At 43.4% G+C, this 72,089-nt stretch overlaps 2 protein-coding genes and 1 non-coding gene across 4 annotated transcripts; 1 reads left to right on the top strand and 2 right to left on the bottom strand.

The window, feature by feature from the left end:
• The first annotated feature begins 16,899 nt into the window (after positions 1-16,899).
• Positions 16,900-27,859, top strand: CD2 (CD2 molecule). 2 transcript variants are annotated; one of them, XM_061186117.1, is made up of 5 exons: positions 16,900-16,960; positions 17,099-17,404; positions 21,760-21,993; positions 26,322-26,444; positions 27,537-27,859. In XM_061186117.1, the coding sequence occupies exons 1-5, from the start codon at positions 16,900-16,902 to the stop codon at positions 27,833-27,835; spliced, it is 1,023 nt and encodes a 340-aa protein (XP_061042100.1). In that variant the 3' UTR covers positions 27,836-27,859. The 2 variants fall into 2 exon arrangements, with proteins under 2 accessions (XP_061042100.1, XP_061042101.1); XM_061186118.1 differs by having other exon boundaries at positions 16,900-16,972.
• A 23,060-nt stretch (positions 27,860-50,919) lies between these two features.
• LOC133087091 (large ribosomal subunit protein uL16-like) lies at positions 50,920-51,301 on the bottom strand (the record flags this gene model as incomplete). Its single annotated transcript, XM_061183858.1, has 1 exon — positions 50,920-51,301. A coding segment is annotated over one exon (324 nt), but the record flags the coding sequence as incomplete, so codon positions are not given.
• Positions 51,302-51,337: 36 nt separating this feature from the next.
• LOC133089266 (small nucleolar RNA SNORA70) lies at positions 51,338-51,472 on the bottom strand. Its single transcript, XR_009700643.1, has one exon. It is a non-coding gene; the product is annotated as a small nucleolar RNA SNORA70 (small nucleolar RNA).
• Positions 51,473-72,089: the final 20,617 nt, after the last annotated feature.

Raw genomic sequence — 72,089 nt, 5'->3', positions numbered from 1 at the left:
AAGCAGAAAGAATAGAAGAACATGCACTCCCGGAAAATGATACAATAAGCGGCTTCATTAGGAAGACAAGTTACGCGTTAGGCGAGATAATAGCAAGAAAGGAAAATGTGAAAACAAATTAGTCTACTAGAAAACACTGATTTGAAAATATTTTACAATGATTGATTTGTAAGAAGCCTCTTGGCAGTAAACATCCATGGAATCCTTGCTTTTAGAGATGTTAAAAAATAGGTCAGCTTCTCTGGGTTGCACAAGTTTAGGTGTGATCTCTTCAGGGAAAGGGACCAGCTGGGTATTTTCAAAGGCTCCCCTTTAGTTTATGATTCTAAGGTTCTGCTTATGGGCGCTTTCTATGACTGCCATTTTTTAAAGCTGGTTAACTCAGTGGCTTTATTTTTTTCCCCTCTAAATTCCCCACAGGGCTTTAATTAAATCAGACCACATTTGGAGTCTTGTGTCGCCTTCTGGGCACCACATTTGAAAAGGGACATTGACCTGCTCTGCCTCCAGAGAATGGAACGAAGACAAATGGGTGGAAGTTGCTCAGAGAGAAATTCCGACTGAATACAAGAAAACCCTATCTCCTGCTATCAGAGCCCTCTGACAATGGAGCCGGCTGCTTGTTCAGACAGTTTGCCCCCAGCAATTGGAAATGCTGAAGCAGGGGGTGTTTTAACAGCTGTCAAAGTTGCTCTGGAAGAGATTGGTTTTTTCTTTCACTAAGTTTTTTTTCAATTCCAACACTGTATGGTTGATTGATCATGTAACTCTTCCGTATGTTTTCCCAAGTCGATAGCTCCTTTTAAAGTTCTTGTCTTCATCATTAGACTCTTGTCTTCCCTCTAGAGGGGGGGAGCAAAAAAGTTGGCAAAAACAATATAGCCACAACTTCAAGGTCTTATTGTTGTCCGGCTGTGCCTCTCTCCCTCCACTGGGAAAGCAGGACACCTTGTGGCCTATTGATGATCAAAGGAGAGGTCTGGAGGCCAATCAGGGCGACGGTGACAGTGCTGGCACCTCCAAACGGTCCTTGGCAAGGTCCACGCACAAGAACAAAGGGAGCTGAGGCTTAGTAAGGCCACAGTCCTCTTCTAGGGTACCCATCTTTGTTGATGGCACCTCTGACCATCAGATATGCTATGCCTTCCTCTCCCTACCCGCCCCCCACCCCGCCATTTTCAGTCCATCACCACATCCTGCCCACTTTCCATCTATCTTCTGTCATCTGAACCTGAACCCACACCATGCGGCTCCCTCCAGTTTATTTTACACAAATCAGAACCCGTCCGGTCACTCGCTGCTTACACTCTTCAGTGGCTTCCCATTGCTGTTGGGATAAAGAATCTCAGCCTCATCCCTGCCTGTTCTGGCACCTGTGTACTTCTCCAGCTCAGTCTTACTTCAAGCTCCTCCCCCAGCCCCTGCTCTCTCAGTCCTAGGCACACGACCTTCCTTCCACCCATGAGCCCTCCCACCACGGGCCTCTGCTCTGCTCTCCTCTCTGCCTTGGGTACTGTTCTTCCCACCCCTCTTGGCCTAGGCAAGGCACCTGTCCTGCCCATCCCAGGTTAGTGGCGCTTTCTCAGGGAGGCCTCCCCTGGTCTTCCTGGCCAGATCACACCACCTGCACCCCCCCTGCCCCCCGACTCAGTCCAGTCCACGGTCACAACACCCACGCCTCTCCTTCCCAGCACTTCTCCCATTGGCAGCTGTCCATTCATTTCTGTGATGATCTGAGCCTCCTGCTAGCCTCTAGTCTTTGGGAGGGCAGGAGTTGTCTGTGTGCTCAGCATGGCACCCCTTGAACAAAAGAATGAAGAGAAGAAGGTGTGTGAGGTGCTGTGTGCTTCCAGTGTCTTCCAGTGGCCTAGGGGCCATCTAGACAGAGGAGGTGGTCATCAATATGGTTTTCTCCAGCCCTTGAGTCCACTCCCCGACTCCCTCCAAACCTCTGTAACCACCAAGTCAGGAGGTCTATTACTTGGTTAAGCACTGTCCTTAACCAAGTCTTTGAGTTAGAACAGCTGCTGTTCTAAGAATTGGATCTACAGCAGCAAATGAAACAGTCCAAGTTTCTCATAGGAAGTACATGCTAATGAAGAGATACAGATAATAATAGCCACATATATATGCAATTTTTCAGTCTTTTTTGTAATGCAGTTAAGGGAGGTGAGAGTGTTCTAACACTTGAGTTTAGCCAAAAGTTTAATCTATTCCTAAAACACTCTCTCTAGCAAGAAATATTTGTTACAAGAGAATGTTAGGCAGCTGGAGGATGGAGACATTGGAAAGATTTAGAAATGAAAGGGAATGACTTACATCCTGTAGGCCACACGCTGTGGGTGCCTCTTGGCCTTGGCACTCAGGGTTCCCGCTGTCCGAAAAGCGCTCCTATGCCACATGTCAAAAAATCCCAGGCATCTGTCAGAAGCAAGCTCAAGAGACCTTTAGAAGCCTTCACTGGTCCACCTGAGCAGAGTCGCTTCCTCCTCTGAGCTGTTGGGGCACCTCCTCCAGACGTTCACCACGATTGCCTCCATCGCACTGTATTGCAAAAAGTTGTGTATGTGTGAGGTCTCTCCTACGGGGCTGTGAGCTCTTTGAGAGCAGTGCCCTTATCTTCATACCCGTGTATCTCCAGTGCCTGTCACAGAACCTGGCTGGGTAAGTCAGGACTTCTGGTTACAAGTTGTAGAAATCAACTCGATCTCCTCACTTAAGCGAAAAAGGACAAGCCACTCTTGCTTGGTCAGCACGCCCTAGTCTCTCCGTTTCTCAGAAACAGGACAGTCTTGTGGGTGGGCTCTTCACAGGGAAGACGTTAAGAAATCGCTAAACATTGGATAGTAAGCCCTGAGGACGGAGGTCCCGAGGCAGGGCGGGAAGAATGGGAGGGGAGGGGCCACGCTGAAGCCCAGCTGAACTTAGTTCGGGGTCATTATGATGGTTCCAAACTCACCATAGCATAGGAGTCTCTCCTTCCCCTTCTCACTCTGTTCTCTTTCCTCAGCTCCATCAGTTCATTAGAATCAGGAAAATGAGGGTACCACACCCACCAGCCCAGTGCACGTGCAGGGCTGCGGCTGACACGCGAGCCCTGTGTGTCAGGTCCCAAAAAAGTGCCTGAGGACCACGGAGGTAGACACCTCCTCCCTGCCGGCAGCTATGTCACTCTCTTCTCAAGTTGTCCTTGCTTTTTTCTTCTTTTTAAATAAATCTATTTATTTTTGGCTGCGTTGGGTGTTTGCTGCTGCGCACGGGCTTTCTCTAGTTGCGGCGAGCGGGGGCTACTCTTCCTTGTGGTGAGCGGGCTTCTCACTGCAGTGGCTTCTCTTGCTGCGGAGCACGGGCTCTAGGCTCACGGGCTCAGTAGTTGTGGCTCGCGGGCTCTAGAGCGCAGGCTCAGTAGTTGTGGCGCACGGGCTTAGTTGCTCCGCAGCATGTGGAATCTTCCCGGACCAGGGCTCGAACCTGTGTCCTGCATTGGCAGGCAGATTCTTAACCACTGCACCACCAGGGAAGCCCCTGTCCTTGCTTTTTAATTGCTCAATTTCTTTTCTTTGTTTTCCTACTTAAAAGCTAACAAAGAATGAATCCGGTCTTTCAGCCATTTGTGGTCATCGTTAATTTCATGGTCCTCTGCATTTATTAAGTCTTATTTCCTCTTCATAATCTCCTTTCCCCTGATATTTGTGAAAGCACATCTTATTCTCCTTAATTGCTTTGGCTGGTGTGATCTAATTCTGATTTTTCACCACTCTTATCTTTTCCCAGGAAGCTTTAACTGGTGCAGCATATTCTCGTTTAATTCTCTCCCTTTTTCTCCACAGACAGGAGTGGATTTCTTTCTCTGCAGCTCTCTCATCAGTCTTTGGAGGAAGTTGCACTGATCGTATTTCACTTCCCCTTTAGAAGTGCTGGGCTGGGCTGGGCTTTAATTATGGGTGGGCCCCCTCCTTTGCCACCTGTTTCTCTCCTGAAAACCACCCAGGTTTCTCCAGTTTTCCATCTGCAGCCAAAGTGCTCTTTGCCCCTCAACTGCAGGTGATTCTTCCCCTGGCTGTTTCGCTGCTGGTACGGAAGGCTGTGCCTGAGGGAGAGGGAAGCTGGGCAGTCAGATGGGTACCTATTAGCAGCTCGGGGCACAGACTGCTGGAGAAACTAACAACTGAAAAGATGCTGCACACTTAGCGGGGCCAGCGGCCCTGGATAATTAAGTGCTCGTTATCAGTGACAGTGAAACGCCACTCCTGGTCTGTTGAGAGCCAGATCTAAATGTCTACCTGACTGTTGTCCGTCTCTCCATTTCTGACCTGTGGGCACCACAGTTAAAGCTTCCCAGGTGTATTTTGCTTATGCCTCTCATTTAACGTCTATTTTGTTCTGCCTTGACTCGTGGTTAGTCATTTATGTGTCTCTCACATGGCAAAACCTAGCTCATCATCTCACCCCTTTGCAATATAAACATACTTTGGATCCCACGGTCCTCATTTCTGTTAACATATTGCCTAAATTATTCTAGAATTATCTCTGACCTCCCTTCTCCCTCAACCTCCACACACGATATTTCGCCAATTTGCATCTTTGGTGTATACCCCTTTCCATTTGCCCTGGCTGCCCTTGCTAAAGTTCCCCTGGTTGCCATGCACATGGCGGCGGCCGCACCCCAGCCAGCCCCCTTCTCTCAGTAGCCACTCTTGCTTTTCTTTCCTTTACCTGCATCTCCTCCTGCGCCAAGGGGAAGCTAACCCTCCCCGCCGCTCTAGAAAGGGAGCATGTGGCTTAGCCTAACCCAGTCAATGTGACTCCATCCCCTGGCCGTTCTCATTGGTTCACTGTGAGCACAGGACCCTGTTCAAACCGAAGAGACTAGAGGGGCCATCTATGGAAGACTTTGGAACAAATGTTTCCTCGCCCTTCTGAGAGGGCTTCCCGAAGTAAGTCATAGGGGCAGGTGGCCATCTTTACCACCATGTGGAAGAGCCCACCCAAAAATGAAGCCAACACAGAAGAAAGCAAAGCCAAGAGATACAGAAAGGCTAAGAGTCTTGATTTTAATATTTGCACTCATGGATCCAGCTGTGCTGGAACCACCCTAGACCTTTGTGGTAACCTACACCCTACATCCAAGCCGTAAACACATCCCACTAGCACTGCCTGAAAGATACATCCATAATCCAGCCCCTCCTTGTATATCTGCAGCCACCTTCCTAATCCTCAGGCTCAGGCCACTGCAGCACCTGCACACTGGTCTCCCTGGCTCCACCCTCTTCCCTTAGGCACTATTCTCCACGGGGTAGCCCAAGAGATCCTGTTAAAACCGTAAGTCAGATAATACCACTGCTCTGCTAGGAACCCTCTGAAAGCTCTCTGTTCAATTCCAAGATCCTTCCCTTGGCTCAGAGGCCCTGCATGACCTGCCTGCTCCCCTCTGACCTCATCTCTCACCACTCTCGCCCTAGCTCAGCTCACTCCATCCTCACTGGCCTTTGACTCCCACCTCAGGGCCTTTGCACTTGCTGTTCCCACTCTCTGGAATGCTCTTCCATCAGACTGCTGCATGGTTTGCTCCCTCTTTCTTTCAGGGCTCTGCTCAGCTGCTGCCTTTTCAGTTAGGCCATTCCTGGCCAGTCCTCCTTAAAACAGCACTTCCTTGTCACGCTGTGTCCCCTTGCCTTGCTTAATTTTTCTTTATATCACTCATCACTACCTGAAAAATTACATATATATGTGGTTATTACTATCTGTATCTTTTCATTAGCATGTACATCCTATGAGAAACTTGGACTGTTTAGTTTGTTGCTGTATATCCAATTCTTAGAACAGCAACTGGCACATAGCAGGGACTCAGAGTATAGTCAATTTACTGTTGAATGAATGAATAAGTGAATGAACTAATGACTTCCCTATTTTGAGTAAGGTATTTTCATTTGGCTTTACGCCACCTGTAGACAGAGTGCCCTAATACAGCATTCAAGTAATAGTTGCTTAAAAAGTGGACAAATGAATAACTTAGCTTTGGTCAGATTTTAAGTTACATCTTCATATAATAACAATACCTGGCCCGTGACCACCGCTTTTGTGTCCCAGGTCAGTGTTATATATGGTGCCCCTTTTACTCACATTGGTTTTCCAAAATAAACAGGGCAAATCTTGCCCTCCCCTCACATCACAGGCAAAGCGTGGTTCGGAAGAGGTAAGAAACGGAGCAGGGACCAAAGCCCACATTTCCTTGCTCCCAGCCACAGCTCTTCTTAGTTTTGCATTTCTGTCTGCAGATCTGCAGCTTCATATCACGACGCTCATCCACAGCCCTGGGGGAGTGCTACGAGATTCTGGTCCACATGGTCTCTATTTAGCTAACATTTCCAATTCCCTCTTCTCCGAAAGCCAATAAAACTCTGAATTTTTCCCACATGAGATCGTGGGCTCTTTGGGGAAAAGACAAGCGAGCATATGGTCTCAGGAAATCAAATCTGCCTTGTGAGATAAAAATTTTTCTCCCTGTAAGTCAGCCCGTGTGTAACATTCTGTGCAGCTGCCTTTTACACGTTGGGGGTGCGGACAGCAGACGTGTGCTCCTGCCTGAGTGGCCGTAACACATGGCAAACAAATCCTTCGGCAGCCCTTCTCCTCCAGAGCGGGTTTTTCCCTCCCCCAGCTATTCCCCACGGATGACATTAGCTCCCTTTTTAATTCCTTTCCCCTCGCTGCACACTCTGATGTTACCAACTCCCAGCGGACACGTGTAGACTTATTCGGTTTCATGTGTAATAGATAAAACAGCAGGGGCTTCTAATCGGAAAACCTTTTCCAGGTTGCAAAAGGCTGCAGAAAACCACAAAGCTGCCAATATGGTTCAGGGTTTATTAATACATACTTGGCACAAATTTGGTACCCGACACTGCCCCGTCCCCCGTGGGGACGGAGGAGGGATTAGTTGTATGTTTACAGACACAGCCCACAGGGGGAAAAGGCCTAGGATGCAGCCGCCTTTCCAGTGCCCTTCTGGAGAACTGTTCTTTTTCTTCTTCTTTTTTTTAAACAGTTTTATTGATGTATAATTGATATGCAAAGAACTGCACGTATTTAATGTACACAATTTGATGGGTTTGGACATATGCCAAGATCCATGATACCACAATCCAGCTAACAGACATATCCAGCACCTTCCAAAGTCCCCTTGTGTCCCTTTGTTTGTTTTTTTGTCATAACAACACTTAACATGATGGTACAGCCATTGTGGAAAATAGTATGGAGGTTCCTCAAAAAATTAAAAATAGAACTACCATATAATCAAGAACTATCCACTTCTGGGTTTATTTCCAAAGGAAATAAAAACACTAACTCAGAGATCTCTGCATGCTGTGTACATGGCAGCACTATTCACAATAGCCAAGACATGGAAACAACCTAAATGTCCCTCAACGGATGAACGTTAAAGAAAATACATAATTCAGCCATAAAAAAGGAGGAAATCCTGCCATTTGTGGCAACATGGATGGACCTTGAGGGTATTATGCTAAGCAAAATAATTCAGAGAAAGACAAATACTGAATGATCTCACTTATATGTGGAATCTAAAAAAGCTGAACTCATAGAAACAGAGAGTTAGAATGGTGGTTGCCAGGGGCTGGGAGTGGGGGAAATGGGAAGATTTTCATCTACAAACTTTACTCATCAAAGGAATACGTTCTGGGGATCTAATGTACAGCTTGGTGACTATAGTTAACAATGCTGAATTATGTGCTTGAAAGTTGCTAAGAGTAGGTCTTAAATGTTCTTAACACACGCACGCACACACACACACACACACAAAGATAATTATGTGAGGTGATGGAGCTCTTAACTAACTTTATCATGGTAGTCATTTTGCAACATACACTCCTATCAAATCATTGGGTTGTAAGCCTTAAACATATACAATGTTATATGTCAAGTATATCTCAGTAAAGCTGGGGGGAAAAGAACACAACGTGAGATCTACCCTCTTAATAAATTTTGAGGTGCACAATACCGTATTGTGAACTACAGGCCCTGTGTTGTAGAGCAGATCTCTAGAACTTATTCGCCTGGCATAACTGAAACTTTACATCCACAGAGCAACAACTCCCCATCTCCCCTTCCCTCAGCCCCTGGCAACCACACTGTATTCTCTGCTTCCATGAGTTTGACTATTTTAGGTACCTCATATAAGTGGTATCATGCAGTCTTTGTCCTTCTGTGACATAGCATAAAGTCCACCATTATCTACGTTGTCAAAATGGCAGGGTCTCCTTCTTTTTAAAGGATGAAAAATATTCCATTGTATGCATATACCACGTTTTCTTTATCCATTCATCTGTCGATGGACACTTGGCTTGTTTCCATCTATTGGCTATTGTGAATCATGTATTCCCATGTTCATCAGAGCTCGTTCTTTTAAAGGCCCAGAGACACACAGGCAGTAGACCTCTTCACGTGAGCACGGTGTTAAAGGTAACTTGGGTCTTCTTTCTGATTTTTTTTAAAATATAAATTTATTTATTTATTTATTTTTGGCTGCGTTGGGTCTTCGTTGCTGTGCGTGGGCTTTCTCTAGTTGCGGCGAGCGGGGGTTACTCTTCATTGCGGTGCGTGGGCTTCTCATTGCGGTGGCTTCTCTTGTTGCAGAGCACGGGCTCTAGGTGCACGTGGGCTTCAGTAGTTGTGACACGTGGGCTCAGTAGTTGTGGCTTGCAGGCTCTAGAGCGCAGCCTCAGTAGTTGTGGTGCACGGGCTTAGTTGCTCCGCAGCATGTGGGATCTTCCTGGACCAGGGCTCGAACCCGTGTCCTCTGCATTGACAGGCGGATTCTTAACCACTGCGCCACCAGGGAAGTCTGGTACTCTGCTCTGACCGGCCTGTAGACCGGCCTCAGGACTCAAGGTTCATTGAGGTGGTGTTTTAAAGAGGCTGCTAGTATTTTGAGATGCTCCCCATCAAGACATGGGGCCTAGTCGCCCCTGAAATCTGAGCTCTGTGACTCCTTCAGCCAGCTGAGTGCATGGGAAGGATGTCTGGGACTCCTGAGGCTAGGTCATAAAAGGCCAGGCCCTTGTGCCTGCTCCTCTTGGAATCCTGGCTCTCTGGTGGCCCCTCCCTCTCGGAAGGAAGCCACCACACTGCCGCATAAAGGGCCACGTGGGGTCCTCCGGCCCACAGTGCTGCAGCCCCCCAGTGCAGGCATCAGGCCTACGAACAGAGTCAGTGTTGGACGTGCCTCCCCCAGGCCCAGCTCTCCCAGCTCTCCCAGCTCTCCCAGCATCCCCCCAGCCACCTGAGCCTTCCCAGTGGAGGCTACAGACGTGGCAGGGCAGGGAAGAGCCGTGCCCACGGGTTCTGTGAGCATAATGGCATGGTGGTGTTTTATGCCACTACGTTTGTGGCGGTTTGCTGTGCATCCCAGGCCCCCCAGCCTCACTTCCCCACACCCCAATCAAATCTACAGAGCCAGGCTGCAGAAAAGGCTCCTTTCACGTTGCTTTAAACTCTGCAGAAAGAAGGAGACTTCAAGGCAGGCAGCACTGAGTTGCTCCTACTCCGAACAAAGCCTCCTATGACTTCCTACCGCCTGTCCCTCCTCTGCCTCCCTGACCTCTTCTCCTCCCAACACCTGCCCCGCCCCACACATCCCCATTCGAGCCCCCTTCCCCAAAAGCAATGCGCTGCGGTCTCGCCTCAGGGCCTTCGTGTGCTCTGTTCCACCGCCTGGAGCGCTCCTCCCACACATGCTACCCCCCCTCCCCCTCCCTCACTCCCTTAGGCCTTTACCCAAAGCCACTTCCTCAGTAAGACCTTCGTGGTCACACTCTCTAAATGTGCAAACCCTCCACCCCGGCTTGCACTCCTGCTTTATTCCTAATTTTTCTCCCTCATTTTCACCATCTAAATGCTTATATGTTACTTATTTATGCTGTAGATTGTGTCTCCACTAGAATGTAAGTTCATTGGGGGAGGGGAGGGGGTAGAATACATCCCAGGGCCCCGGAGAGCGCCTGGCACAGGGAAATAGGCAGTCGATAAATATTCATTGAATAAATAAATGAATACTATGTGACAAAGTGTTGGTTTTGCTATTACCCTTAGAAACAAACTGAATATGTGCCTGTCACAATAAATATTTGTTAAAAAAGTGGAAAGCATGAAGAATGGAGAGCCCTTAGAAAGTAGTGTGAGTGTCATCCTGTCCCCAACCTCCATGTCCAGCGTCACTGCCCACTTCTCTCTTCTGCCAAACAGGAGCTCCTCTTCCCCTCGCACTGAAGCTTGTCTGCATCTGTGCTTCCCTCCTGCCGGGCCCTCAGCCTGGGATGTCCTTCACTGACCACTTTACGAACTTGTATCCTGTTAGTCTTTTAAGGGTCAGCTCAGGCACAACCTCTCCCAGCTGGAGGCTCTGATCTCCCATGAATTCCACCTGAGCGTGTCTCTGGCACTTCTCATGGGTACCGGGGTCCCTGGATGCCCGTCTCACCTCCCTCATGAGTCTGAGATCCCTGGGAGGACAGGGGCTGCATGTGCCTTGCTCATCTTTGTAGCCGCACCAACCCTGCTCACGGGTGGTCTCGGAGACAGATGGGGTATCAGGAGTTTGGGACCGTGGGGGAAGGATGGGGTAGGAGAAGAGGTAGGGAGAAGCCCATGCTCAGATTCTGAGACCTACTATAGTAGTGGCAGAACTAACGGACACACCCCTACTACAGTAGTGGCAGAAAGAACACAGTTCTTGGATAAAAGAATCTGGGTCATCCCCTGGCTAAGTCTCCACAGAAATTCGTTTAACTTCCTCAAGCTTTGGTTTCTTCACCTACAAAAAAATGCTTATACTGCAAGGATATTGTGTGGGTGAAAGAACATGGTTTTTCTGGGGGGGGGGGAATGTAAACAAAAACACTACACAAATAGTTTGTATGCAAAGGTTAAGCGTTCTAACCACCTCCGGTGCAATTAGCAAGGGTGCGGTTCAGGTTGTGACCAGAGGGTGGCAGCAGCAGCAGGCGGAAGCTTTGCCCCATGGTCCTTTGAAATAAAGCAGTCCCGGGAGCTGCTGGATTGCCCTGCGGTGATCGGTGATCGGTGATCGGTGATCTTTTTCTTTTCTGCCCAGCTCACCTAACTCGGAAGAGATTGCCCTCTCTCCTGCAGTGGGATCTGGCTGTGCCTGCACTAAGCCCAGAAACCTCCCTTTGATGATTTCTCCATAAGTTTTTGATGGCCACTCTCACCGTCACGTGTAAGTTTTTCATCCGTTACCTTATCTAGCCCTCACCACAACCTTCTGAGCTAAACTGAGCCAGCAGAATTGCTGCCCCTCCTCCACCTCGCCATCCCAGACTCGATGAAACTGAGGCTCACAGAAGGACTTTGAGGAGCACACAGCTAGCAAGCGGGAAAAGTTAGAACTCACTTTAAACCTGGGTCTTCCAGCTCGACTTCCAGCATACCACCACTTCTTTCACCTTCTCTATTCAGTTGTTCACGCAACCAGCATTTACTGCGTTCTTGCTGTTTGTGGGAGAGTTACATGGACTTCCAGCCACCGTGGACCCTTCTCAGGGCCTAGGCCAGCTGATGTCTCCATCCTGTTCTTCTCAGGTGCTGGCCCTCAGTCTCTTTTTCCCCTACTCTGCGGCCAGCACCGTCTTCTTGTGCCCTGGGCTCGTGTCCCCAAGCCTAGCAGCTGAGAAGCGCTCTGTTTCACTGCTTCTTCTATCACAAACTCACAGGTCCTGCTGGCGTTCTAGCTCAGCAACCCTGAGAAATAAATATGGGGAAGAAGGCTACAAAAATAAAAAGCAGAGAAAAGCAATATGTGCCCTAAGAAATCTTATAGTTTCCTAGCTCTTGTTGGTCTTAATCCCCAACTTTCTTGCTGGAAAGTATTCCGAAACCCTGAGAGCCTCCAGCTTTCCTGGCTTATTTCTGAAGGCAAAGCTTCTCAATTTTGTCCCCTCCCCTTATTCTCTTAAGTAGACCCCTTTATCAGGAACATAGTGGCAAACAGGAAAGCTGATGTTTGTCGAGGATGTCCTCGGGGCCAGGCAATGCCCTAGATGCTGGACACACATCACTTCATCTGACTCACAATAAGCTTGAGAATGAAGTCTCTGTCCTCTTTCACAAACGTGGAAACTGAGGCTGACAAGCAGGAACTGCATGCCTAGATCTGTATAACTAGTATGCGTGGGCCAGCTCTGTTTGGCACAAATCTCTTTTCTCTGTAATCATGTGATTATACGACTAGTGACATACATAGACATAGTGTATCCAGTCTCTCAGAGGCATTTACGGGCCCCACCAGCCCCCCCCCCCGGGGGGGACTTCCAGGCTGAACGACTCTCATTTCAGGTATCCAGACTTCACACAGGAACTGTCTCTGTGGGTTGATTCTGTCCTGCCTGCTGTGTGGGTGGGAAACACCAAAGGAAAAGAAAGCTCAGTTCTTGCCTCAGAGGAGATAACACCTGGCAGAGGACTTGCGCTCAGAGATGGAGGTCTCCCTGCGTGAAATATGCATCGGCGGCTGATTGCACGAGGCTGCCTTTGGGAGAAGACCCACTCGCTGCCTGGCAGTGAAAATGGCTGCGGATTGATGCCGATTCTGATGTGACCACCCAGATACACAACCAAGCTGAATATCAACAGGACCAGGCTGCAAACACACACACACACACAGTGTGGCCTTTCTGATCCTCACTGAAGCCACAGCATACTCAGTTTTTAGTATAAAATGCTACCTGCTTACCTCCTTTTTCGTGTTTCTCACCTGAGCTTGTGGAAAGGTATAACGAGGGCACAAGCAGAGGTACCAAAGAGAGGAGATGGATGTTAAGTAGGAAGGCGAGGCTGGACTTAGTGATTCCTAAGTTGAGGGAGCACACGAGGGGTGGGAGGCAAAGATGACCCTGAGGTCTCAGTAGGAAACAGACAGTGTCCCAGAAGCTGGGCATTAGGCTGCTGACTTGGACAAGGGGGACTGACAGACCCCAGAACCTCCCTGAGGTCAAGACCCTCAGCTGAAATGCAGAGAAGAGACCAGATCGCTTCCTGAATTTCCTGCTGCTCTAAAATCTGACAATTCAGGACATTTGATTGGGCGTGAACTGCTGCAGCGTGAACACAACCTGATTCTCTCTCGAGCGCGTTACCTTGACATGACTTGAGGGAGGCAGGAGTGAGGACCAAAGGTATTTCAGTAGTCAGGGATAGGAACTGGTCCTAGAGCGAGATCTCTGGAAACGTCTTCTTCCGCCCCCTTCTCCTCTGCTTCTTACTCCCTTCCCTCTTAGACTATTTCCCCAGGAGTATTAGTTTGGGTAAGAAGAGTCAATGAAGACAGAACAAGAGACAGCCCCTAGAGGGCAGTGAGGATGGAGAGGGAAAATTTGGAATGAGTCATCAGTGGATTTTCCCCGGAAGCTCACATACAGGAGGGCAGGAACTGCACCCACCCTCGGTACTGGGAGGTTTTACCTAAGTGGGAGGCCCACTTAGAATTAAAAAGAAATCAATTGAAAAGCAATATATATTCAATTCAGAAATGTTAGAATAGCAGCAACAACCAAGGACAACAGAACAATAGCCATTATCCCACGCGCAGAGACCAACACCCTGGTGGACATCCTTCCAAAAGACACACACCCAGCACACACTTTTTGAGAAACAAAAATGGGATTACATTGTTTATCGTGACCTTTTTTTTTCCATATTCAGTTTTTGTCCATATCATGATTTGTTTAACAGATTTCCTCCTTTCAAATACTTAAATCATCTGCAATTTTGACTTATAAAAAATGCTACAAGATATAAACTTTTAGCCAAGTCTTGTAAGTCTCTCATTATTTCCTTAAGATAAAATCATTCTTGTGGACTTGCTAGGTCAAAATATGAATATTTTTGATGCTTCTGATTCACACTGACAAACTGTCCACCAGAAACTCTACACCTGTTTGCATTTCTACTGTCCATATTCAAGAATGTCTGTTTTTACCATCATTAACACTGTATAGTTTAATTTTTTAAAAAAAGATGAAAAATGCATCTATGTTAAAATTTACATTGCTTTATTAATAAATTGACTACATTTTCATAGGCTTATTCAGTTGTATTTCTCTTTTTGTGAATTGTCCCTTTGACAACCTTAACCAAATTTAATATCAAGGTGTTTTTTCTACATTTTCTTTCTACATTTACATAAAAAATTTAATTTTAAGGATGTTAACCTTTGTTATATATCTTGCAAATAATTTGCCCCTTTTAGTACTTTGTCTTTTAATGTTTTTTAGGGCTTTTTATGTACAAAATTTTTAAATTTTACATAGATTTATCGATCCCTTTCTTTTTCACGTTCTGCCCTTGAAGTCCTGCCCATTCATCATTCAGAATTAAGAAAGATGTGAGAGGAGCAGGAATAACGTTTTAAAAAGAACAGAAAGCTGCTCTTCACTTGCTCCATGAGAGCCTAGGAAAACTATCAGGAAAGCTGAAGCAGGTAACACCATGGCCGTCACCACACCGTCTGGACCAGACCTTGAGAGGCTGGAGTTGGCAGTTGGCCAGTGAGTTAGCCACTTACAAGCAAGGAAGCTAGATGATAATTGCTTCTCAGGATCTGCATATACTTTTGAGAAAACATGTGTCTTAAGCACCCTCTATCAAAAAAACTTTTTATTACAAAATTAATGTATTCATTATCAAAATTTCTAACTTCACAGAAGTTGATAAAGTAAAAAGTAAAAGTTTCCTTTCTTCTGCTTCCAAATTTTAGTCCTGAAAGGGGAAAAACACTGTTACAAGTTTGGCATGGGTCCTTACAGACTTTTTCCTATGCATACACTATTACATGTGATATAATATAATCTAATAATGATATAATATAATATATTCTTACTTTTAGGGCTACTTCATTCTATTTTAACTGTTTTTCAATATTTCATAGTATGAATATACCATAATTTTAGTTGTTTGAAAATTTTTATTACAAAAAAACACTATAACAAACATCCTTGAACAGGATTTTTGCACATTCATGCAAGTATTTGTGAAGGATAGATTTCTCACATTAAAATTACTAGGTAAAAAATATATATATTTTAAAGTTTAGTGAAAATTTCCAAATTCCACCCCATGGGAGGTATGGCTTTATATACTCCCTCTAATATTATATGAAGGTGCCTGTTTCTCCCTACATTCGTGCCAATAATGTAAATCACTATCTTTTCTAACTTCGTCAATCTGATTGTGAAAATGGTGTTTTATGGCTATAATATATATATATATGTAACATTAGATGGCTTCTCATACATTTATTGACATTTTTTTCTATAAAGTATTTCTTCTCTAAACTGCTCATTTATATCCTTTGTTCATTTTAAAAACTGAATTTCATTTGTCTTTTTGATTGATAGGAATAATTTATATACTTTGGATGTTAATAATTTTTCATATATATTGCAAATTCTTCTGTCATGTCTTTTCATTTTGTTCATCATCTCTTTGCCTATATTTCAGTGTTACATTTTTACATAGTTGTGTCCATCTTTTCTTTATTAATACTTTTGGAACCTATAGTATATGTAGGTAGGCCTTCCATACTCAAAGGCATGAAAATATTCTCTATACTGGTTTTTTGTAGCACTGTGTAATACTTTTAACATTTAAAAATGTAATCCAACTGTGTTCTATTTTTGTGGATGATGTGAATTAGGTATTTGCCACACAATCGTGAGGTAAATATCCTATTCAGGCTTCCTTTTGCCCAGTGGTTGAGATCCATTATTTTGACTTACTTTCATTTCCTGGGCAACTTTCTGAGACAGGACATCCATAGTTGCACTTAAAGTTGAAACAGAAAACAAGCACAATTTTTAAGATTTTTGCTCACTCTATCCTAAAGAATCATAAGGCTAGAATTTTACACTGGAAATCTGTAACTGGGTGTTCCTCTCTCTATAGCTGGGTTTCTCTGTGCCTCTTTTTCTGGTTGTGTTCATCAGTGCATGTCTGTTTCTCTCCCTGTCTCACACATTTCTCTCCTCTTTCTTTCTCCTGGTCCTCTAGCACTTCTCTTTTTTTCTCCTTATCTCTTCCTTTCCTTAACCATCTACAGTGTTAACCATCTTAAATGTTTCTTGGATGATTTGTTCTGGTTGTTTAATAACATTTCATAGTCTCAATGCATTTTTGTTTGTTTTGGAACAATTTTTTATTTACCTATCTGTGAATTTCAATATAGTTATAAAATGTATGCTAAACATAAGATTTGGGGATTTCAAGCATTTACAGCTGAGACTCAATTTATATTTGTTTCTTTTTATCACATAAACAGTCTTAGAACATTTAAAATGCCTTTTGAGAAAGAGAAAAAATTCCACTTTCATAATTATTTAGTATGTATACATTTTCCAGTATTTGTAATCATGGAATAAATGATTGTATTCTGCTAGCTATTCGCTTATAAACATTTACCTATATTTCTATGTGGTCCTGTTAGGGACATTACAGCAGAACGGATAGAAGATGGGCCATATGGTTGGATTTGGCTCCTTGTTAACTAAAGGGTGATCCTGAGTGATTTATTTAGCCTCTTAGTTCCTTTTCTCTTCGATGGGAATACTAAAACCCACCCAAGGTTGTTGTGAGGATTAAAATGTTATAAGAAGACACACACTCATAAATATACCTGCTTTGGCAAAGGAGCACATCAGCCAGGTTTTGTATGCATGCGTGCGCGTGTGTGTGTCTGTTTTCTATGTCACTGTAAAGAAGCAAAAAGGAGAGGCACGTGGTTAAGCTCTCAGGGGGTGGATTCCACTGGTGTTATTTCAGATCCTTTTTAAAGAAGAGCTCAGAGTCACAAGAAGGAAACTAACCCCAAAGATGAGCCTCACATGTAAAATCTTAGCCAGCTTCCTTCTGATTTTCGCTGTTTCCACCAAAGGTAAGTTGCTGCGTGGGTCTCCACTGTCACCATTAGAAGCTTCTTTGGCAACCCTGAAGTGAGTGCAAGAGTCAGAGAGGTCACAACCCAGCTTTCCTTGGCAGTGAGCTACCTCAGTAACTTTCTTGCTTTTTGTAGGTGAGGTCTCTGAAAATACTAAAGTCATCTGGGGTCGTCTGGATCATGACATCAACCTGGACATTCCTGATTTCCAAATGAATGATGGGATAGCAGATACACGATGGGACAAAAACAAAATCAAGATCGCACAATTAAAACAAGACAAGCCACCTTACCAGATAACGGACACGTATGTGATGTTAAAAAATGGAACTCTGAAAATTAAAGCTCTGAAGAGAAATGATAGCGATGTCTACACAGTATCTGTATATGATTCGAATGGAAAAAACATATTGGAGAAAGCATTTGATTTGAAGATTCAAGGTAAGTCTTTGTCCCCTAAATTCCTCCATCTCCGTATGGGTGCTATTTAGCAAGGTGAGGAATAGCATTTATGAAATGTCCCCAGCCCTGACCTTGGCCTTGGGGGAGCCCTAAAGGAAATCGAATGCATCCCTCCTGCCTCGGTGCAGGCTCCAGTCCTGTGAGAGAGATGGAATCCACAGCTAATAGACCCTCAAGTCTACATACGTCAAACTCTCCCTTCAGAGGCTGTGGGGATGCAGGGTTGAGTGAAGGATCTGGATTAAGATCCTGCGTTAATTAAGAGGAGGGGAACAGGTGGGCAGAAGAAAAAGGTGGCCGTTCCAGGTGGATGATGAAGGGCAAGCTAGGTATGAGACTGGGAAGGGGAGGCTGATTGGAGGGCAGTGGGTCTTCCATCCAGAGAGACAATTTCAAGCCAGGATGTCCTGAAGGAGTAATTGTAAGGCAGAAAAGGGCTGGAAAGGATGAATTTAAGGATGAACAGCCCTTGTTTCTAATCAGCTCAACATCGGCATGATCAACGGTGGAAGATGATATTTGCTGATATCTGTAGAAAATACACAAGGTGTGGCTTTGTATGTCTATGCGTGTACTGGGGGGGCAGTGGTAGCTATTGAAGATGGAAGCGTGAAGCCTAGCTAGGAAGCTGCTGCTTTAATCCAAGTGAAGTAGGGAAGGGCTGGTCTGTGAGACTCAATTCAGGTTTCACATTGAAATCAACTGAGGTGCTATTAAAGTTACCAGTGCTAAGTCCCATCCCAGACCAATTTAATCAGAGTTTCTTAGTGCAGGGCCTGGGCATCGTAGGTGCTAAACTCCCCAGGTGATTTTAATGAGCAGCCAAAGCTGATAACTAGTGGCCTAGACTAAAGGGTGCCTATAAAATGCCTAAAGAACGATTACACTGGGGGTCATGTGTGGAGAAAGGATGAACAAAGTGGCTTGAATTCGGGAGAGAGGGAAGAGAAAGTGCAATAGAATGGAAGTGACAATGAAGTCACAAGTCCAGGGGTCACTTGGCTGGGTGTGGATAAAAGTGAGAAGAGGAAGCTGTACTTAGCTTGGAGAGGAAAACAGGAACCCCAGCATGAGCACAAGCCAGAGATTCAGTGAGCAAATAAGCATTTCTGTGCTTTGCACAGGAAACGCTGCCAAAGGAAGGGCCCCCTCCTTCTACCTAGAGTCACCATCCAGCCCTGTTCTTGAGCACTCGGACCTGGTAGCAGCCCCCCTCCAACAGTCACAGACATTGTCAGCCCCTCTGCAAATGACAACTTTCCATACCTAGACCTGCACCAGAACGGAGAGTACATTCCAGAAATGGGGCGAGACAGAATGGAGCCAGCAGGGACCTCTGCTTGTGGGCTCTGGGAACCACAGATGTCATGACTCCTTCCAGCATGGGCTTGAGTGTCCTGTTTTGAACTTGAGCTTCACATTCGTGTTTCCTTTAGTACTGCAGTGGTAATAATGGCTACCAGTGAGATGTCACGTGCTTTGCTACATGATCTTATTTAAGGTTCCCAACAATCCTGAGAGGTAGCTGTTATTATCCCCTTACTATCTATAAGGAAACAGAAGTGGCTTGACAGGAGCAAAGTCAGGATCCAAACCCAAGACTAGTTTTAGCAAGGATGGTGACATTCCCCCACCCACCACCCCAAACAGCTTTATTGTGGTATAATTCACATACCATAAAATTCACCCATTTAAAATGTATGATTCCATGGCTTGTAGTATATTTACAGAGTTGTACAACCATTACCACAATCAATTTTAGAATGCTTTCATGACCTCAAAAATAAACCTTCACTCCTTTGCCAAAAGACACAGATCTTTCCATGACACAACAGCCATCTCATTGTCTTTGTGTGTGTGTGTGTGAATGCCACACAGCATGTCAATTTGTGGGTCCAGTCACCATTTCCTGCCACATGACCTTGGGCAAATTCTCTATCTGCTCTGAGTCTGATTTTCATAATAATAACTCTATCGGCTATTCAGTGGGACAAGGCTTCAGGGAGACAACTAAGCATAGGTGCCTTGGGCACCTGGGACACAATACCTGCTTCCTCAGTGCTCGTGCTCTCCCCATCTCTTTGTTCCTCCATGCTTCTCAGTCTCCAACCTTGGTACCCACATCTCCTTAAGGAGGGGGCTACTGCTGCCAGCTGAGGAACCAGTGGAAGGCCCCTTAAAAGCAGATGCTAGTGGAGAAGGAGTTTGTCCTAGCAACCTGGAATCAAAGAGCCTCATCTGTGAGACGTGCCCCACAGGATCCAGCCATGCCTCTTGTATGAAACTATCTTACAGAGAGGATGTACGCAAAGATATAACTTCGACTGGATGGCCATTTCTGGGTGGTTCATATCAGTGAAATACTGGAAAGGATCTTAAAGTCCCCAGCAGTTAGGAACTTATTAATTAAATCAAGAATAGATCATTTAGGGCTTCCCTGGTGGTGCAGTGGTTGAGAATCTGCCTGCCAATGCAGGGGACACGGGTTCGAGCCCTGGTCTGGGAAGATCCCACATGCCACAGAGCAACTGGGCCCGTGAGCCACAATTATTGAGCCTGCGCGTCTGGAGCCTGTGCTCCGCAACAAGAGAGGCCGCGATAGTGAGAGGCCCGCGCACTGCGATGAAAAGTGGCCCCCGCTTGCCGCAACTAGAGAAAGCCCTCGTACAGAAACAAAGACCCAACACAGCCATAAATAAATAAATAAATAAATAAGTCAGGAGCTCTTAAAAAAAAAAAAGAATAGGTCATTTAAAAAGATGATGAAAGTGTATATTTATTGGTGTTCCTAAAATAATTTCATAATAGATCATTAAAGGAAAACAGGCAGACTAAAAAAAAATCTATGATCCAGTTTTAGTTTTTAGAACACTATTCATATGTGGTATGCATGGCATAGAAAACATTTGTTAAAGGGATGCATCGAAACATTAATAATTATTGACTCTGGGTAGTAGAATTGCAAGTGGTTTTTAATCTCCTTGAAACTTTTTTGGTATTTTATCAATTTTTACAGTGATGCGATTTACTCTTATAAATAAAAAAAGAGTATTTCCATTTTGAAAACACAAGCAAACTCCTTGACTCAACCCCTAGCGTATGCACTGACCCTGTCTTGTTGTATGGTGATGTTTTTCCATCCTCTTCATTCTGGGTCACACCGAATCCCTGGATGGGAAAAAAAACCCTTAATTTCTGCCTGCCTATGTTTTGGGACAGAAATGAAATTTGGTGAGAAAGTTCGTGGGGAAGATATTATTGTCTGGGAGGGAGGAAATCATAAAAAAAAAAAAAAGCTATCCATCTGCATAATGAATGGAAAGATGCTGAGAGAGGAAAGTGGCAAGTCTGAGGAAAGAGAGGGAAGGACGAGAAAAAGGGCAGAAGTTGGTCACACGGCTCACAAGTGGTGGAGTAGGATTTGGACCCGGCCCAACTGACGCCAAGGCCAGGGCTTTTTCTTTCATGACGCAGCCTTCGAATATTATCATGTCAGAAAAGGAGAGGCAGGGCGTGTATGATTATGATTATAACAACTACCACCAATATTGTCAGTACCTGTCAGTGTGCCAGGGCTTTGTCACATGTCACCCCTGCTGTGACAGGTGGAGAATGTCTTTCTTATCCTTCTCTTGTGGATGAGGTTCAGTGAGGTCCAGTGAGGTACAGCAGCTCTGGGAAAGCTGAAGGCGCTCTCTCCCTCCAGAGCTTGAACTGCACACCTGGCCCCCTGCTCCCAGGACCTGCTGCTTCATTTGTGACCAAGGCCCCAGGCTACACATGTACCAGTCCTCCAGGGTCAAGTTCGCAGCTGCTCTTAAAGCATTGCCCCCACCCCCCTATCCCTCACAGGCTCCTGAGCGTATGGGGATCAGGATGTGGTAAACCTCTTACCCGTACTACTGAACTTGGATTTGGAAGGGTGAGCTCCTCTCCTGATTTGCCATTTATTAGTGGGTGCCCTTGGACTGTCCATTTAACCTCTCAGAGCCTTGGGCACTTCATCTGTAAACAAGAAGAAAAACATCTGCCTCTCTGTTTGTTAGGGTGAAATGATATCATATATGTGAAAACATTTTAAGGTATAAAACAGCACATAAGCATGTGATATGATGTATTTTTTACTGATATAATGTATCTATAAATATCAGAAATAAATTTGTTCTGAATGTGCTGTATAAATAAAATGAAATAGAAATGATTTTTGAAAATTGCTAGGGGTCTTTGAAATTTTTTCTGGTCCCAAACTAACTCAATTTCCCCTCTCTAAATAGGTATGTCTTTTACAATCAGTAAATGGCCTAATATGAATTGGATCTTTCTTTTCTTTTCAGAGGTGGTCTCAAAACCTGTAATTTCCTGGAGTTGTACCAACAGAACCCTGATCTGCGAGGTAGCAAAAGGAAGTGACCCTAAATTAAAACTGTTTTTAAATGAGACCAGTATCAAAGAAAGTCATCAGAAGGTCATCACACACAAGTGGAACAGCAAATGGACTGCATCATTCAACTGCGTGGCGAGTAACAATGTCAGTGCCCAAAAGAGCACGGTGACCATCAGCTGTTCAGGTGCGTGGTGGGCACTGGTCAGACACCCCAAGTTCACTTCACAAACACAGCCTTTGAGGCCCACAGCAGAGGACCGCTCCAGGGCCTGGGGGCTTGGGCTGCGAGGCATCCCTGGCTCAGGATGAGGACTGAAAACATACCTCTTTTCCCCGGAAATCTTCAAGGGAAGTCTTAGAGGAGAGAGGAGGTAGTGCTCTATGGTTGCCCATCTTGGGAGTCTTCTCAGGGAGCGTGGTATAACCTCAGGCAATGAAAAAGATTCTCTTCTAGGCGAAAGAATTGCCGAGTAGAAGAGATAAAAGGAGCTGTAACGGTGATCTCACACAGACCGCCACTTCCCAGAGGGGCACGCTGACTTGCCCACGATCCCTCAGCTAGTCAGTGACCATGATTGTGGCTCCTAGGGCAATAATGGAGCAAAAAAGATTCCTTTCTGGAGGGGAGATGGCTGGCACCTCCTATCAGGGGCAGAGGCAGAAGGGCTGTAGAAACCCTGGGAGTTAGAGGCTTGGGGGGAGGAAGAGCTCGAGGCCAGGGAAGACCATGAACACAGGTGGGCAGTGCTCTTACTGCCTCAGAGCAGACAGCCCAGCACCAGAAAGTTCTGAAACTTCAAGAGTCTAAGTTCTTCCCTGGACCGCCAGCTTGATGTGACCCCTAGAAGTAATTTTTTTTTTAATAAATGTATTTATTTTAGGCTGTGTTGGGTCTTCGTTGCTGCGTGCGGGCTTTCTCTAGTTGTGGCGAGCGGGGGCTACTCTTTGTTGCAGTGCGCAGGCTTCTCATTGCAGTGGCTTCTCTCATTGTGGAGCACGGGCTCTAGGTGCACGGGCTTCAGTAGTTGTGGCACGAGGGCTCAGTAGTTGTGGCTCACGGGCTCTAGAGCACAGGCTCAATAGTTGTGGTGCACGGGCCCAGTTGCTCCGCAGCACGTGGGATCTTCCCAGACCAGGGATCAAACCCGTGTCCCCTGCATTGGCAGGCGGATTCTTAACCACTGTGCCACCCTAGAAGTAATTTTTGAAAGGTGGCCTGCTCTGGGAGCCAGGGGTCTTGACTTCTAGTTTGGGTCTGTCCAAATATATAGGGATGACCTGGACAGAGTTCTTCCCCTTTCTGGGCTTCAGCCTCCTGGTCCACAAAGAAGATGAGCCCTGTGATCCCCAAGAGTCTATTCATCTGATACTCTGGGATTATCTTTCCACTGCTGTCTAGTCAACCCCCTGACAGGAAACTGAGCACAAAAGATAGTTATTTGGCCAGAGACCCTGAGTTTCTATAGTGAGTATGGCTGGTCAGTGACCCTAGGAAGCAGCCCTAAGCTGGTGTGAAGTCAGAAGTGAGACTTTTTAATATATATTTTGAATTAGTTATCAGTTGCTGCATAACAAACAACCCCATATTTAGTGGCTTAAAACACAAGCAGTTATTATCTCACAGTTTCTGTGGGACATGAATCTGGGAGTGACTTAACTGGATGTTTCTGGCTCAGAGTCTTTCATGAAGCTATAATCAAGACACAGGCAGGGGCTGCAGTCATGTCAGTCAGGTGCAAGCACTACTGGGGGAGCATCCATGTCCAAGTTCACTCACGGGGGCGGCATTGGGCTGCCTCACAATATGGCAGCTACTTCCCTCAGAGCAGCCTAAGAAAGAGCAACAACAAGCGCCCAAGACAAAAGCTGTGGTCTTTTTGTACTTGATCTCAGGAGTGATAGATGTCCCATCACTGCTGCGGTATTCTATTCATTAGGAGCCTCTCAGTAAGTCCAGCCCACATTGAATCAGAAGGGGTCTCACATCAGTGGGAATACCAGGAGGCAGGGCTCAACGGGGACCATCCTAGAGTCCGCCAGTCACACGCTCAGACCAGCGTCGCTTCACCTCCTACGAAGTCTATGTCTGCCCACCAGCCGTCCCTCCATGCCCCCCATCACTAAGGCACAGTGAGTGAAGTCACCCCTCCTCGACTTCACAAGCTCTTATCCCCTTTTAGGAGGCTCTTGATTAGAGTTGCCAGATTTAGCAAATAAAAAGAGACAGTATAAATGTGTTCCAAGTGTTGCGTGGGACATACTTATACTAAAAACTATTCGTCGTTTATTTCAAATTTAACTGGGCATCCGGTGTTTTATCTGGCAGCCCTACTCCACGCTTATTTTAACTAGATCCCACCAGTATAAAAATGTGTGTGCATGAGGGATGGAGCGAGGCAAGAAGGGCTTTGGGGGAAGCTGAGGTTTGAAGACTGGAGCATTCCTGTCTCTTCCTCTGTGGTACAGAGTGGGAGCCAGTCTGGGAAAGGGCCACTAGAGAGATGGGAGGGGTACCTAGGGGGAGACTGGGGAGGAAAGGGCTGCTCTTGAAGACCCTAAAATGGATCTGGATGTTTCGTCCTAAAAGGCCAAGGCAGAGAGGAGCGATGATAAGATTAACCACCTGGCTCAGAAAAGAATGAGCATGTACTTAAAACCAAAACAGTAGGAGGAAGGAGCAGGTTTGGACACACAAGAAGGACTCCACCACATAAACTCGCAGGCACATTATCTCCAGGAGGGAGTGCAGGAAGGAGCGTGGCTGGATTTAATGACTGCGAGGACGTAGCTTTGAATGACAGAGCCACAGCTGCCTCTGAGACACGCTGGAACATTCCCCGCAGAAAGCACCCAGAGGCTGTGCTGGACAAATCTGTGAACAGACTGTGTAAGGCATTCCTACATTCCCAAGTGTGCCCAGATAGGGGCGCGCTTGCCCTGCCTGAGGACTCTGAGAAGACAAGCTAGTGGCTTCATGGTTTAGCCCCTGCTCCCCAACTGGTCCTAGGCCCACGCCCCCCCCCCCCACCACCCCCGACCCAGGTCAGACCCTGGGAAGTCCTTGGCTCAGCCCAAGGTGGACTCCAATAGCCCTGGCCCTTCCTCCAAGCAGGCAGAGCCTAAAGGACCCACCTAACTTTCCCAGTCCAGTTTCACAGCAGGTTAGGATTATGCTTGCTTTCCTAACGGAAGCCCCTTCATCCACAGAGCATAGAGAGGCTGTGTAACCGGCAGGCAAAGAATGGGTCAGAGAGAGACTTAGGAAAGAAAGCAAGGATTAACAAACCACCACAGTCTGAAAACCTGTTTAGTTTCGTTTCTGAGCCTCTGGCTTGCTCCTGGGGTCCATCCTGGGCTTCATGTACAATAGTATCTTCCCAGGAATGTTTGGCTAGAGAAGGGTTTCCTTGTTTTCCAAGGTTTCCTTGGTTTCCTGAGCTCCATTTGTTCTCCAGATGTACGAGTCCCCTGACCCCTGGCCCCAGCTGCTGCCTCTGTGACTGCTGTTGACTCACAAAAGGGCAGATGGCCCAGCATCCCTCCCGGGAAATAGCTCCCAGAAGCACCCGGTGCACAGAACTGTAGTCAGAGCAGACCCTCATCTTTGTGTGTAGTTTTACAGTTTACAAAGCACTTTCACATCCATTATCTGATTGACTTCCAGCAGCTGCCTGTGATGTAAGTTCCTTATCTCCACTTTTTAAAGACAGGAACAGGCTCAGAGAGGTGGAGTAACTTGCCAAAGGTCACACAGCTCTTGCCTAGAAGAGGCTGCACTCAAACCCATTTCTCTTAACACAGTCGTTGTTATCCTCATTGCATGACAGCAGCTGAAGGTCTGTGAGCTGAAGATCAAGTCCACTGCTGCTGCTAACTCGCTGTGTGTTTGAGTTTCTCTCACAGGCCAGGGAAAATCTGGGATGGGGTGCTGCCTCTGAGGTCAGAGAACTGGGTTGGACACGTGAAACATGTATCCTGTCTTTAGAAACTTTCTGGCCAAGAGGGTGAGAAAAAATCATGACGTGAGAGGGCAGCCAGAGATGAAGCTGGAAAAACAGTGCAGAAACATGGAGACGAGGGGCTGCGTAAAGGAACCACTCAGGAATGGATACGGTGTGGCCTCAGGCAACTCATCCTCCCTCTCTGGGCCTTGTCTGTGAAACTAGAGATTACCCTAGATTTTCTCTAAACTCTTTCTCAGATCTAAACTTCTGTGACATTCTCCTTGATAGAGGACAGTGCTTGGTACATGAAGAATCAGGCATTTGTGGTTCAGGAGAGCAGTTCTCCAAGGAGCGTTCTGAGAGGGCTTATCCTGGACCCTGCACCCGCTCAGGTATTGACCCAGTTCACCAGCCTCCATGAGCTTGTCTTCCCTGAGGTTGAAAAGTCCCACCAAGCTCTTTTATCTGAAAGATAGGAGGCAGGAGTCCTCAAGTCCTTGGCCAGAGCAACGAAATGGCCCCTCTTCCCAGGACCCTCCCATCCATCCCACGTCTGTTCCTCTTGCAGAGAAAGGTCTGGATATCTATCTCATCATCGGCATTTGCGGAGGAGGCACCGTCTTCCTTGTCTTCGTGGCGCTACTCGTTTTCTACATTAGCAAGAGGAAAAAACAGAGGAGTAAGAGAAATGGTAAGCTCCCTCTCTTCTGTCCCACCGCAGGCCTGGGTGAAATCCCCGTGGAAACAACTCATGGGTCCGGCACTTAGGGTCTGGAAAGAAGATAATGGAGATGGGTAGTTTCAGAATGTCAGGGCTGTAACCGGCAGTTACAGTTTGTTCCGTTTTGTGGTTAGCTTGATTTTTGAAAAACAAATTCTCAGGGGTAACAATGTGGGAGCTTTGAGAAGCTCCATCCAGGCAGGCCTCATTGGAATCCACCACCTGAGGCTGACTGGGTATAAAGCTGTGTGGACATATGTTGAATGAGCCACATATATCTATGTGGGTAGAAAGATAAGCTTCGAAACACCGTTTCTATGAACAAACATCTTGTCTTCTCCTGAGGGTGTGGCCAAGGTGGGTTCAAGACCAAGCTCCTAGGAACACAGGTAACATTTCAGGACATCACAGGGACTCACAGGAACACACTTGTTCTAAAACTGGATGTTTATATCCCCTTTCCAATTCACTGTTCCAAGGGGAGGGGTTAGGGCTGTGAGCGTTTCTTCCTTGAATCAGGCCTGTCTGACAACTCACCTAGAATGAGAAAGTTATGCTCATAAGTGAGGAGATGGCTCAAGGAGCATCCAGGCCACTCCAAGCAGTGTGGGTGAATTACAGCAGAACTGGGTGAAAGGCAGATCTAACGGAGAGACGCATCCAAAGGCAGGTAGGGACTAATGTCCTCTCTGACTACTCAGAGCCTATTACAAGGGCTCTAACCCTGCGGTGCTCTAGGGCATGATCCCTGGGATGACTCAGAGGCAGGGCTGGGGTCTGAGTGCCCTCTCTGCTCCCTGGAGACCCAGGCACAAAACCATCTAAAGCCCTGGGCTCTAAAGCCCTAGGCTCTCCCTCTATCTTTCTGGTGGGCATTTCTGTCTCCCCTACCCCCCCAAGGCCTGGAATCTCTAGAGGGTAGAGGTGGCTTCTCCTTCCTCATCGTATCCCCCAGAGCAGCTAGCATGACATCTTGTACACAGGAGGGGCACTCAATAAATCGTTACATTGATCTTGATTGTATCTTGCCAAGAAAACTCTTCAGAGGTTTTATTGTTGCAGATGAGGAGCTGGCGATAAGAGGGAAGAGAGTGACCCCTGAGGAAAGGGGCTGGAAGCCCCACCAAATTCCAGGCTCAACTCCTCAAAATCCAGCCATGTCCCAAACTCCTCCAATACCTGGTCATCGTTCCCAAGCACCCGCTCGTCGTCCCAGGCCTCCTGGCCCCCGTGTCCAGCACCAGCAGAAGAAGAGGCCTCCTCCTACCCTGGGCAAACAAGTTCACCAGCAAAAAGGCCCTCCCCTCCCCAAGCCTCGAGTTCAAATGAAACCTCCCTGTGAGGCCGAAGAAAACTCATAACTGTCTCCTGACGCAGCTGTCCTCTTCCTCTAACTAAAAGAGATTAAAAACCGTCCTTTCCCATAAAAGGCACTGTGGAATTTCTCCACTCCAGGTGTGCACGCCCACATTTCCATCAAGTGTGCTCTACAAGCAGACCATGATCACCTCCCCAGCCCAGGAGCCACAGCCATGTCTGTACCTTCCAACTCAGCCATGTGGTCTGACGTCTGGAGTCTCTGGCCTCCTCACAAATCTCCACCTCACCAGGAAGGGAAAAGCAATAAAGGTGTACACATTAGGATGATGGGTGATCGAGCGCAGAATCCTAGAGCTCTCCTACCCTCCCTCTCAGAGCACGTGCAGGTGTCAGATGTCAAGCAGTCGCTGTGGCCATGTCTCGTTGCAAGCAGCTTCCTGCTTGAGAGACCCCTGGTTTTCTTAGGTGGACACTTGCTCACTGTATCGGGAGTACAAGTGAAACAAAAGCCTTGACTTGACCCCAGCGTCTACTCGTTGTAGAAAGGAGCCCAGCATCCAGCTGCTGAATGAGAAAGAGGCTAGTGGGTGGGGTGTGACAGCAGGACCAAATTTGGCCATCCCAATTCAACTGGGCCACCTTAATCCCCACCAGCACAACCAGAATCCACTCCCCAGGTCTCAGCTGCAAAGCTGGACCCACAGCCTATTGGTAGATTTATACAATGAATTGAAATCTCTGTGTACAAACTTCAACAAGAGACACCAGAAAACATAATCTCATTTTGGGTTTCACTTCCTTGACTCTTCAGACATGGTCACCATGATCTGTAGAACCATCCTTGAAAAGAGGGAAATCCATGAATACTGAAGGTGCCATGAGCCTACCAGACGACATGTAAAAGGGCAGGCTAAGAGACAACTTGGCTGAAGCAAATCCCAAGTCTAAAGGGACCATTATTAAAAGTTCAGGCCCCACCCCCAGCTAGCAGTCATGCTAGCTGTACTTTGAGGGAAGTGGGAGAGAAAAAAACAGTTTACAGTTAAGGTTCTAAAACAATAGGTGGTGAGAAGCCACCTGCTTTGAAATGTTGGTACCATGTTGTTTGTGGTCCCATCCGCCCACCTTCTCCCAGCTTCTTAGACTTGCTAAACCTTGTCAGGCTCTGGCAGGAAGCTCTGAGGTCTAAACCACAAAGTCTATGTACATTCAGGACTTCCTGTGAGAGCTCACGGAGGGTTGAACTGCTCTTTTCTCTGAACCTGAGCGTCCATTGTTTTAGCATCCAGAGTTAATTATTAAGAATAATGATGAATGGAAGCCCATAGCTTCCTGAAATTCAAACATGAAATCCAGTCAAGTAACAGTCATCACAAGATCAACCTAGGAAGAGAAATGAAGGTCTTAGCACTGCCCCCTTTCTCCTTCCTCATTGCAGTCCTGAGCTATTCCATCGGCCATCCTGCCAGAATGGCTCCTATCCCATTCCCTTCCTGAAGCCCTCCCTGGCCTTGCCAGCCTGCGCTGTGCCTTTCTCCTGAAATCTTGTGGCATTATATACCATACAGAACATGTATTGCCTCTAACTATTCAATCCTTCATCATTTATTCATTCAACAAACATTTATTGAACTTCTACTACATACCAGGCTCTGTGCTAGGTACTAGGAACACAGAGGTGTACATGGCATCTTTGCTTTCAAGGTGCTCACTGTCTAGTTGGGGGAGGGGTAGACTAATTACAGGATAAATGTAACCGTGTGATAAGTATAGGTCAGAGGCCAATACAGGAGCCCAGAGGAAGGACTTGGAATCTGGATTGAGTGGTGGGACTGGGGTGACACAGAAGGCTTCCTGGAGGAGGTGGCATTTGAACTGAGTTGTAATAGATTAGTAGAACTGGTGAAGCAGAGGTGCAGAATTACCCATGTAAAGGGAGCAGCAAGGGCAAGCTCATGCCGACTACCTGTTTATATAAATGTGTTATTCCTTTTTCAACTACTATGTTTCATCAATTTGAAGATACCATTGATTTTTTTTTTTAATTAATTAATTATTTATTTATTTTTGGCTGTGTTGGGTCTTCGTTTCTGTGCGAGGGCTTTCTCTAGTTGGGGCAAGCGGGGGCCACTCTTCATCGCGGTGCGCGGGCCTCTCACTATCGTGGCCTCTCTTGTTGCGGAGCACAGGCTCCAGACGTGCAGGCTCAGTAGTTGTGGCCCACGGGCCTAGTTGCTCCGTGGCATGTGGGATCCTCCCAGACCAGGGCTCGAACCCGTGTCCCCTGCATTGGCAGGCAGACTCTCAACCACTGCGCCACCAGGGAATCCCCCGATACCATTGATTTTTAACTGGCACCATTATTTACATACCATAAGAAAGAAACAACACTCTCAATCACACTGTAACAAATGCTAAGATACAATCAATTTTAGGCCCAACCCCATTCCTGAGGTGTCAAAATGTGGGAAAAAAAAGTGCATTTTAGAAGCAATGAAATGCATGGTTAATAAGCCTCTTGAGGATGTTGACCATTTCTCAGCATTGCCCGTACCACTTTACTGAAAATTTCACTGGCCAGTTGACTCAATGGGTGAGTACAGTCTTGATGAAAGGAAGGGAAGTGAACATCCGTGGCATCTACACACGGAAGATACACTCCCTGGCTTGCTGGAATCTCCACCGTGAGGCGGAAAACACAGGCCTCACTCAAGACTTGTGCTGCAGTCACCCCTGCTGAGGTTGTGTGATCTCCCACTGAGCCTGTCCCACAGTGTGGACTTTCTGAGAAGTGGTCAGGCCAGCTGCAGAATAGCTTGCTGAGCTTGTGAGAAAAAAAAAATTGATGATTCAGTAGCTTAGGTTGAGGCCCGAGGCTCTGTTATTTTTAACAATAACAATTCTGAGGGGTTTTCAAGTGGGGAACCACAGGTCTGGTGGTCCAATACTGGTCCTCCAATTATTAATCTTCAGTGACTGGTCAAACCTGAAGACTTTATAGATAATACAGCATTGTAAGAAAAACAGCGACAGTCCAGTTAAACAATCCTCTGCGGGTAATGTCCACTACAATGAATTCATCCTGGTTGGAAGATATATTTAGGTAATTTGAGACACTGGAACACCCTAGAGTGTCCCATGAAGATGGAAAATTCCGGTCTTTTTGATATCCTCCCTGCTCTCCCTAAAAGCAGTCTGATCCTAACAACTGGGTCAGCCTAGCTCCAAGGGGACCTTGGCTGCAGACTAGCAATTTCATCTCAGTCTTCCTTCTACAGTCTCTAGGGTGAGCTCGCCTGGGCTGGCTGGGCTGCAGCCACACGGTTCCTCAAGCTCACCCATGTGTTCCCCACTGCAGGACCATCGCACGTGCTGGCCCCACTGCCCACACTCCTCACCTGGCTCTTCACCTGTCCACACTCTTCTTTCAGGACTCAGACTGAGGGTCATGAAGGAGGCCCTTCCTGACCCCTGAACTCTGCTGTGACATGAACCTTGTGAGACCATCTCATCTCTGTGTCTCATTCTGTGGTCCTCTAGTTCAAAGGAGGACGAGGCCCACAGGTACTGCAGCCAGAAGGTTCTGACTCTCTCTCACTGGCTTTGAAAGCTTGAATAATTTACTCAGCCTCTTTGAACATTGGTTTCCTCATCTGTAAAATGGGGATAACACCTCACAGGGTTAAAGTGAGGATTAACTAGAAATAATGTCTGTAATTGTAACTGGGATGCCCTGGTGTACAGCAGAAATCTGACAACTCTCAGCTTTCTTTCTGGCTTGATACCTGAGAATGAATACCCTGGATAGCAGATACAAATGGTCCAGTATTGGAAAGAGACACAATCCATTTTAAATTAATAAATAAGCACTCTGTAAGGTGACTTAGTGTGCTGTGAGTTTGAGTCACCTGAGTTAGTTTCCTAACATCTGGCCACATGGGACAAATTGATAAAATCCAAAGCCAGATATATTAAAAGCAAAGAACAGACCTGTGAGGCAGCCCCACAAAGACTGGATTGAGCCACCAGCCTGCTGACAGCTCCCTGGCCCCATAAGCAGGGCCACCCTGATGACACATTTGGACATCACTCCACAAGATGGAGGTTGAAAACCACAAGAAGGTGGTTTATTCACAGCAATACAGAGCAGGGGAAGGGGTGACAGGGGAAGTTCGGGTCTTTCTGATAGCCTGCTTCTGATAGGGTGTGAGATCTACCCACTGGTCAGGGCCGGCATCGGGAAGGTGCTTACAGCAGATGTTGGGAGGGACAATCAATTTCATGGATTTTAGCAAACAGTCAAGCAGTCCCGGAAGTCCCACATGAACTGGTGCCGCAGAGCCCAGCCACATGGACTGGGGAAGCAAAATCTGGATTGCAGGGAGCTGTCTTCAGAGAGAGAACAGGGCAGGGGTAACAGTAAGGCAGGGGAGTTTCTAGTTAAGGGTAGCAGCTTAACTCATGCGTCAGCCTTTACTCCCTTCTGAAACCCAACAAAAATAACATTAAACTTAACAACAATAAAAGACACAAATTACAAGGACGAAGAGAACAGAGGGGAAAAAAACAAAAAACAGTAGCACAATTAAAAACAGAGGGATTAAATACAAGTTCTCTACTGAATGTTGAGACTGAGCTCTTACCCCACCCAGCTTGCAGAAATCAGGCAGAGTATTCATGATATTTTCAGGCAGGATATTGGGAAAGATTTATCAGCTAAAGAAAAATCTCACCTGAAAAGACCTAATGACACTGACAACCAAGGTTTCCCAGTAAAACCACACAGCTAGTCGTTAAACCCCTCCTGCTCACAGAGATTTTGGTCTTTACTCTTCCTCCATCTCCAAATACGGTCACATTGGGGATTAGGGCTTCAACATATAAATTTTGGTGGAAATAATTTAGTCCATAACAGTGTTGAAGTGCTAGTGTTCCTAAGGGCAAGAAGGCTCTGTGTGTCCTATGGAAAAAACCCATGTGTCAGATAAGCTTCTTTGAAGCATGAGTTATAGTACTGTTGGCCGTGAGTTCAATGTTAATGCATCAGCAATGTATACTAAATTAGGTGTCTTTAAACAGAAACACACATAAAACAAGGTTCAAGGTTCTGTATTGATCAGTTGATAAAAATGTGTGACCAGAGGCTTCCAGGAACCTAACCCTGTATTTCCCCTGGGAGCATAGTTCACTATTTGCTAAGTCAGTGTTCGTGGTGACTTTAGAGAACACAACCACTATGCATAATGAGAACTGACTGTATATGCGTTTGTTTTTTCTTCTGGCACTGCCTTCAGATTAGCTGCCCTCACTCTCTCTGCCACCGCCAAGCTGCTGGGACTCTTGCCCAGGATTGCTGTGGTGATGAGGCAGCCCAGGCAGGGAGGAGAGAGCAGGGATGGTTTAAAAGCTCTCTGCTCCCCTACCCTCTTCTACCCCAGGCTGTGGACATCCATCCCCTCAGGTCCCCTTGCTAACACTCCCACTCACCAAGAGCCTTCGGTCTTCTCAGAGGGTCCTCAGTTTTGTTTTGTTTTGTTTTGTTTTGTTTTGTTTTATAATTCTTTATTTTATTTATTTATTTATGGCTGTGTTGGGTCTTCGTTTCTGTGCGAGGGCTTTCTCTAGTTGCGGCAAGCGGGGGCCACTTTTCATCGCGGTGCGCGGGCCTCTCACTGTTGCGGCCTCTCTTGTTGCGGGGCACAGGCTCCAGACACGCAGGCTCAGTAGTTGTGGCTCACGGGCCTAGTTGCTCCGCGGCATGTGGGATCCTCCCAGACCAGGGCTCGAACCCGTGTCCCCTGCATTGGCAGGCAGATTCTCAACCACTGCGCCACCAGGGAAGCCCCCATGGGTCCTCAGTTTTATGTTAGTTTTTCATATCCGTGCTTTTTTTCCCTTCAGTAGTTCTGTAGTTTGCCAAGAGTTAATTTTGGAGGAAGGGGCCAGCAGCACAAGCTGGTTCATTGGCTTGTCAGAAACTCGATCAGGGAGGATATTAGTAATACGATGTAAGAACAACCAAGTGGAAATATCAAATATGAAAAATATAGTAGTGGAAGCAAAAGACATAAGAGCTGGGATAAATAGCAAGATAGATACAGTGAAAGAATGAATTAAGGAGCTGTAAAATAATCCTGAAGACTTATTCCAGAAGGCAGGGGAAACTATAAAGAGATTTTAAAAAGTAAAAGAAATACTAAGAGATACGAGGGATAAAAATACCAACATTCAGATAACAGGGATCTCACAGAAGAAAAAAAAAAAAAAAACATAGGGAAGAAAATGAAGGCTATGATGCAGAGCCAAACAGAAGAGATAGAAACCCCCAAATTAGACACATTACTATGAATTAAAATCACCGAAGACTAAGAAAATTCTGAAATGTTTTCAGAGAGAGAAAGAAGCTCACATACAAAATAACAGGCATCAGATTTACATTATACTTCTCAGTAACAACACTGGATGCAAGAAGATTAAAAAGCAATACTATTTTTGAAGTGTTGTACATAGAATTTTATATTCAGCCAAATTGACATTGAAATGTGAGGATATAATAGAAAGTATTCTGGATATTTTCTGACATACAAAACCTCAGAAACTATGCTATACATAGACTCATTTTGAAAAACCCTTGGAAGAAATATTCAAAAAAGAGGAAAATGAATCCAACAGATGCTGAGGAGAAATGTAGAGTTAGGGTGGTCAAATAACCTAGCAAAACTGTTGTGTAAAAAAAAAAAAATGTGAAGGTTACAGAAAAAAAGCAAAGGGAAAACTATATTCATAAGAATCCAGAATTAAAATTTGATCTAGGCTATATCAGTTTCGTGTGTATGTGTGTGTGTGGTTTTTGCTGTTGTGTGTATTATGTGTGGGACAGGGGAAGCAGAGTCCAAATAGGTGAGACAACCTGTTAAACTACCTGCCTTGTCAGGGAGAGGAAATATTGATACATTTAATAAGTCAGGAAGAAGAAATAATCAAATATGTATCTTAAGGTAAGGGCAACCACTATAAGAACAAAAATTAAATATGTTCTTTTAAACCAGCAGAAGAAAATCACATCTACTCAGTGAAGAGTAAGAAGGTTAAAACAGAAAAAAAAAAAAAAAGATATCAGTAATGGAAACTACAAAATAAGATGGCAGAAACAAGTCCTAATATAGAGTGGTTATGATAAATGTATACAGATTAAGTCACAAATCAAAAGGCAGAGCATCTCAAATTGGACATTTTAAAAGATCCAACAATATATTGTTTACAGAGGACACATTTATAAGAAAAGAATATAGAAAGGCTGAAAATAAAAAGATATCAAGCAAAAAAGATGAGACAGCAGTCTTAATACCTGACAAAAGAAAATTCCAGGGACAAGAGAGGAAATCATATGTTGGTAGAAACAATAATAGAGCAAACACATATGCACCTGAGAATATTACCTCAAAAAATATAAAATGACAACTGATAGAGCTTGATAAGAAAGAGCCAAATTAATAATCTTAGTTGGAAGTTTTAACATTAAAAAATTATATAGGAGAAAACTGAGCCTTCAGAAATGAATAGGTTAAACAGAGAAAAAAATAAGCCGTGATGTAGAAGATCTGAATATTTCAATCAATAAAGCTCAATTTATCTATACCCAATAGGGTACATATTCTTTTTGAGTACACATAAAAGAGTTTAAAAAATTAATCACGTACTAGGCCACAAAGGAAATTACAAGAAAGTCTAAAGAATGACTATTATTCAGATTATCTTTTTCAATTATAATGAATTAAATTGGAAAAATTTTTAAAAAGGATAGTGAAAAGAGTGCTTCACTGGCGGCGCAGTGGTTAAGAATCTGCCTGCCAATGCAGGGGACACAGGTTTGAGCCCTGGTCTGGGAAGAGCCCACATGCCATGGAGCGACTAAGCCCGTGAGCCACAAATACTGAGCCCATGTGCCACAACTACTGAAGCCTGTGTGCCTAGAGCCCGTGCTCTGCAACCAGAGAAGCTACTGCAATGAGAAGCACACACACTGCAACAAAGAGTAGCCCCCGCTCGCCGAAGCTAGAGAAAGCCCGTGCGCAGTAACGAAGACCCAATGCAGCCAAGAATAAATAAATAAATAAATAAATAACTTTATTTAAAAAATTAGTGAAAAGAAATCTACGTCAGATTACTAGAAAACATTACTTTTCTGGAAATACATTATTTCTAGAAAAATAGAAAACATATAATTAAGTAATTCTTGGGTTAATAATAAAATCACCAAAGAAGTAAATATATAAAACCAAATGATAATGAAAGTACTACATGTTAAAATTTGAAGACTACATCTACAGCAGTACGTATTGAGAAACAAATATGTAGTTTTAAATACATTTATCAAGATATAAGACAGGTTGAAAACAAGCAAAGGATAATATTCAGGAAGGTGGGAAAAGAATAAGCAAAGAAACAGAAAGAAAAGAATAATAATAAAGGTGGAACAGATATCAATGAAATCGCAAATCACAACAACAAAACTAGAGAGTATTAATAAAATCATAAACTAGTGTTTTAGAAAGACTAATAAGATAGACCTGTGGTGAGACTACTTAAGGAAAAAGAGAGAGGTTGAAGACTCAAATAAGAAAAAAATTACAGAATGTAAATGAGGGGATAACTACAGATGCAGCAGAAATTTAAAAATTCATAGAAGAGCATTATGAATAACTAGCTATACACTAATATATTTTTAACACTAAGGAAATTTGCTATATTTCTTGAAAAATATAAAAAGCAAAATTGGCACAAGAAGAGGCACAAAACGGGAATAAACTATGAGGTGTTAAAGAAAGTGATATATTATCAGAGATCTACCTTTTAAAATATCTCCAGTGCATTTTACAGGTGACTTTTATGAAATGTCCATGGAGCACTAATTTCTATCTTATACAAGTAATTTCAGAAAACAGAGGAAGAGTGAAAACTGCCCAGTTCAATTTATGAGGTTAATATAATCCTGATTCTAAAACTGAATAAGAACAATGTAAAAAGGAAAGTATGAGTTCATTTCACTTATGAATGTAGATTTTTAAAATCCTAGATAAAATATTAACAAACAAAGCCAACATTATATTTTTAAAAATACATCATGATCAAGTAGTGTTCATCCAACAAATTCAGGGAAACATCAACATAAAAATAATCTATCAATACAATTACAAAATAGCTGAAAGGAGAAAAATCATGATTATATTAGTGTACAAACAAACAACATTTGATTAAAAGTCTTAGCCTACTAAGAATAAAAGATCCAGCCATGGTTGCTAATTGGTCCCCTTCTAATGATAAGAGTTGACCTGGATAGCATGGTTGCCAAGGTAAAGACTACATTTCCCATCCACCCTCGGCTACTAGATGTGGCCAAGTATTTAGGCTCTAGTCAAAGGGGAGCGTTCTGAGCCATCTGGCAGTGCGGAGTCAAATCAAGAATTCATAAAACATTTGACCTGACAAATCTATCCCTGGGTGTATATATCTTAGAGAAATACCTGTACAAGCCCCTTATATCTGTTCTTACAAAGAATTATAGGTAATCTAGAAGGTGACCAAGAGAACGGATAAGCATATTTTGGTGCTTGTGTAGAATCTTATGCAATTAGAAACAACAAGTTGAATGAGTACACAGCAACAAGGAGACATCTTAAAAACAGTACTGCTAACGAATTATTTTTGCCAGGGGGAGCAATTATAAAGAGATAGATGAGAGAGTTCTTCATGGTGATGGAACAGTTCAGTATTTACAGATTCATTACATAGATCTGTACATGGGACCCAAATGCATAGAGCTACACACACATATATACATATATACTCTCAGAGTTCATGTGAAAACCAGATAAAATCTGTGATTTAGTCAACAGGATTGTACCAATATCTATTTCCTGGTTTTGATATTGTAACACTGTTATATAAGATGTCACCATTGAAGAAATCTAGGTGAAGAATTCATTGGACTCTAGATACTATTTTTGCAACATCCTATGAATCTGTAATTATTTTACCATAAAAAAAAAAAAAACTAGAAGGAAACTTGGGTGGGTAAGTCTGTTGACTATTCCAGAACAAGGAGACATTTTTGCAGATAATTACAAGGCTAAAGGAGAAATAAAGGCAGGCTAGCAAGAACCTTCCATACAAATACTATGCAATCAGAGTCTGGAAGCAACTGCAGAATTAAGGGCAAAGATGTCAGGATGTCGTTAGATCTTTGCTCTTCTGCTGTAATTTCATTTCCTGACCAAGAATATTACGATATACTTGTGTGGCAGGAGGTTGTTATTTAGCTCATAGGTATGAGACCGTGGAGAACTTGGTGCTCCGGCATGAACGCTCTGCTCTATTACAGTAGTGAATAAATCCTAATCTTAACAAAAAGTTGTAAAATGCCAGTGCTGCTTAAGAGCCATCTTATTTCCATGTCCTCTAAAAAAAAAGGCCCAACTTTTTTTAACTTTTCATTTTATATTGGAGCGCAGTTGATTAACAATGTTGTGTTAGTTTCAGGTGCATAGCAGAGTGATTCAGTTATACATATACATGTATTTTTTCCAAACTCAAAAAAGGCCCAACTCTTTACCGCCACTTTTTGAAGCACTTCCCAACCTGACTTCCGCCTGCCTCTCAAGCATCTCCTCACATCTACCCCCATCACTAAGTTCTAGGTGTATGAACTTTATTCGGTTCTTTAAGTATACTTAAACTCTCACTTCTAGGCCTTTGCATATGCCAACCCTGCCGCCATATTTGGCAAACTCCTATCTGTCCTTCAGGTTCCAGATTAAATATCATTCTTCTTACCTAAGACCCCAACCACGTTCCCTAACAGACTAGAGTACAAGGCCCCTGTCCCAAATCCCTCACAGCACCATGACCATCCCCTTCCACAACCTTCCTGACATTTTAGAGCAGTCGCTTGCTTAATGCTGCCTTTTGTGCTGGGCTATGCGTCCTGGGTCTGTCTTGTTTGCCTTGGAGTCACCCGTACTTAATATGGTGCCTGAAACATAGTAGGTGCTCAATAAATATTTTTAAACAAATTCACTGATTTAATCATTAAAATATGTTTGCACGGGTGTGACTGGTTCAGGAGCCAGAGGCCCGCCTCAGGAACCACACCCCCGACCAGAAGTACGGCGTAATCAATGTGTAGCTTTTTTCCCACGACAGGAACAGGATGGACCTGGTCAGGACTCATCTGAGAACTGGGACAGGGTTGTGTCTACAGATGAGGAGACGACCAGGACCATCTGTGAGAAGTGGGCAGGTGGCAGCCAGGGAAGAGCCCAGGGACCCGAGGCAGGTTTTCCACTCATGCTACCTGGCCCCAGATGGAATGAGCTTAAGAGAATAGGGAAGCAATGTCCAGAAAACGAAAGCACCAGTGTGGATATTTTTGTCTTTTTCACTTTCACAATCACCAGACTGAAAACTGACCCTCAGAAGACTTTGGGAGAAGGCAGGTGGTCTGAAGAGGTGGGTTTCCTGCCAGAGGAGAGCCCACAGAGACTCTAGCTGCTTCCTTTTGCTCCTGCCTCAAGGTCAGGCCATTGAGGTTGACTTTATAAGATGCTCTTGGGGCAAAGCTGGCTGCATGTGCCTTAAGAGTGCTAACAGTAGCAATAGCCTGACGACAGCAGAGCTACCTGAAGTAAGAATGCTGACTAACCAGTGTTTGAATGAATAGGTCCCACATCAGCATGCCCATCAGGGGAGGCAAACCCTGATGGGAAAAAGCAAGGTATCTGTGACCTAGATTGGTTACTGCATCAACACCTGCCCTCACAGAGCTGATAAAGAGATTCAATGTGACGGTTGGTTACACCATAGAAACACGTTTCCCTAAGAACGTGAGGGGAACAAGTAGCAGAGATTCCTGCTTTGGGAGCAGGCCTGTCATCAGTGTGTCCTACCACTCACCTCCCTGGATCAGGGGTCTTCTGTGAAGCTGTAAGAAGGTAGAGGAAAGTCCCTTCTATACTTCAGAGATCCATGTCTCAGGGCCAGGCCCAAGGAGAGCCCACTGGTGTGATTTCTGAGGGGCCGCTGCTCCCCAACCCCTAGATGCTCCCATCCCACTGGCTGATAACTGAAATCCCACTATTAAAGCTTCGCGTTTTTCAGTGTGGAGCAGTGATGAACAACCTGAGGACTCAGAGCTACGTGTGAGACCATCAGACTGCCCAGTGATTTCAGGATGAACTTCCTAACTTTCTAATCAGTAAGGAGCCCTGTCAGTTTCCTCACAGACATTCTGTTTTTTTGTGTGTTTTTTTTAAAATTAATTAATTAATTTATTTATTTTTGGCTGTGTTGGGTCTTCATTTCTGTGCGAGGGCTTTCGCCAGTTGCGGCGAGCGGGGGCCACTCTTCATCACGGTGCGCGGGCCTCTTACCGTTGCGGCCTCTCCCGTTGCGGAGCACAGGCTCCAGACGCGCAGGCTCAGTCGTTGTGGCTCGCGGGCTCTAGAGAGCAGGCTTAGTAGTCGTGGCTCACGGGCCCAGTCGCTTCGCGGCATGTGGGATCTTCCCAGACCAGGGCTCGAACCCGTGTCCCCTGCATTGGCAGGCAGATTCCCAACCACTGCGCCACCAGGGAAGCCACAGACATTCTTTTATTCATTAAAGTAGGTATTCCAGGTCCTGAGATTATCCTTTTTTTTTTTTTTTTTTCATATTTACTTCAATGGGAAGCAAATGGGGCCTGTGTGCACTTTATTTTTCCTGAGTGTGGGAAAGGCCACCTGCCTCTGGCTTAAGGGTTTGAGCCCGATTAGAATGTGAGTCCTCCCAGAAGAATGCAGCCTTTTTGTGTGGAAAGAAGGGCAGGTTGGCACTGGGTGCTGAAGGTGTGGAGACGGTAGAATGAGGTTGGGGGACTGAGTGTGTAGCTTAGGGGTAGGAGAGTAATGTGGGGAGGGGATTGGGGCAACTTCTGTCCCCTCAGAACTCTGCCTGAGGCCAGCCCTGCTCAGAGCACACTGGACCCCGGAGCCCCAAAGCAGAGGGACGGTGCTGGGCAGGCAGGACAGCTGGCCTGGGCTCTCCCGAGCAGCTGTCAGGCCCATGGAGACCACTGCCCCCTGCCACGTGCCCGCCCCTGGTAGCCTCCAAGAGCTGCCTGGAAAGTGAAAGAGAAATCTGTCCTCTTCTAAGGAGGAAAGTCCCCCGTTCTAGGAGACAGAGTGTTTCCTCAACCCAGAGCCCAGGGGAGAATCTGTAGGGAAGAGGCCAGGGGAGCCTTGCTCAGAGGAAGCCATCCTCAGAGAGAAGCTCTCCTCAGGGAGATTCCTCAGGGGAGCGCCTCTCAGGGGGAGCAGTCCTGAGGGGTAGCTCTCCTCAGGGAGAGCTTTCTTTCCCTTCTACCCTTCCCCATCATGTGGATTCTGGCAGTCTCTCAGAGTCAGATCTGTTTCTGCTTTCTCACAGGACAGGGTCATACACCATCATTTACACCCTCGCTGAAAATGCAGTCACATCCATTCACAGCAAGGCTTCCCCTCAGCCAGCCATGTGCAATTTATGGAGAAACCTGGTGCCCTCTAGGAATTTCAGCAAGTGTGCAAGGAACATGGCAAGGACTGTGTGAGAGCCCTTCTCCTTCCACCTCAAACCAAACTATGCTGTGGCCGGTCCTGGAGTGTAGCATGTCTTAAAGGCTCCTGGAGAGGCTGGGGACGGAAAATCAGCCCTCTCTTCCGCCTGCTGCGGCGGGATGTGGGAGCACATGGCCTGGGTCTCAGCACAATGAACTGTCGTAACTTCAGCCCAGAGACCTGAACCCTCAAGTTGTCAGCAGCGCTCAAAAACACCCACCATAAGAGTGTGTGATACAGCAAAGGTGTGGAGGGACAGCTCTATGACCACGTGAGTACGACCACACCTTGCAGAGTGGGGAAGGAGGGCAACATGAGGCAATTCTGAATTTTCATTGGCATTAATGGGCATATAAAATCGCTCAGAATGTTCAGGAAATTGCTCAGGCCCCTGCCGAAGCTACCATGCCTCCTTCCTCTTCAACTTTATTTTTTGTTTGTTTGTTTGTTTGATTTTCAGCTCAGAGAACTGGGAAAATGTAAGATGTGCTCTTCATTTAGTCATTCATTCAGCCATCCATTCCTTCAGTAGTTTTCTATGTGAACAACTATCAGGCCAGGTAAAGTATTAGGCACCGGGCTTAGAAGGATGAAAAATATTATAGCTGGCCTAGAAAACTCACCATCCAGTTGCCGTGTACACACCTTTATTTCCCTAGTCTCATCAGCCTTGGGAATGAACAAGGGTGGAGTGACAGTACAGTGGTATTTGACTTGGACCACCCACAGCAATTCTTAAACTCCAAGCCTCCCACCCCCACGCCCTGCCCGGAGCTACAGCTGTTTCCCCCCTTTTGCCTCATTTGTTACCTCCCTCCCTCACCTCTGCTTCCCAGACAGAGCCCTGCTGCCCTGCTCCCGCTTGCTGCACGGGGAGCTTTTGGTGGACACTTTAAGCAGTTTCTGTTGAAACTTCCTGTTGTGTCCTTCGAGATTTCCAGGCTCTCCGATAAAGTTCTGTTGCTCTGGAATTGCTTTTTATCTGGGCTGTCACACTTCCACGGTATCTCAAAGACAGCATCTACAATTTTTCTGAATCATCTAGTTATCTCACCTGAAGCAATTTCAGTGAAAATACACATGCTATCAGACCTTTTCCTGTTTTGCAAGCAAGTTGAGAGCAAGAAAGCGCTGACTGGGGTGGAAGAGGAGGGGAGATTCCTGGGGGTTGGGGGACAAAAAGGAGAGCAGGAGAGCCAAGGTCAAACTCCCTCTCCACACACCCTGCCCAGGGCTAGCCCTGCTGGGCTGCAGCAGGCAAATAAAGGCTGTGGGCACCCACTTCCACGCCATAGAGAGCGCCTTAGGTGGATATAAATGTCTTGACGATTTAGGTCATAACAAACTTGCCTCACCTTAAAAAAAAGAACCAGTCATTCGAAGACATAATATGTATCATCAAAATCAGAACATGACATTTTCTCTGCTAGATTAGTTCCACAGTCCATCCATCCATTAAACAAATATTTGTCGATCTATCTGTACAAGGACTGAGGAAGGTGTAAGAAAACAGCTCGTTCTCTCAAAATGCTTAATTTCTAGCCAGAGAGGTAATTGGGAGGATGGGGTTTTCTTTTCCTCACCATCCCCACCCCTTCCCAGAGAATAAACCTCCCAAGGTTACAATAATAAAGGAGGTCGTTTTGTTGTTGTGAAATCCAGGTCTTGGAAAGAGACAGTCTTTTCATACAATGAGATAGATACAGGAGATACGCGGATAGGAGGTTAACATTTGCCTTCTGAGAGATCTTACATTAATTTTAAATATTCCATCTCATGCTCAGCCTCCCATGAGGGTTCCTTCCTCAACTTTCTTCTACTCTAGCATTCAAAGTTCCCCTTCTCCCCCATCCCAAAGCAGAAGGAGATGAAGCAGAGAGTAACTGACAAGGCATCTGGAAGCTTAGGCACAAAGAGAGGTGGGACCTGGGGGTGGTGCTGTGGAGGGAAAGGGTTAAGATAACTGCCTGGGAGGGGAAAAGTGGGCAGCCGAAGGAAGATCTGGGGAATGGACCCTGCCACGCAGAGCAGTCGCTCGATGTGGACCCCAAGGTTGAACAGGGAGGCCTGTGCCCATGAACCGAGGTGGGAACAAATTAAAAGGCGAAGTAAACTAACCACTGGGACCCTGAATGCTTTGGATTATAAGGCTGGAGACAGAAATAAAGAGCTGGTTTTACATCCTCTGTGATTCCGTTTGTGTGTTTGACTCCATGAGACCTAGATGAAGTCACCTTTCCCATTCCCACCCACCTCCCACTCTTCCTTCACCAGCATGCTCCTGGGCCACAGAAGGCAGCGAAATGAAGATGGTCACTCCTGGAACCTACTGACCAACCACTGAAAGACCATTCTTGTTTGGCTCTACCACCTTCCACGGAAGGGATGCTGCCAGGTTACAGACATATACACGAATATTAAGTAGAACTCAATTCCTCTGGCTGTGATGAAAGGAAGGCTTGATGGAGGAAGCAGCATGAAAAGGGAGCTTTAAAGGACACCTATGATCTAGGTCTGCAGAGACAGAGGGGAGGGAATTCCGAGCAGAGGTGAAATGGGAATGGAAATGAGATGTGTAGTCTTTATTTATCACGGGTGTCGTGGGATATCATGTGGAAAATCATTGTGATTATTTATCTCCATGATGCTGACCTCTTTGCATCTTTGTAATAATAACCTTGTCAGGAACTTACATAAAATCCCAACTGGAAATGAATATTCATTTCTTATTTTTAACCAAACCACAGATCAAACCAAACTTGCAACACACACACACACACACACACACACACACACACACACACACATCCCACTATACTCCTAAATTTGAACCAGACAATAGAATTCTGTATAATTTAAAAAGCCATTAAGGGCTTCCCTGGTGGCGCAGTGGTTGAGAGTCTGCCTGCCAATGCAGGGGACACGGGTTCGAGCCCTGGTCTGGGAGGATCCCACATGCCGCGGAGAAACTAGGCCCGTGAGCCACAATTGCTGAGCCTGCGCGTCTGGAGCCTGTGCTCCGCAACAAGAGAGGCCGCGATAATGAGAGGCCCGCGCACCGCGATGAAGAGTGGTCCCCACTTGCTGCAACTAGAGAGAAAGCCCTCGCACAGAAACGAAGACCCAACACAGCCATAAAGAAATAAATAAAATTAAATTAAATAAATATTTAAAAAAAAAAGCCATTGAACCAAAATTGTTAAGAAAGGTATATTTTTAAATTCTAAATTACTTTTCTCTTCTAAATACAATATCACATTTATTTTGGTAATCTGAGTTTGTAAGCCTTCTCTTTATTAGCACACAGAAGTCAATGAGGTGGAACTGTATGTAATGATACTGATTTCTGCATGTAGCTTGCAGAATTAGTCTTCATAATTAAACCTCTTTACTTTGCTATATCCAAAGGCTATCAGTCAGAGTCCTTAATTCAAAACACCATCACCCACTTAGCTAGTTTAAGCAAAAAGGGAATTTATTATAGGCTATGAGGTAGCGCACAGATCGTCTGAGAGGGCCAGTCGGGCTTGGAAGCTGCACATCCCAGTGTACAACTCATCACAGGATTGTATCAGAAAGACCGCCCTGGGCAGCACCATAGTGCCCACCGCCGATGCCAGGCACTATACATCAGAAGCTCTGTCACTGTTCCCCCCAAAAGCAGCCATTCTGCTGCTCTTCTGGCCAAAAGGTATCCGCATGTGTTCCTGCTCTTCATGTTGCTCTTTTCCAAATCCAATTCTTACACTGGGGCATCGGATAGGCCGAGTCTAGATAGCATGCTTGCCCCCTACACCCACATGGGAAGATGGGGAACTGAGTTCTGGTTTCCACCTTAGGAAGTGCAAGTTCACACTTGCACTCAGTAATATGGGAAGTTTGCCAAACATAGGAAGCTGTTCAAATAACATAAGGTGGTCACAAAGCATGGTGAAGTCCACTACACATGGATATAGTACCATGTGCCATGGTGCTATGTCAATCAATTTCATTGACATAAAAGTCTCTGTGTTCAATTTCTTTAGCATTCTGGAGGTTTCGGTTTCTGCCAATATTGTGAATGAAATGTCCTGAGAAAATATCCCACTACAAGAAATCTAGAAATCCTGGACAAAATATATCAAATCTCCTCTGCAAGTCATTACCAATCTTGGCCAAAAAGGTAGTGAAATACATACCCAAATGAAGCTGAAGCTGGAAAACTTAGCAATGAGTTGACTCTGAAGCTGTAGCTGCCCTTTGGAGATTTGCTGATTCCCATAAACCAGAGTTTTGAGTATAATGGTTGTGTAAGGACTGAAGTTAAAGCCTCAGGCCCATCTCAAGGTGAGAGTTGGAACAGAGAACCCCATAAAATGTTGACATAGTCAAAGAGGCTCAGTGAGAAGGTATCTACGGAAAAGCTGCTCAAAAAGCAAAGGGAGTCTCTGTGGGAATTTTTTCAGCCTGTGCTGAAGCTGGCCATGGAAAAAGTCTCTCCTAAAACTTTGAGTTTAAGACTTGACTCAGCACTACTGGTGTAGCGCAAGAAGACACAAGCTGAGAAATTTAGTGAAGTGCCTCCACGTTTGTAGTGTACGTGGTGACAGGTAAAAGCAAACACTAATTGCCCCAAGAAGGCATAGCCTCACTCCAGGGCTCTCAGGATCCCCACAAATACAGTTCAGCCAAACACAAGATCACATCATGAAATTATAAAAGACATAAGGAAACAAGCTACCACAAGCAAGAGTCAGCAAAAATAACACAGTCGAATTAGATCATCTAGGACCTCAGATACTAGAATTATGGTACAGTTTAAAATGCTGAAAGGGAGAAAAAGGAATTGGAAACATGAGCAAGGAAAAAGGTATCATCAAAAAGGGATGGGTCACACAACAGAGTATCTACAGCTGAAGAGAGAATTAGTGAACTGAAAGAAATACAAATGTAAATTTTACTCAGAATGCAAAAAGACTAAGACAGAAAGCTGGGACATATGAAAGGAAAGTTAAGAGAGACGGGAAATAGAATGAGGTCTAATATATGATAAACTAGAATTCCAGAATAAGAAACCAGAAGGCTTCAGGGATATTGGAGTTTAAGGGGCAGACCAATAAAGTACACTCTATTCTCCACTGTGTTTGGAACCAATTGAAAAATGTACATTGGATTCAGGTAGCTGGAGATAAAATGCCACATTTATTACTGATGAACTGTTGAATAAATATGTGTTAATATAGCCTTCCTAATACTGCATCTCAGAATTAAGCAAACTTATCCACCCCATCATAGGCAGTGCTGAACAGCTGAAGCCCTGGCCCCTTTCTCCCATTCTCAACAGTACTTGCCCTGAAAAACCTTAGCACAGAGAAAGAGAGAGGAATGTGTTCTAAGCCAATGTCAACTCTACTGACTATCAAAACGTTCTCTAAGGAAAATCAAATATAGGACTTGTCATTAGGATAGTCCTGGAAATGATGGAATGACCAAAGAAAATAAATTTACATCTTCCTGAATTTTATGCTTAAGCTAAATAGAGTTTAGGTGTACAGAACAGGACTATGAGGGAGAATAAGAAGAATGAGGGAGATGATATTTTAGTGATTAAAATGATCTTCTCAATATAAATCCTATTTTTAAAAACATTTGTGTTACATATTACTGTGTTCTCCGAGGGCTCTCCTCCCCCTCCAGAAGGTGCAAGCCCAGGGTGTTAAGGATGAGGAAAAGGGAGATGGGGCAAGGACAAATGTGGAGTGTGATGAAGTGTGATGCAATGAACTACCAAGGTGGCCATCTTCACAAGGAGCCAGGAAGAAAACACATTCTCAGGTGGAATTTCCTCTGGAAATGTTGCAAGAAAAATCCATGCCTCGGTGTATTGTATGGAAGGGAGAAAGGAAGAGAAAACATTATCTGCTGGCTCTCGGCATCTCCTGATTCCCATTGGCCAAGGTTTACCCCAGGACTGAATTCACCCCCTGTGCTTTTGGATGACATCACTTGGCTGCTCAGAAAGCCAGATCCCATGCTTCATGGTATACCATTTCATTCAAGTTCCAGAAGTGGAAACATGACGTGGAGCGAATAAGGCTTGGTGTTTGAGATGTGCGAACTATGCCGGTCTTAACCTAGTCTCCAGCTCAGAAATCTTTGTAGGGTGCCAACAGATTGGTGATGGTGATGGTAGAATTGGGAACACAAGCAATGCCTTTGGAAAAAAGGAGGCAATCAAGGGAATCTGAGAAGGCACACAAAGTTTGAGTTCCATGGACTCCTAAAACAGTTTTTCTCTCCATTAAGTTAACAATCTGCATGGAGATTAAATCTAGGTTCTTGGCCTTCTTAGAACTATTCTCTAACTAAACCAGATTTTTAAAATTTTTGACTGAAAATTAAAGGAAAAAAATCAAACACTGTACCAGTCAGGATAAGATAGGTTGTGCTAACAAACCATCTAAAGTTTCAGGGCATAGCATAGCAAAGGTTTAGTCCTCATTCATGCAACATCCGTTAAGGTCTCAGGTGACTCTTCAGGGCAACAATCCTCCATGAGAAGCGTCAAGGATCCAGGCTGAGAGAGGCTCCTCCGTACTTCGCTGCTCTATCTAGGTTTGTGATCTCCTTGTGAGATGGCAGAAGAGGAGCATGGAAAGTCGTGCACCTGCTCTTAAAATCTTCCTCCTGGAAGTTATACACATCACATTGGCCGACAGCATTCTTCAAAGTTAGTCATGTGACTCTGCCTAACTTCTAAGGAGTGGGAAACTGTAATCTCCGTGTGTCTGGAAGGGGAGGAGAGTCCTCGGAGAAGACAGTAATGTGTACCACAAACGTTTTTAAAAACAGGATTTATGTTGAGGATGTCATTTTAATCATTAAAATATCATCTCCCTCATTCTTCTTATTCTCCCTCATAGTCCTGTTCTATACACCTAAACTCTATTTAGCTTAAGCTTAAATTTCAGGAAGATATAAATTTATTTTCTTTGATCTTTGCATCATTTCCAGGACTATCCTAATGACAAGTTCTATATTTGATTTTTCTTAGAGAACGTTTTGATAGTCAGTAGAGCTGAAATTGGCTTAGAACAAATAGATTGTTTTAGAATTGAAAAGGACTTTAGAATGTTACAAAAACATATTTTTAGGAGAATCAGAAGAAATCTACATTGTCAAAATAAGAGTGTGATTTTAATGTCAATCACTACTCTTTCTGGCACTTCTGTCAGTATCACCATTTTGTCCTTTTCCACTGTTTTACCCTAATGTAGACTCATCATCTCTCCCTGGACCAGTTAATTGCCACTTGACAGTCTCCTTGCCTTCCCAGTCCCCATCCAACCCATGTCTCAAGATGAGGCCTGATCTTGACACTCATTTGCATGCATCTATGGTTTTAAATATTAGACACTGTCTCTCGGATTTTCTCATTACTTCCTAAGTGTGTTCTCTCTCTGTCAATACTGAAAGCTCCTGAGGATTAGAAACATTTCATATATTGCGGTATATTTTCTCCCATCCTCGTTTCCTGCCTTTTCCAGCACCTGGCCCTGAACACTGTGTGTTCACAGTGCACTCAATAAATACTAGATGAATTGAATTCTCTAAACCATACTAATTATTCATTCCGCTCAAGTCCCTGTGTCTATGTAGAATGATGGATTTCCAGACACCAGGACTGAGGGTCAATTCAAATCTCTTGAGAGCCTATTGGATTTACAGTTCCACAGCACCTTCCCCTTTCCCCACTGGTAAATAGAAGGCACAGGATAATGCCGCCCAGGATTTCTAGGCAGCTGCCCTGCATTTTATGCCATCTCTAGAATTAGTCTTAGTGGCAGCATGAAAATAAACCCACTTTTTTCTACATTCTGTCAACAAAAGGGCCAATGAATGTCAAATTAATGACTCATTGAAAGTCCATTGCATCCTGTGTCTGACTTCTTGGAGGAAGTAGACCCCAAGATTTCCGAGAACACTCTTAGCAATTTCACCACTAAGCACTCCTTTCAGATGTTTGCGTGAGTGACAATGTCTCCATTATTATAAGTCTAAGACTCTTGAAGGCATTCTGTTGTGTGATATTTAAATATTATCATAGTTTATTTCTAGTTTGAATCGAAAAAGTGGCCGAGAGGAATGCTGTGGGTCTCACCTTTCTGCTTGTTCTTTTGTAATGTAATCATGCAGGTACAAACAAGGAAGATTTATTACATAACAGGAGATGGCACTCCTAATTGTTGGGATCAATTTTAATACTCCATCAAATAAACTGGCGAAACAACAGTGCCGTAGAGAGCAAAAAGTAATAGAAAAACTGCACAAGCCGTAACACATACAAATGTTGCCGCTGAAATGTGTTTGATGTCTCACTATGTGCCACAGGGACATGCAGGAACTTCTACGAAGATGCCGGAGTCTTCCAAGTGTTGGCGAATTCCACACAAATAGTCTAACCTGATTAAGGTATAGTATTTAAACTGTGGACTTTTCAGCATTGTCTGTAATGCTGTGGGCTGTGAGTACCAAGTTTTCATTTTTCATAGTGAAGTTCAAGACAGGATGTTTGTACAAATAATTCAGATGAGACAAGAAATCCCTGTGGGGGAGGGCGATAAAGAGATCCCATTCGCTACATATCTCTGCAATATAACGTGGTTGTACAAGCCTGTATCTCTTACTAATTTTTAGTAAATTCAGTAAAATCGTTGTGGCTGTGTACAATAACAGTGTCACTGGGGTTATAACTACAGAGAGTGTCAGAGATGAAATTGAAACAAGTGTGGAATCAATATGAAAAATAAGTTAGATTCACTGTTGTGAAGTGGAATGCACCTCTATCAAAGGCAAGAACTCAGTTGTATGAAACTTTGTAAAAGGTCATAGATTGAAATATCCTGGTATCAAAAGTTACCATACGCTTTGTGACCACCTAGAGGGGTGGGATAGGGAGGGTGGGAGGGAGGGAGATGCAAGAGGGAAGAGATATGGCAACATATGTATATGTGTAACTGATTCACTTTGTTGTAAAGCAGAAGCTAGCACACCATTGTAAAGCAATTATACTTCAATAAAGATGTTTAAAAAAAAAAAAAAAAAAAAAAAGTTACCATACGATTCAAATGTATTTTCTTCCAAATAGTGGAGACATATTATCTGAGGGAGCCATTTATCCATGCTCTCCACATAGACTAATAACCAATTAAAGAATGAGAAGCACTTATTAGATATTGGTAATGATTCAACTTTGAAACACAGTCACTATTCCCTCTTCAAGCTTCCAGTACAGTTATTTAAGTAGCATTGTTAGATTTAAAGCAAGCTATTTTTTAAAAACTTACGTTTTGTGATTTCTATTCTGTGTAATTAGGATTTTCTCAATGCTATGCCTTCAAAACAAAACACAGAGATCCATTGGCTAACGTGAGATTCAAACTGTTATCTGTAACTTCTGATTTAAAGTCATTGTGTTCATCAAAACAGCCTCATTTTTTTTTTTTTTTTTTTACAGGGACAAGAAAGTAGGGTTTATTGGTGGGCATGGGTAGGGAGGGGGCAGCGCCAAGGCTCTCACGAGTGCAGGGCCCGCCATTTGTCCAGGGGGCCACGATTAGGGATGTACTTGACCCCACAGCCATCTGGGATGAGCCGCTTTTCTGCCACCACGTTTTCAAATTCATCTGCATTAAACTTAGTAAATCGCCACTTCTTGGAGATGTGGATCTTCTGGCGGCCAGGGAACTTGAACTTGGCCTTGCGGAGGGCCTCAATCACATGGTCCTTGTTCCGCAGCTTGGTGCGGATGGACATTATGACCTGGCCAATGTGGACCCTGGCCACTGTGCCCTGGGGCTTTCCAAAGGCACCACGCATACCTGTCTGGAGCCTAGATTGGAGACAGCATGCCAGTCGTTAATGTCCACTGGAAAGGGCTGTCTCCAGGGTCCCTTAGGGCAACCCATACAGGCAACAGGCTGCATACACTACCGAGGAGGCTGCTGTCTGCAGCCACTGCGCACCGGGTCCCCACGGGGAGAAGAGCACAGTCGGCTTAACTGGCTGCAACAGCCTCATTTTTGACTGATTTCTTTAACAACAAATAAATGGTATAAATTTGAAGTTTAAAAAAAAACCAAACAAACTGGTAAAAGATTAGGGATTCTTACCAAGAATTTAAATTTGATAAAAAGATTTATTGGTGATAACAATATGTTTAAAAAATTTAAAACACTTTAGTTATGAAGTCTTTGGGGTTCTAGGGCCATAACTATATCATACTGGGACACTTTATGTGTAAATAATAATTATGTGTAAATAATTGTGTGTAACTATGTGTAAATAATTATTGTTTAATAGGTAGATCTGCAGAACTCTCAAACTGCATGATAAAACAATATTCATGATTCACATATCATTTTACATTTGCCAGAACACGTTCACGTTTGTTAGCTCACGTAATCTTCAGAACAATCCGATCACATAGAAAATAGCCTTTTAGGGCTAAGTGGACAGTAAACAATGTTCCACAGGGCCCAGGATTTGTGTTGGATTACTTCAGAGCAGATGGTCAGAAACCAGTGGATTTGGGGAGGCAAGACAGGGCAACTGGGGAGTGAACAATAATAATGGGGTCAGTGGGTTCCTTGACTTTTGTACAGAATCATTCCTTGAGGGGTGTCATGTGGGCATAGTAAGGAAAGGTGAAACTAGGGGAGTCATTCTTCATTCTTCAACCCTGGGGGAGTTGCTGTGAATGAAAGCAAACCAGAGACACACGGAGGAAAGCCGCTGGGAGTCGCCCACTGGGAACCCACTCAATGCTGGTTACACTGATGTGGTTTCTCTTCGTAAAGGACCCATCAAAGAGTTTCACACCCAGAGCTGGGGACGTTGCATGGCCTCTTGCCGATAAGTGCATATGAAGAGTAGCAGGGATTTCTATGTAGCTAAGACAAACTATGTGAAGGAAATGTTTAAAAACTCCTTGGAATAGAACACATTTATTTTAATGCAAAAACAGGGTAGGGGAGGCTGAGTGAGAAGTAAAGGATGAAGTCTAAAATGGGGAAAAGAGTAGGCAAAATCACAAAATTGTAGAAATCAACATTTCCTGGGCACCTATTTTTTGTCTACTATCCTTCAAACTTTCCATTAGCCCTATGGAAAAAGCAAGTCTCAGTCTCAGTTTCTCTCTCAACATCACATGACCATTAAAGTGGCCTGTGTGAGACTTGAACTCAGATCTTATGACTGGCTTCAGGCAGGGGTCTTTCCAGTTCTCTCAGCTCTTTTCTGCCATGTTGTAAGAAAAACTGTAAAAACTTTTAATGTTGGTGCAGAAAAAAAGAATTAACATCGCAGCCTAAGAGGGCTATCCTTGGAAAGACCTGCTTTGCAAGGTCGGCTATTGGCTGGCATCTGGGAATTTGAATGATAAAGAGTTCCCTAGATTGATAGAAAACTTTGCCCAAATGATGAGAGTGGCCCAATGTGCCTAAACTCTGTGTAAACAATGTGGCTTATGTTGGTCACCTGCTTTCCTTCTGGGAGTCTGCAATTTCACTATGTGCTAGGCAGAGTGACAAGCCCCCAATAAATACCTTGAATGCCAAGTCTCTAATGAGCTTTCCTGGTAGACGACATTTCACATGTGCTGTCTCTAGTCATTGCTGAAAGATTTAAACGTGTTTTGTGTGGCTGCCCTGGGTGAGGACTCTCAGAAGCTTGTGCTTCGTCTCCTCTGGAGTTTGCCCCAAGCTCCTTTTCCCTTTGCCAATTTTATCTTGCATCCTTTAGCTGTAATAAAGCATGAGTACAGCTATATGCTGAGTCCTATGAGTCCTCCTAGCAAACCACCAAACCTAGTGGTGGTCTTGGAGACCCCCAACAGGATGGCTCATAAATAGCAAAAATAATAGTGATGGATTTCAAGTCATTGGAATTCTATGTCTTCACATTTAGTTATTGATTCACATAATACTTGCACAGAGTATTAAAATTCAACAAGTATTAAAATTCAACAAGTAAAGAAGGGCAGTTTCTTGCTTATGTCTTCCTTATACCCCCAGTTTTACTCCTTATAGGGAACCATTTCCCACTCTTTCAGACATTTCTTCTGATATTTATATCCATATTGATATATGTGCTTATACTTATTTCTTGATTTTTCAAGTTTAGGTATTATCTATTGCCTTCCTACTATAGAGAATGAGGATTTAAGTATCTTACAGCCACCAACCCCCTCAACACACCCCACACAAACTTTTCTCTTTCTCCATCCTTGTAGTATGGTTTTTTTCCAAGCATGATTTTTGGTTAAAAATCAATATTCAGTGTTAATATTACTATGACTACCTATTATTCACAGCTAAGCACAAACTGTACTATGATTAATTTCCTCTCTTCTATAACTTTTTAAAAAATGGCCTGGAGATATTATTTTATATTTTCATTTGCTCTATCACTAACTGTTCTTCTAAACTCTCTGTCAAAGTTTTAAAACTCCTCTTAGCAAGCCAAACAAGTAAGGTAACCTATCATTTTCATTGATTTTTCTGAGATATCCTCTCCTGCTAGAGATGCATCATCCAGGAATTCTCTTTGCTTCCCTCCTATGTTGGATGCCCTGTTTCACAGCTCTCATATTGTCCTCTTTCTTGGTTTGATGAAGCACATTCTCCAGTAGTCTCCCAGAAATGGCAAAAGGGAGTGAAACGTTTGAGACTTGCATGTCTGGAGATGTGTTTATCCTACTCTCACACTTGGTTGATAGCTTGGCTGGGTATAGAATTCCAAGTTGATAATCATTTCCCTTCAGAATTGGGCAGTCATTCCTTCACTATATTCCAGTTTCTAGTGTTGCTAATTAGAAGGCTAGTGATTTTCTGATTTTAGATCTTATCTTTTACCCAACTGTCTAAAATTTTACAATTATGTGTCTCTGTGTCCTTGTTCTGGGAACTCAGCATGCCATTACAATAGGGAAACTCATGTCCTTCAGGCCCAAAATATTTTCTTGTATTATTGTCTTGAAAAATTTCTCACTTAATTTTCTCTGTTGTCTCCTTCTAGAATGCCTCTTAGTATAATTATTCTTCTTGGATTGATGCTCTAACTTTTGTGTTTTTCCATATCTTTGTCTTTCTGGTTAATTTCTAGGGGATTTCCTCCACTTTGTCTTCCAGTCTTTTGTTGAGCTTTTGATGATCACATTTTTAATTTCTGAGAGTCCTTTTCCATTTTCTGAATGTTCACTTAATAGCTTTTTTTTCCTTTATGAATGTACTGTCACATGACTTAGGTGATATTAAGCCCAGGGTGTTTTCTTTTCTTTTAATTCATTTTTTTTTCTGCTTCTTTGTCACTAAAATTTTGTTACTAAAACTATCTTTTACAGTGAAAAGTTTCCTCAGACTCCTGGTAATTCTCAGCTATTCATTCATATTTATAAGCAAGGAACAGAAAGCTGGTTATATACAGAGATGGAGCTTTCTGACTGATGGGCTTCACTGCAGGGCTATGAGGTGGGGCCTGGCCACTTTGTTGCAGAACCTCAATGCATCAGTGATGTAAATCTTTTCTCTTGGGTCAGTCAGTTTCTCCCTGGAGGGATCCTCCTGCCTGAGGGATATAATCCCGTATGCTAGTGTTTTGGGAGTCAAGGAAGGAAGGAAACTGTGGATCTCACTTTCAAATATGAGGATTTTCATTTACTCCCTGTTCTTAAACCCTTGCACTATATCAAAAGACAGAAACCACACTAATAATTCAAACAGAGGAAAATTTAATGTAAGGAAATATTAACTAGCTAAAAGTGGTTAACTACTTAAAAAAAAAAAAAAAGCCTCTAAAAGCTCCAGAAGTAGAAAACCAGTTACTAGCTTTAGACTATTTAGATGGAGGAAGGGTGGGCCGTAAAGGAAATGGGACTAGGAACTAGGAGAGGCACCATGCTTCCCCTCCCCACCACACACAAGCTGAGATTAGATCTCCTCAAAGAAGGCACAGTTACTACAGGAACATGCAGCCTACCTGTGGCAAAGAGACCTTCCAGAGATAATCTGTAGAGGTGGCCTTCCACTGCAGAGGTTGTGGATGGGCTGAGCCACTGTGGAAATGGTCACTAGGTGGGAGCAGTTTCCTGAGGGCCTAGCTAGAACTGCCATGGAAGTGGCAGCCAGGAAGACAGCACAGGCTGAGTGTGGCTAGAGCTGGTCATGAGGGTCACTGAGGTAAGTACCGCCAGACCATCCACTGGCTCCCTCACTGAAAGAAATGGTAGGAGAAACAGAACCAGAAGGGAAGCAGGCACTTTCCTGCTGCTATCACCCTGTAGTGTCACTCTAGAACCTTCTATTGACAAGGCCTAATATCAAGCCAGTCAGCAAAGAAAAATGTTCACAGGGTCCAGCTCCCATATCACAAATCAGGACAACGAAGCGTAGATCTGGAAGTGAGAGACAGTAAATGGATAACTGCACACCTGTGCTGCACTGGCCAGGTAGCTCTGAGTTTAGAGCCTCTTTGTCAATTTCAAGAACATTAATCTTCTATCTCCTGGTGGCATAGGAGAAGAGACCTGTGGTTTGACTGCTGCTTATACAGACTGTGAATCAATGCTCCTCTTTTCAGCCCCCTCTCCTCATCCCTAAATTCAGAGGTTTCTGGCACCTCTGATCACCAGGCCTCTATGAGGCTCACTTGAGCAAACTGGCTTCCCATTATCTCTTTCCCCACTGCACATGGAGATTTCTGCTTCCTCCACACTGCTACATCATTTACCTCTTGTCTATCTACCTTATGACTCCCAAGATCTTGTTGTCATCTTTCTTCTAGTGTCTTTTCTCCTAATTGTCTTTGTTCTTGTGGATTTATGACTTTTACAAAAATCCATCCACTGTCATTTTATTGGAATTTCAGGTGAGATAAAGATAACTATGTTCTTCAATTCCCCATGTTAATCCACCCGTCTTTTACTGAAAGTTTAAATATTTATTTATAAATTAAAGAAAGCTAGTTAGATTAAGCAGTGATTAACAAATAATTTTTAGTTTGGAAGGTATTGAATTTACATCCATGGGTAGGTACTTCTTCAAACCTTACTTTACAACTGTCAAAATGAGTCCCAGAAACAGAAGCATCAAAATCAACTTATCGTATCTGTTGAAGATGCACGTTCTTGAATCCATCCTAGATCATATGCATCAGACTCTTTAGAAGTTGGGCCAACTAGTCTGCATTTTAAACACATTTCTCAGATAATTAACAACTCTAAAGTTTAAGAACCACTGTTCTATTTTGTATTATTAATGAATGACAGAATACTTTGATTTGGTACTTTGATGAAAAGCTACATTTTATTAGGGAAAAGACCACTAAAAAATAACTCTCAAATAAGTAATATCTTCTTCATTTGCTTGCTTTTTAGCCATACCTGGGTAAGCCTTACTTGTTGGCCTAAACAGCCATAAGTGAAAGTACCATCATTCACCTGTTTACTACCTGAAACTGAAGGGAAAGACCCTAAGAATTCATAGATTCCTATGGACCAGCCCCACAGATTCAGACACATGAAGGTGACAGAAAATGGCAATGCCTCCATTAGACTGTGGATAAAAATGAATGCATGTTCCAAGGCCTTGATGAGCTAAACCAATTATGCAAAGTGAAACTCGACATTAGTCTTTTGTTCCATTCCTAATCTCTAGCTGACTGTAAAGTGGGAAATCAACCTCCAGGCGTTCCAGGAAGGCCTGAAGCAGGTAATGAGCAACCTCCACCCTTTATCCTCCAGGCCTTAGCCACACAGCGGCAGGTTTTGCTCTGTAGCAAGGCACTTTGTACTCAAGATTATTTCCTTTTCTTTTAAAATAGTAACATTTATGTTCTTTCTGATTGTGAAAGCAATATGTGCTAATTGAAGAAAAATTGGAAAACTAAGAAAAATTGAGAAGAAAATAAAATTTACCACAATCCCAGAGATAACCAGTGTTAATCTGTTCGTATATTGCTGTCTAGACTTCTTCCTGCACTTATGTATTTTACATAGTTGAGATAAGGCCTTTCAGTTGTGTACCCCGCTTTGTTCCACTTAACATTTTTTTTTTTAAATGTTTCTTTAATTAATTTATTTATTTTATATTTAGTTTTGGCTGTGTTGGGTCTTCGTTTCTGTGCGAGGGCTTTCTCCAGTTGCGGCAAGCGGGGGCCACTCTCCATCGCGGTGCGCGGGCCTCTCACTGTTGCAGCCTCTCCCGTTGCGGAGCACAGGCTCCAGAGGCGCAGGCTCAGTAGTTGTGGCGCACGGGCTTAGTTGCTCCGCGGCATGTGGGATCTTCCCAGACCAGGGCTCGAACCCGTGTCCCCTGCATTGGCAGGCAGATTCTTAACCACTGCGCCACCAGGGAAGCCCCTCCACTTAACATTTTGTAAGCATGTCTCCACATAATTAAAGTTCTTCATAAACCCTTTTAAAAGTTGTATATTATTAGTTGTATATCTATATATTCATTTAGTCACTCCCCAACTGCTGGATATTAACATTGCTTCCAACTTTTTACTGTAACAAATATTGTGATACAAGGCTTTGCATATAAATTTTAGCCTACATTTCTAGCTTCGTCTGAAGGATTCATTCCTAGAGGTTATGAATATTTTAAGACTCTTGATAACTGGCACACAATTTCCCAGAAAACTTGTCTCAGTCCATACTTCTACCAGCAAGAAAGGAGAGTGCTCTTCTCACTAAAGTTTCAACAGGTCTAGATATTACAAATATTTTTTAAACAAAATTATATATGCATATTGTTTTAAAAAATAAATATTATCAAAAGACATAATAGAAAACACTAGTCTCCTGGCTCCCGGAGCTCCCTCCGGTCCGCAGCCCAGGGGCAACCCACTAACTTTTAAAACTATTGTTTGAGGTGCTTACCACCAATAATACGCTTATTCTATCATTTCAAAGTTGTAGACATTAGTCACTTACTGCTGTGACACGTTAGGATTTAACTCATCTACGCCAACAGCCCCTGCCCCACTTTTCGTTCCCACATCCTTCCAATAAACATATAGCTATGTTTAGTTTAGCCAACACTAAGTCAATAATTAATTATTAAGTAATATAACAATAATACCCCATTGTGATTATCATTAATATATGATTAATATAATAATGAATTATTATAACTGCATAAATACTATTCAACACAGACCCTCGCTGTATATTAACGTTCCATTTACTTTCCCATCCCTTTTTGTTTGGGCTGTCATCTCTAATTGTCCTTTTCTTTCTGCATTGTCTTCTTTGTCATTGTTCACGTTTTAAAAAGTCACCATTATATCAGGTATTCTGTTGAAGATCTCTATGCCAAAGTTCTTCATAAGCCTGCTTCAAGATGGATCAGGAATCAAATTATTCTCTAAACAGACTTCTAATTAATCCTCTGGGTTTTAATTCTCCAAGTCTCTTCTGTCCCTTTTGGTGTCTGGAGTTTCTAAGCTGAGAGGTGCTGTAGGATGTTCTGCATCCTACGGTGGCTCAGTGGGCACATTAAGCTTTGGCTTCCTCCAGTCTGCTACATCCAACATCATCTTCAAGAATATTTTTGAAATTCTTCACCCTCAGATAGCCCTTATCCATTGGTTCTCAATTTGGGGAAATTTGCCCTCCAGGGAACATTTGGCAATATCTGCAGATGTTTTTGGTTGTCACCACTAGGGAGAGGGGTTGCTACTGATTTCTAGTGGGTAGAGACCAGGGATGATGCTAAACACCCTACAGTGTACAGGACAGCTCCTACAACAAAGAATTATTTATCATTTTAGTAGCATAGAGAGGACATCAACATATATATTCAAACCGACATCTTTATATCACTCAATCTCTTATAGATTGTTTCTCCATTCATAAAATAGGATTGATACTTAGGACTATTTTAGGATTATTAGGACTGAATGAGATAATGTATGAACAGTGTCCAAAGCATAAAAATTCTTCAAAACTAGTCAGAAGTTAGTTAAAAATCAAGCACAAATGGAAACCAACTTGAAAGTTAACCGAGCAGACAAAACCAGTTCAGTTATACAGCAAAGCTTAATTTAGCTTATTTTGCAAGACAAGTCAGGGTAACTTGACTTTGGTCACTTCTTGCTTATGCCTTTAAAAATCATAAGCAAAACTTAAATTGTTCCCCCACATTTATACGAGCTAAACACTAACCAATTACCCTTCATTTAAGAAAATTCTAGTATTGTAACCAATCACTGTGAAGAACAGACATTCACTGTCTCCACACTATGTAAGCTGCTTGGTAACAACATACCTCTGAGCCTCGTTCCGTATTTTAATTTGAGTGTTCCCGGTCTGCAAACTGTCTTTTTGGTGTGTGCACGATATACTTTTACTAATTACTACTTCAGTGATTCATTGGTTTTACTTCCAGTTTTTCCAAACTTTTGACAGGTTATAATTTAAAAATGTGATAGCTTGACAGATTTTTAAATGCTATCTTGTTTACATTTCTTTGTACAGGTAAGGCTGAAATATTTTCATAAGCTTATTTTGCAATTTGCATTCATTCTGCGGTGATTTGCCTGTCTAAATCCTTTATTAACATTTATTGACATTCTATGTTTTTAATAACTCGAGCACTCTCGCCCCACCAACTTGTGACTGTAAAACAGAGTCTCATTTACTATAATACCCAAATTATTACTATTATTGTTAATTATTATTAATAATACCCAAATTATTACTCTAAATCGCTATATCTCAAATTAATAAGAAATCTACTATGTTCCCTGAATTATTTAAATGCCTCTCCTCGTCACTTGCTGCCCCCTGCTGGGAGAGCAGGAACTTACACTCACCCAAGGCCAGAGGGGCGGGGCGGCACTCTGTGGCTGCCCTTCCTGCACTCCCTCCTGAAGGCCACACCTACTGCTTTCACGTGCCTCCCACGCCACCATTCAGCAGCCTGAGGTGGCCGCCACTGGTGTACAGGATAACATGACAAAGCCCTGAAGGCCTGCAGAGATAAAGCCCAGCTGGGCACCTCCCTCTACCTCTGCCAGGACTCTTGTTAACACTGCCTCTGGTGCAAGAATTGGCCCGCCCTCCCAGGTGGAGATGAATGGTCCAGATATGATGAAGCCTTCGGTATTCTTGTTGCTAATGTCACATTATCTCCATTGAATGAGTCACGTTTTGTGAGATTCCTGTGAAGAATTTCTAGGGCTGGGACCTGTGTCTGCCCACACAGAAAAGTACAAAAAATTAAATCTTGATCATCTGTTTCCCCATTTCAATCTGAGTTTTGCCCAGGAGAGAAAATGCTCTATAAGTTTCAGGTTTATCTAATAATAGAAGGACCTTAACGTGATTATGAGAATCCCTACCATTTTAAAGTTCGTATTTAAATGCACAATTTGATTGGGTCTTGATTTTTTTTTCTCTTAAAAACAAAAACACAAAACCAAAGAGGCTTCCTTCAAAGTGAGTGGGCACTACCAAATCACATGTGTGTCTGAGATAAATCTGAGTCAGTACAAATAATGAAGCTATTCCAACACATGGGCACTGGACACCTTGCTCCACTCAGAATTAAGTTGCAATCAGCCAGAATTGGTTCTATTTCTATTTCATTCTGACATGGGCGTAAACTAATGTTCTGCATTCAATTTATAATTATTATTCTAAGCCACCATCATGAATTTCTATTTTTTTTCATTTTTATCACTGTCACCATAATTATCTTTTTTAAAATTTTATTGCAGTATAGTTGATTTACAATGTTGTGTTAGTTTCAGGTGTACAGCAAAGTGATTCAGTTACACATATACATATATTCATTCTTTTTTAGATTCTTTTCTCATATAGATGATCACAGAATATTGAGTAGAGTTCCCTGTGCTATACAGTAGGTCCTTGTTGGTTATCTATCTTATACATAGTAGTGTGTGTGTGTTCATCCCAAGCTTCTTGATTTATCCCTCCCCCTCCACGTTTCCCCTTTGGTAACAGTAAGTTTGTTCTTGATACTTGTAAGTCTGTTTCTATTTTGTAAATAAGTTCATCTGTATATGAATTTATTTCTTTTTTTTTTTTTTTTTCCATTTTCCCAAATACTTTCCCACTTTTATTTTTATTGATATGAGAAATGAGGACATTTATTCATGTATATAGGAAGTTGGGCATGGAAGGACTCTTGCTCCAGCAATGACATTTAATTCTTTGAACTCTGTATATTTTAAGGGATATTATAACAACCCCTGAGAATTTACTTGTAAAGTAGATTATGAAAGCAGTGAATGCTTATTAAAGAAGGAGTAACCTTTTGGTCCCAGTAAGGGTGACTTGACAATTTTAAACATGGGAAGGGGGTCTATCTAATCGTAAGTGGCTGCAGACAGTGACAATGTCTATCACATCTTTGTACCCTCATGGCTCCTGCCACCTGGGGTCTGGCACATAACAAGCACTCAATACATTTGATCCTTGACTTTCTCTCTCTCTCTCGTTTGCTTTCAAAAATAATAGAAAGTATGACAGGACCAGAATAAATTTGGGATGTTTAAAATGCTGTCATAAAAGTTACATTGAACCCAACTTTTACTGTTAATGACATGGAGGGATCATATATGTATTTAAAAGCGCATAGAAGATATATTGGATTTTAAATGTACTAATGACTAATGAGTAGACTGCTACCTTAATCATTTTATCTTGGCCTAGTTAATTTAATCTATAAGCTGCTTTTGGGCACATGTCTTCTGCTTCACACTAATGAAACTCCCTCAAGCCCATGCTCTTGAAGAGGTTAAGACCTATTAGGACACTTCCTCTCCTTTTTGGCTGGTCCAAATATACCTGTTACTAAGATCTCCAAGCTTAGAGCAGAGACATGGAGGAGACTAAGGAACAGTTGAGGGCAGCAGGCCAGTCTGGCAGGAAGGCTGTGACATCATGGCTGAGAGAGGCTGCTCTGTGGTCCCAGGCAGCGCGGGGGCCCTTCATAGAGACTGACTAGCCACCTTCTGTGTTGCAGCCACCTAAGTCCTATCCCTAAAGACTAAATTATCAATATTTCAGTTCACATCTTACCTTCCTCTCTAGACACTGAGGTTTTTTAAATCAGAGATTGTTCCTAAGTGCCTTCCATCAGCTGCGCCCATCCTACAGGGAGTAGATACTTAATAATGTTCACTGACTATCTTTAAAGGCTGGATGAAAGATTTTTCAGTAAAGGAGAAATGAGAACTCGCTGCCCGTTCCCTGTTCCTCTGCCCTCCCCGGGTCCTCGCAGCTGTGTGCACCCAGGTTACCCCCAGTGGCCTATTCTGCCCCAAGTCAGCTCCTGACGGGATTCCCATGTGTCAGAGACCTCAGCCTCCTGGGGAAACTACTCACCTCCTCAGACCTCATCTCAGGAGCAAGCATTGCTCCTCTGTTCCTCCCCACTTTCTCTCCTGTGGTCCCTGCCAGTCTTCTGGGCTGCATGTCAAAAGCCCAGGGGTCTGGCTGCCCCTGCTCCACACTGAGGCCAGGTCTGAGCTTTTACTGCCCCTGAGGAGGAAGTCTCTCCCCACACCTATCCACCTCCCCTGTCTCACCCTGTGGATACTCAGGGAGGAGGGCCAGTCTACAGTTTTGGAACCTGGTTCTTAGATCTGACTGGTTATGCCTCCTGGTACCCTGACCCCCTTCTAGAACCAAAGTATCAGCTGGAGGTCCTAGGTGCCCTATTCTGTTGCCATCTGGGCCTGGACACCTATAGCCCATGCATGCTCAGATCTCTGAATGTCATCTGCCCATCTATCTGAGCATGAGGATTGACAACTGTGGCATATCTGGTTTGGCCACCCATTCTTCCTGAGTCTAACTACTTTTGGTCATGCCTGAACTCACTCCACCCTTCAGGCATTGTGACTTTTTTTTTTTTTTTTAAATATTTATTTATTTAGTCTGCACCGGGTCTTAGTTACAGCATTCGGGCTCATCGTTGCGGCATGCATGCGGGATCTAGTTCCCTGACCAGGGATCGAACCCAGGCCCCCTGCATTGTGAGCACGGAGTCTTACCCACTGGACCACCAGGGAAGTCCCCAGGCATTGTGACTTTATTTACTTACTTACTTATCCCTGCAACCAGCCCGTTTCTCCTACCCTGGTACCAGATCCTGACCCCTTCCCTGCTCTGTTCCATCCTCCTCCAGTTGCCCCTCCTGCCTGAGCCTCAAGTTCTGATGTGGACGATAATTCAGTTAAAGGAATTCTGAGGGGCTGGAATAACCAGGCCCAGAGAATATGTCTTAATGGATTAATGTGTAAATTCCAGATTGGGATTGAAGGGACCAGGCCTTCTTCATCTTTGTAACCTGAGTCCTTTGTGCATTGACTGGATAAATTATTATTTATTTGGTGAGTGGGTGTACAAACAAATGAGCAAGCAAACCTGAGGGAGCTCCCCCATAGAAGTCTCCTAAACTCTCTCCTTGGCCCTGCCCAGTTCAATGTTTTCATCAGTGGTTGCATTCTATGAAAACCCAGTAAATGGTACTATGGAGGATATGTTTATCAAATTGCAAATGACAGAATGTGAGAGATTATTAGTACCATATTTCACTAAATCTAAGATGCACAGCCTAACATGTCTAAAATCAAATGTATCACACAATCAATTGCATGTTATAGTTTACTTGGCAATATTTTTTCTTCGTGGTAATTTTTTTTTAATGGTGCATCTTACAATTAAAAGAGCCATATTCAGTGAAATACGGTATATTGGTTGATGTAATCCAAATCAAAAACTATCAACAGGATAGAACAAATGGGAGTGACTCTAACAAGATGGAATTTCGTAGTGATATAAACAATATAGTCCTGCACTTAAGTTCAAAAAATCAATTGCGGGCTTCCCTGGTGGCGCAGTGGTTGAGAATCTGCCTGCTAATGCAGGGGACACGGGTTCGCGCCCTGGTCTGGGAAGATTCCACATGCCGCGGAGCAACTAGACCCGTGAGCCACAACTGCTGAGCCTGCGCGTCTGGAGCCTGTGCTCCGCAACAAGAGAGGCCACGATAGTGAGAGGCCCGCGCACCGCGATGAAGAGTGGCCCCCGCTTGCCGCAACTAGAGAAAGCCCTCGCGCAGAAACGAAGACCCAACATAGCAATCAAGCAATCAATCAATAAATAAAACTTAAAAAAAAAAAAATCAATTGCACAAATAAAAGATGAAGATAGCTTGGCTTAAATTCAGTTCCTGTCACAGTGGCAGGAGTGAGTTTGAGTAGACTGCTAACGAAGAGTCAATAACGATGACACTCTCCCAAAAGCTAATGCAATTGTAAGCTACGTTAATAGAAATATAGTTTCCCCAAACAGACAGAAATATCTCCTTGTAATTTTCTTTGGTCAGGTTGAGTTTGAAATGTTTTATTGCCATATTTAAGTGGCACATTAGCACACTGGAGTGTCTGCTTTTATTGAAATTGTGCTTTGGAATTAAGACTTAGATCTACATTGAGAGATAACTTTCTGAGAGACAGCCCGCGTAAGTGTAGTATTGAATTTATCATAAGAAAATTGTTGGGTGTGTTTCTCAGGAGGACACAGAAGATTTTCTTTCATTTCCAGATATAGGCGTAGCTGTGTTTCCTATTTACTCTTAAGGACACTGAATTGTATAACTGCCCATATTTTCCTTTTTGGTTTGGTTGCCAGTAAGTTCAAAAGGCAAATTTAGAGACTACCTCTGGCGAAGTTCAGAGAACTGTATGGCATATGTCTGTGTACTACGCTTACCTTGGGTCAGTATTTCCTGCATTTATTTTCCCTACACTAACATCTCCATCGCTTTATAAACCTGCTGTATCATTTATGCCTTGTAAGCTTCAAGTCTCTTTTGGAATAAATTGGGAATATGAATGAATAAACAAGAAAATAATTAAGTGGAAAATGGATACATACTGAGAGGAGAGCAACTTGGAAGGCAAGTGATAAGGAAATTGTTCCTGAGAGATAAGAGTGAAAAACTGGACCATTTTAGAAAGCAAAAGACTTATTGGGAAATGAGAGCAAGCCTACAAACATTTATGTATTGGAATACTATCTTGTCAGAAAGCTGTAGAATGTATTCTGTGCAACTCTAAGTAAAATCAGTGGAAGTTAGAGGGAGATAGATTTTTTTTTCTTGATATAAAAGAATAACCTGCTAAAAATAAGCCAAAATTAGAACAATTGCATTGTGAGGTAGTGTGCTCCCTGTTTTTGGAAGTGCTCAAGTCGAGGCTGGAGGGTCACCTGTCAAAGATGTGAAGGGTGGGATTCCCGAAGGATCTCCAAGTCCCATCTGCCTGTGAGTCAGCATTTTGGAAAATGCGGGAAGGGACAGCCAGCCACCTGCCAAGGGACGGGGCACAGCCAAGAACCTTGCCTTGTGGGCCAGGATTCAGGGAGGCAATGGCCTGTAGGGAGAGAAGCCACCTCCCAGGGAGGGCCGTCCCCCTGCCCCGTGGGGACATTCTTCCCAGCACACTGAAAACTGCACAAAAGGAAATCGGGAGCACAAAGGTTAACACCGAGCTGCACAGGCCCCAGACTGGCCTTCCTGCTCTGTGCTGTCCTCTCACACGGTCTCAAGGGGGGCACAAGAATGTGGCGCTCTCAATTCCCCAGAGGTCTTTTCTATTAGCATTCCTCAGTTCAAATTCCATTCTTCACTCTGATTGGCCCACAATTACGTCATTGTTCCCTCACTTGTTAGAAAGTCACATCTGCCCTCTGCCCCCCTCCTTTCCCAATTCCTCTACTCCAGAATGACAGAGAGTATTTCCCTGGCTGTGCATTCTCCCCTCAAGTTCACAGCTCACCATTGTCCTCGACCTGCCGTCCCAGGGCTCTCTGCCATCTCTGTCCTGACTTTATTAGCCATGCAGATTTATGCAGCACCTCTCTCTGTCCTCTGCAGTTTCCCTGCTAAGCTGATATTCAACGTTTCCCTTCTCTCCACTCTGCTTTCAGCAGATCATACTCCAAACTGCCTCAGACCCTCTCTCCCAGCTTGCTGGGGGCAGCCAAGGTGGGGACAGAGCTGGCCGAGAGGACAGGAAAGCCCCTGGCCTGCTGCTGAGGGATGGAGCTAGGAGTAGGAGGGGAGGAATGAGCCAGCCCCACCAGTAGAGGATAAAAATGGACCTGGCTGCCTCTGAAGGTTCTCAGGATTAGGACCCTCTTCCTCTTTCTCCATTCCTGCCATCATTCCAAACTAGCCACACTGCAAATCACACAGCCCTGTGCATCTCTTCCTATCAAGGCCACTCAGGATGTTCATCTTAATGTGCTTTTGACAGACACAAAGAGAAGGGGGAGGAGGAAGTCCACAGTGCTATCTGTCCTTCTCCCTACACCCACCTTGAAGGGCGGCCTGGGCCCAGCCAGCAGGATATACAGCTTTGGGATGATTTACAGCCTGAGACCTCAGAAGGCTGGCCCCAAGCCAAGGCCATAGACTTTGTTCAAAGTGCTGTTTGATTGTTTATGGTGAACGGCAGATGCCACTTCCTGACCCCAGGCCTGTCCCTTCATTCCAGAGCACCCCGGTCTGCTGCTCTTCTCAGAAAGTTTACAGACGTGTGGAGCTGAACTACAAATGGTGAGTAGACATGGTTCCTGTGCCCTGGGTCCTCACACACCCAGGTTCTCACACGTCCAGGTCCTTGCACACCTGGGTCTTTACATGCCAGGGAATTTGGGCACGAAAACAGAGGACAGGGTCATAGAGTAGGCGTGTAAAGCCCCAGTATCTCCTGTGTCGTCAAGTTCTCCCTCCAATGGGACTTTCACATCATACTTTTGTTTCGTCTTTAAAAAGAAAAAGACACATGATAAGATGCTCAGTATTATTAGCCATGAAGGAAATGCCAATCAAAACCATGATGAGACACCACTTCACACCTACTAGAATGGCTATAATCAAAAGGATGGATAATACGTGTTGGTGAGGATGTGTGGAGAAATTGGAACTCTCCCACACTACTGGTGGGAATGTAAAATGGTACAGCCACTTTAGAAAACAGTCTGGCAGTTCCAAAAAAAAAAGCTAAATGTAGAGTTATTTCATGACCCAGAAATTCCACTTCTAGGTATACACCCAAATGAAATGAAAACAAATGTCCACACAAAAACCTGTACATGGATTTCACAGCAGCATCCTTCATAATAGCCAAAAAGTAGAAACAACTCAAATGTCCATCAGCTGATGAATGGATAAATCAAATGTGATATATCCACACAAAGAATATTATTTGGAGTAAAAGAAATGACTGATGACACATGCTACAACATAGATGAACCTTGGAAACTACGTTAAGTGAAAGAAGCCAGCCACAAAAGGCCCCATATTTTATGACTCCACTTATATGAAATGTCCAAATAGGCAAATCTATAGAGATAAAAAATGTAGATGAGTGGTTGCCTAGGGGTGAAGGAGTTGAGGAAAATCAGGAGTGACTGCTAATGGGAATGGGGTTTCTTTTTGGGGTCATGAGAATGTTCTATAATTGATCATGGCAATGGTTGCACAACTCTGTGACAATACTAAAAGCCACTGAATTATATACTTTAAATAAGGGAATTGCATGGTATGTTAATTATATCTCAATAAAGCTGCTATTCAAAAAAAAAGAAAAAGAAAATCTTCTTTGAGCCCTCATTCCCCTTCACCTACTGCCCCATTCTTTGTTCCCCTTCAGAGCAAAACTTTTTGGAAGAGTTGTTTTTACCTACTACCTCTACTTTCTCACCTCCTTTCATCATTTATCATCATCATCATTGTTATTATTATTGTTATAAAATTGCTGTTTATTTATTTTGGAGCCACAGGTGCAAGGTGTTGAGTTATTCCTATTGCTCAACTGGTGGGTAGCATCTTCAGTGTGGACAAGGCCCCTCTGTATTGTATTTTGTTCTCTTCCCTTCATTACTGGTCCCAACTCTCCTTTCCCTCTCCACCACATGCACACACACTCAAATTTGTTTTGCCCAAGTACCTGAATTTGCATTATTTTTTAAAAACATTGGTATTATACAGTATTAGAAACAGTACTATACCATTCTCACTTAGAGACTGTGAGTGCGCTGGTGAGAGTGTGGTCTTGGAATCCCAGCCCTGCCACCTACTCACAAGGTGACTTTATGCAAGTTATGTAACCCTTGGTGGTTCCATCCCATGTGTGTAAAATGAGGACTCATTTGACAAAGTTTCACAAATATTTATTGAGGGCCTTCATGTGCCAAGCACTGTTCCAGGTACAAAATCCCTGCCCTCATGAAGCTTATATCTATAATTGCTGTGAGGATTAAATAAATTAAAACATGGAACTCCTATATATATAATGTTTTCTTTTTTGCTTTTTACTTAGCATCATATTTTAAAATATCTACGTATTATATGTATCTCCATCTTCCGGATAACGGCTGGCAGTGTTCCATGGTTTGCATTCCCCACGTTTTACCTGCTTATTCTCTAGTCATAGAAACCTGGGTTGTATGAGAAGACTCAGAGACAAGATTATTTAGAAAAGGAAAGCAGAAGTTTACATGTAAAGAAGTAGTGCAAAGAAGTCCGCATTCAGAAGAACTGGTTTTTCAAATAAAAACCACAAGAGGTATCTAAATGGAAAGGTGCAAAGTTACCAATGTTACCAAGCTCTCATTCATCTGTTCGCTGTGGGAAAAGAGCATGTGTTCTTTCCATATGATTTTCCTATCCATGAAGGTGATCACCAGCCTTCAGACATCAGCATGGCCAAAGTCAGGGGGAGAGTTGTTTCCTTTAGTCAGTCAGTGACATATGGGATATGCTTATGGCTTTCATTTATTTTGGAGAATAAAACTAAACAGATAAACCTGTCATTTGCCATAGTTGTTGTTATTGCTGTTTATCTCAGTGTGCAGAATGTCCTGTCCTGAGATGGTGGGAAATGATGCACACACTCATAACTCCACAAGGACAAAGAAACAGTTTTGCTTCCACAGTTTCTTCCAAATTCCTGCAACAATAATACTATGATGTACATTCTTGCACATGCCCTCATGGACCTATGCATGGGTTCTGTGCAAAATTACTCAGGAGTGGAAATGCTGAGACAAAGAGTAAAAGATATAGTAAGCAATATATTTAAATAGTACCCAAGTATACGTATAAACTACCTAGTAATAAATTTAAAAGGAGCATAGAGGTGGCAGGATAAATATACCAGAATATATTACATAAAATTCAATGGAATAAATGCTCCAATTGAAAAAAATCAAAGATTGTCAGGTTTAATAAAGTATTTTGGATAGACTGCCTAAACTTAAGGCTATAGAAAATTTGAATGGAAAAAGATGAAAAAAAAATGCTATGTAAAAACTAACCAAAAAAACGTTAGTGTTACTATGTTAAAATTACACAAAGTGAATGTTAAGGCAAAAAGCATTACTAGATACAAAGAGATACTCTTTATAATGATAAAAGAGTCAATCTACCAGGAAGATATAGAATTTTAAGTTTGCATGCAGCTACAAAATAGCCTCAAAATGTATAAAGTAAAAATGGACAAATGTAAAAAGAGAAATAGACAAACTTACAATGATAGTTGAGATTTTAATACACCCTATCTCAGTATTGATAGAACAAGCAGATTAAAAAAAATAGAAAGAGCTTAGAATATATGAAAAATAAGTATCAGCAAAACTAACCTAATTAACATATATAGAGCATAGCACACGTATCTGCAGAATACACATTCTTTTTAATTGCGCTTGAAACATTTAGAAAAATTGACCATATGTTTGGCCATAAGACAAGTCTCAACAAGTTTTGATGAACTGAAATCTTGCAAAAAGTGTTCTCTAGTCACAACAATTTAGCTAAGTTAATAACAAAAATAAAGCTAGAAAAACTCCCCAAATGTTTAAAAATTAAGCAATTTGATTCTAAATAACCTATGGATAAAAGATGAAATCACAATGAAAAATATAAAATATTTAGAACTAAATAATAATAAAAATACTACACATCAAAATTTGTGGGGCAAAGCTAACATAATTCTTAGAAGGACATTTATAATTCTTTTAAAAAATATATTTATTTATTTATTTATTTATTTATTTGGCTGTGACAGGTCTTAGTTGCAGCACACAGGATCTTCATCTTCCCGTTGCAGCATGCGGGATCTTTAGTTGCGACATGCGAACTCTTAGTTGCCACCTGTGGGATCTAGTTCCCAGACCAGAGATTGAACCTGGCCCCTGTGAATTGGGGGCATGGAGTCTTAGCCAGTGGACCACCAAGGAAGTCCTGAGAAAGACATTTGTAATTCTTTTTTTTTTTTTTAAAGTGTTGAAGCTCCAACATGGAATAGTAAGGAATTATTTTTATTTATTTATTTATGGCTGTGTTGGGTCTTCGTTTCTGTGCGAGGGCTTTCTAAAGTTGCGGCAAGTGGGGGCCACTCTTCATCGCAGTGCGCGGGCCTCTCACTATTGCGGAGCCCAAGCTCCAGACGCGCAGGCTCAGTAATTGTGGCTCACGGGCCTAGTTGCTCCGCGGCATGTGGGATCTTCCCAGACCAGGGCTCGAATCCGTGTCCCCTGCATTGGCAGGCAGATTCTCAACCACTGCGCCACCAGGGAAGCCTGACATTTGTAATTCTTAATGCATATATTAGAAAAGAGGAAAGGCTAACATTCATCCCAAGAAAGTAGAGAAAGATTAGCTAAATGAACTCAAGGAAACTAAAGCATGTAAAATAATAAAGAGCAAAAATTTGTGAAATGTAAGACAAACATACAATAGAAATTGTCAATAAAATCAGAGGTCTGTTCTTTGAAAAGATTAATAAAATTGTTAGACACTGGCAAGACTGATTTTGAAAGAGAGAGAGAGAGGAGATATAAATAAACAATATCAGGAATGAAAAGGGATATCACTATAGAGAGGGAACCAGGAAGAAATACCCTGACTTCACTCCCCTCTTTTCTCTGAACTTCTGTGAGAGAATCCAAAAGAATTTAAGATAAATTATTAGATAATGAGAAGATATTATGAACAATTTTATGCCAATAAATTTGAAAATTTTAATGAACTAAGCTCATAGAAAAATACAAAATACAATCTACCAAAAGAAAGAAAAAATTCTAATAATCATAAATTATTACAGAAATTGAATCCATAATTGAAAATCTTCTCTCAAAGAAAACTCCAGGCCCAGATGACTTCACCAGAAAATTCTGCCAACCACTTAATGGGGGAAAATGTCAATATTATATAAATTCAGAGAATAGAAAATTGGGGAACACTCCCCAACTCATTTTGTGAGGCCAACATAATCTTGGTCGTAAGGTTGTTCAGCTAGTAATTCATAACAAGAAAGGAAAATATTAGGCTGATCCCACTTATGAACACAGATGTAAAAATCCCAAACAAAATATTAGCAAACCAAATCCAGCAATATATAAAAAGAATACAACCTCATGACCAAGTTGGGTTTATTCAGGAATGCAAATTGGCTTAGCATTCAAAAATTAATAAATGTAATTAATAGAGAAAATGGGAAAAGTCATATGATTATCTCATTTAATTAAATTCAACATATGTTTGTAGTTTTTGTGTTTTTTTTAAAGCTCCTAGCAAACTAG

Source organism: Eubalaena glacialis, chromosome 3 (genome assembly GCF_028564815.1).
Source record: "Eubalaena glacialis isolate mEubGla1 chromosome 3, mEubGla1.1.hap2.+ XY, whole genome shotgun sequence".
Taxonomy (NCBI): domain Eukaryota; kingdom Metazoa; phylum Chordata; class Mammalia; order Artiodactyla; family Balaenidae; genus Eubalaena; species Eubalaena glacialis.
The sequence above is the reverse complement of the archived record's forward strand: the minus strand, read 5'-3'. Positions and strand labels throughout refer to the sequence as shown.

Excerpts from the sequence above, each read along its gene's own strand:
- CD2 (XM_061186118.1), top strand. The coding sequence starts at position 16,900 with ATGAGCCTCACATGTAAAATCTTAGCCAGCTTCCTTCTGATTTTCGCT. Across the intron at positions 17,405-21,759 it reads ATTTGATTTGAAGATTCAAG|AGGTGGTCTCAAAACCTGTA; the intron begins GTAAGTCTTTGT and ends TTTTCTTTTCAG. Across the intron at positions 26,445-27,536 it reads ACAGAGGAGTAAGAGAAATG|ATGAGGAGCTGGCGATAAGA; the intron begins GTAAGCTCCCTC and ends TTATTGTTGCAG.